At 32.1% G+C, this 63,042-nt stretch overlaps 2 protein-coding genes and 1 long non-coding RNA gene across 3 annotated transcripts; all 3 read left to right on the top strand.

The window, feature by feature from the left end:
• The first annotated feature begins 22,189 nt into the window (after positions 1 to 22,189).
• LOC127872307 (neuronal acetylcholine receptor subunit alpha-2-like) lies at positions 22,190 to 31,591 on the top strand. The gene is made up of 6 exons (XM_052415635.1): positions 22,190 to 22,384; positions 23,060 to 23,169; positions 24,370 to 24,827; positions 28,390 to 28,476; positions 29,079 to 29,197; positions 30,562 to 31,591. The coding sequence occupies exons 1-6, from the start codon at positions 22,190 to 22,192 to the stop codon at positions 31,015 to 31,017; spliced, it is 1,425 nt and encodes a 474-aa protein (XP_052271595.1). The 3' UTR covers positions 31,018 to 31,591.
• A 14,859-nt stretch (positions 31,592 to 46,450) lies between these two features.
• On the top strand, positions 46,451 to 52,456 carry LOC127872308 (transient receptor potential cation channel subfamily M member-like 2). Its single transcript, XM_052415636.1, has 10 exons — positions 46,451 to 46,498; positions 47,462 to 47,561; positions 47,672 to 47,909; positions 48,319 to 48,432; positions 48,664 to 48,906; positions 49,212 to 49,340; positions 49,869 to 50,032; positions 50,678 to 50,768; positions 50,858 to 51,032; positions 52,281 to 52,456. Exons 1-10 carry the CDS (start codon positions 46,471 to 46,473, stop codon positions 52,454 to 52,456), a joined length of 1,458 nt encoding a protein of 485 aa, XP_052271596.1. The 5' UTR covers positions 46,451 to 46,470.
• A 1,709-nt stretch (positions 52,457 to 54,165) lies between these two features.
• On the top strand, positions 54,166 to 56,627 carry LOC127875454 (uncharacterized). Its single transcript, XR_008047431.1, has 3 exons — positions 54,166 to 54,262; positions 55,046 to 55,133; positions 55,707 to 56,627. It is a non-coding gene; the product is annotated as an uncharacterized LOC127875454 (long non-coding RNA).
• Positions 56,628 to 63,042: the final 6,415 nt, after the last annotated feature.

The following is a 63,042-nucleotide window of genomic DNA, read 5'->3' on the forward strand; positions in this document are numbered from 1 at the left end:
AAGGGGTGTGTATATGTGTGTGTATCATAAGCCTACGAACAACGAAATAAAATTTTTCTAATAACGTTTGATAATTGTTTTATTCAAAATCTAATATAACTGACACAAGCGAATACATCATTATAGACATTTCATTCATGTTCACACATTGTCATAACTAGTAAGGTAAGATATAGTCAGATTTTTTTTTTACTGACGACCAGATCCCAGCTGTATACCCATAGGCTGATCGGATGTTTAAAACGGAAGAACTTCTTTTGGCATCGCACTACTATATCAATCGAACAATTGTTAGATGCATATTAACGGAAAAATTACTTTACGACGATATTCTAACACCGCACCACAATTTTTACTTTTTTTTTTACGCTGACGCTATTTTACGTTACTAGAGCAAACGAATATCATGCGTCGCGCCTAAAGGAACTAGATGTACGCCTTCAAATATTCCTTATTTGACTCTTGTTGTCTGATAAAAAGAAAACTTTCCTTATCATTTTCCTTAGCAACCATTCGTAATGTATTACCGCATTAACAAGTTACTCTATTAAATATGTTCACTATTTTTTTACATTATCCACCACAATCGTCTTTTAGTAACCATGCTGAGATAAGCAAATGTCAGCAGATTGTCTTAGATTGCTTTGTACACTTTTTTTTCCAATAGCAACTCGTGTGAATTTGTTTTCATTAATCAACTGTCAGCGAATCCAAGAAGCGTTTTTTATATCGTTTGTCATCGCAGACTTCCACGAGACACCGTAAAAATCACAACTGTGAACTCTCACATTAATATGTTTGAGAGGAAGTTACCAAATATAAATAGATTAACAGTCTTAAGGAAAACATTTGAGCGCTTGCATCACTGTTAGTATAAGAACGCGTTCGATAATTGCACTAATTCGTTTTTTATCCTGTATAACCTTATTTTGAAACTTTTATCGTGGAAATAATTATGTACGCTTAAAATATTTTATTTAATGATCTTGAGCTTATGAAGTCAGATAAGTCTAAAATATTGTATAAACCTTCTTACTGAAATATATTTATAATCCTTTAAATATATATTCGAGATAAACTAAAATGATGTGATGCAATAGGTTTCGAAAATAAATCATGATCGAATAACTTGCTAATAATTAATGACACGATTGCTGAACAGGTTTCACTTAACACATGTTTTCAAGAATTCAGATTTTATTCATGAATGTTAAATATGGTTCTCGATGATTTCCATATTATCGTATTTTTATATATCTAGATAGTCAAGATCTCATTTGGACGTTGAAATCAATATAATCTATCAACACCATAATTAACACATTCTTGATGTAAGGATACCGAGGGAATATAACAACTATATTTGTTTTTTAAGACACGAAACCAGGATGACGCCAGTGGCAGCATAAGGCCGGGTTATATCATCTAATTTAATATCCTTTGTCAGACACAGCTTTTAGGATGGTGGATTTTGTTGAAAAATAAATGGATTTCGTGATCAATTTGCGTTTACTTTCACTTACGTTATTTGTATGAAATGAGTACGCAGCATAATTATTGAAGTGTTATAATTAATTGCATAAATGATATACTTGCGAAAAACGTATCAACGAAAATAACATTATATTCCACGAGCTTTCAATTGGTTTACCTTTCTCTTTTTTCACAAACATATCTTCACTCTTTCCCTTTTTATGGGTGTATGTATTGTTATTATTACTGGATACGAAAGTGAGTATTTTACTTCTCTCGTTTAGTTGGACATTTCGAAATAATTTCGATACAATTTAATACTTGTACTTACAACGAATCCTTTAAAACACAAACAAAATAAGTGTGTGCAGTCCTACTTGCAGGCCTTTAATAAACAAACACGTTGTTATACAATAACACGTACTTATCTTTGTGGCGGAATTTAAAAGCCACAATTGTGACCTTACACATTAATATGTTTGAGAGGAAGTTACCAAATATAAATATCTTAACTGTTAAAAGGAAAACATTTGAGCGCTTGCATCACTGTTAGGATATTAATAGTAGGAAATTAATAATTAAATAATATTAATTCGTTTATATCCTGTATAACCTTAATTTGAAACTTTTATCGTGCAAATAATTATGTACGCTAAAAATATTTGATTAAATTATTTTAACTTATGAAGTCATATACGTGCGTAATACTGTATAACCCTTCTTACTGAAATATATTTATATTCCTTTCAATATATATTCGAGATAAACTAAAATGATCTGATGCAAAAATTATCGTAAATATGTCATGATCGAATAGCTTGCTAATAATTTATGACACGATTGCTTAACATATTTCACTTAACACATGTTATCAACCATTCAGCCTGTATTCATTAATGTTAAATATAGTTCTTGGTGATTTCCATATTATTTTAAACATGTTTATATACATCTAGATAGTCAAGATCTCATTTGAACTGTGAAATCAATATAATTATATTAACATCATCATAAACATTTTCTTGATGTAAGGATCGCGACGGAGTATAACAGCTATATTAGTTTACTAAGACACTAAAGTAGGATGGCACCAGCGGCGGCCTAACGCCTGTTTATTTCCTCTGCATTTAGGATGATCGATTTTGTGAGAAAATAAAGTGATTTCGTATCACGTTATTTGTATGAAACGAGTACGCAACATAATCATAGAACGGTTATTATTGCATAAATTACAAGGTACATACTTTCGAAAAACCTATCAACGACAATAACATTATGTTACACGCGCTACAAGACAACACGTTTCTGTATTTGAATGGTTTCTGTATTTGCATGATTCCAAATATTGGTAACTTAATAAGTTCATTGAGGAAACATGTAAGAGCTCATAAATCGCGTGCATACATTATTGATCGAAAACACTTGATACATTCACAATGTACTGTTTATCGGCAATTTATTGAATGTTGAACACAAAAAGTGTCTTATATGACGCGCCAATTAAACTAAGGAGTGTTTTTGATGAGGACTACATTCATTTATCCCCAAGCAACAACAACTTGTGACGTATATACACTGGCGGAGGCGAATGTTTTAATATATATCATTGATGCAGGAAACTAGTTTTTCATACATATCCCCGATGCGGAAGAGAATGTTTTTATTTATGTAGTCGATTTCCTTCCGGACACTGGCAAATGATAGGAACACATTCGTCAGAATCAGGTTAAACATATTGTAAATTAATTGATAGAAGAATAAAAGTTATTATTTTTGTATTTAAGTAAAATTTAAATATAATTCGTTGAACTGTTATTAAAAATGAGACGAAAGAATCGTGTCATCGCTTAAAGTTTGTTTCAGTTGTATCAAGCAATTAATATGGCAACAGTTCTATGGTGAATAATGTTCAATAAGAATCATTATATTAGTAGAATCATTCTATCATAATTTAATGCAAAACGAAATATTGTTTGACGTATGATAAAATTATACATCGTTCCTCCAGATTGCATCTTTCCATTAATGTACGTTGATCCTCATTAATTAAGATGTGTGTTGCCTGGTTGTAAGGTTACCGTAAATATATTATTAAAATATTGTTACATGATAGTGTTCCTTAACTTGTCTGTACAAAATCAAAGTTATACGACATATTTGCATTTAAACTCGTTTCCGTTAAGACACTTGCATGCATTAACACAATTATTTCAAGTCTTGCGCAAGAATGCCAATCCTTTATAAGCATAGGAACAATAACATCTTCACATTTCCCAACAATACAATTAATATTTTTCTACAAAGTTGCTGGTTTTCTTGTTATGTTATATATGTACATTATTTTCTCCGTCAATAAATCAGTATTGCACATGTTAACGTTGTCATGTAGGATTACAGCTGTTTGATGTTTGATTGAATACACTAAGCTGAATACGGAACGTTTCTGTGACACATTCAAACAGTTAATTTAGCAATCTATATACACAGCTTCGTTCAAATAATTAAATCTTTTTGTGAGGTGGCACATCACTTGATTCAATTTTTCAAGTAGATGTTATATCTGTTGATCTTTCTATTCTTTCACAAACATACAAATGTATCTTCACCCTTTCCTATTTTCTCGGTATATGTACTTTTATAAGTATTTGATAAGAAACTGAGTATTTCTCTTCTATCGTTTAGTTGGACATTTCGAATTTATTTCGGTACAAACCAATCCTTGTTCCTATAATGATACCTTTTAAACACAAACTAAATCGTGCAGTCATTGTTGCCAATAGTAAACAAACCCGCTGTTATTACATAACTTGTACTTATTTTTGTGGCGGAATCGATTAAAAAGTCTCCTGCAAAACCGTATAACCATTAATACAAGGTACATTTCGCAATAATTGCAAAAGCCTTTTTACACACTTAACTGTTCAACCATATCGCAATATGTATTCATTATAATCATCATTCTGTTGGGCATGCGTGGACAATCATAAGTGACGCAACACGTTTCAAATTATACTAAACGGACTTTTAATCACGTTAATCAATTAACACAGTACTTCAGCTGATATACAGAAATGTTACTTAATTATCTTTGAAAATATTGTTTCTTTAAAAATTGTATAAAAGCTAAATCTAATGGATTTGTTTAATTGTTTTGTTTTCAACCACGAACTAGCTAGTATAGACAATAACCTTTTTAAATTATTTAGTGTAATCCTTTATTTCAGGCAAGGTTCAATAAGCCACTTCAAAAAGGAAAAACATTAAAAACGAAAACATAAAACCATAATATTGTATTCAATTAAAATTTATACGTCTAATAAATTAATCGTATTCATAAGATCATATTTACAGTTCACACGTCTTTCACATTGTTAAAGATCCTTTGAATAGTGTCACGTTTTTTACGTAGTTTTTACACTTAACTGTTTACAGAACAAATACAATTTAAAGAGTCATTATATTTTTACAATGTTTACATAAATACTTTGTTAAAATGTTTATTTTCTAAGTTTGTCTTGCACTCATTCACAAACTATTTAACATTAACAATGCCACAGTCAGCGGCGAGTAAATATCGGCTGTGGCTTAGTCTCAACGTAGATTATTTGCGTCAACGCCAGAATGAGGAAACTGAATAAGAAAGTTTGTAACATAAACATTATAAGATAGGGAAACAAGGCATAATTGTGCAGCGCAGCAAAAACGTTTCCCTCTTGTATTTAATATGTGCGCGTATATAGAGTGTTTTATGTCAATTCGTAAGCATTAATTCTGCAAATGGAATCATACATAATAAATCAGTGATCAACGTTATTAAATATACCAATATATCATCGCACGTTAATAATTAACCGCCAGCAATATATGCAACACCTCCTCCATGAAACAGGTTTGGATCGAAATAACAATTGCAGTAACCTCGCAATCGGAATGAACTTAAATTTGCAAGCGAACTTGGCGTTGTGAATTATGTATGTAGAGCTTCCAAATCCTATGCAATCTAATGCCAATATTGGACCGTCGCTAATCACGTGACTCCTAGAGGTGCGCTCGTAGATACTCACGCTGTTGCGAGCGTCATTCAAAGAGAGCAAAGACGTTCTAACAGACAAACAATGCTCAAAAAGGTCGATTTGCCTCAATGCCGTGTTCAGATACGGGTGTAATATCGCCACTGTATGGTGACTTACCCGTCACTGCATTCTTATGTTGTTGGTGATGTAAGATGAAGAGGTCGGATTATAATCTGTGTAAAGTCTTGAAGAGATGCAATCAACGCAAATAGGCATGTCAAGCAAGCTCAATCTTATTTTCATGTTCATTAGCGGACCTCTCGTCATTGCTTATGGTAAGTGATAGTTATGTTTAGGTTTTCTGGTACTAATTATTTGTTATTATTGTTAGGACGTGAACAGTTGTTCGTTCATTCTTTGTGGATTCGCTTGTTTAGAATTGTATTTATCGATAGTTGAACATCACATAATGGAACACAATTAGAATTCATGTTTATGTATGATTGTTTTTCTCGTGGTTATATGACTCTTTATAAGCTTATTAAAGGCAGGCTAGCAATTAATATTTTACTCTGAGAAATCAAGCAGATCACGCCTTTAACAGTTTGAAATGCTTTACAAACGATCAGGCACTTTGTAAGGAGCGTACTCATTGTATATAATTTAATTATAAATAATTTATTCCAACAAAATGTTTTCTTATAAAAATAATACGATTTTATGTTTAAATATAACAGCTCAATACATGTTTTGCAATTTAATGGTATACCAACTGTTAATAAGTAAACGTCAAGTAGACAAGTATGTTTCCTGTAAATCAATATCGTACATTTTGCCAATACTAAAAGAGATGTTTTCGGTCAAGTTGAGGACCTAAATTAGAGACAAATTGAGATAATGTTAGGTCTCTTGGAATCTCGATATCTATTCACGCGTGCAGGCTGATATGGTGTGAAACTTCCTGAGAGAGATTAGAAAATTGTCGATACTTCATATAATGTAACTCTTTAATGTACGGTTTATTTTGTGCAATAAACTCTATTTTTCTAAATTCGAACTCTGTTAAACTGTTTTGCTTAAACATTTTTTTTAAATATTTACAGTTTTTTTTTCGAAATGCAATAATTATCAACGATTTAGCTTGAAATAAGTTATCAACATAATATCAACAGTTGAAATTCTCCTTCATATTTGTCCATATAGTTGTTATCATCTTAAAACTAGATAAAAAAGTAATTCGTGCTTTGGATTTATTGTTTTACAGCCGATATTTGAATGGACCTTATTTTAATAAAAATAACAGTGAACATGAGTTAAACGATTTACAATTACATCAATTCGTGTAATTATATCTATCAAGCAGCTAAAGACGATGATATCACGTTTAGTACGATTTTTTTGAAAATACAATGAAATAAATTGTAATAATTATGGACTTTATATCGCGAAGAGGATATTCATACATAGGTTTCGTGTATAACTATAATTTAAGCGTCATCCATTGTTTGAGTACCTTGTAATTAGCCTTTGCTAAACATGAAATAATTTTGAAAAATAGATTTTTGCTTCTATTTACAATTTATGCTTTAATATAAAATAGTTATAACATATTGTAGTATTTTACAATATTCATTAACATGTGTCGCCCATTTGACAACGTAAATTTGAAACTATGTCTTAAGCGATGTTTATCAACATGACTATGAGAGATCTTGATGGTGTATTTATCTATATGTATTAACAAGCATAAACATATTAATTTATATTTTCCTGAAAAAGGAGCTCATATAGTAATTGTATGAAGTATATCTTCTAAAGAACTAAAAGCACAAATTATACAAATAACTCTTATCAAATGCAATATATAGTTTTAATATGGGAAAATCGATATATTGTTTCTTTAAAAACGTATGACATGAATATGAAATACTGAAAAACATATTAATCAAAAGTGATCATAACTTCTATATTTACGTTTGTTGTTAAGGATTCATAATACTACTACTAATAATAATATAACATGTAATATAATTCTACTTCTAAAAAAGATTGAAAACTGAAAATGTCGTTTTTGCCATTGAACGAACCAATCTTTCAATCCGGGTAACAAGCTTTTTGCTGTCGAACGTTTAACAATATTATAATTAGCTGTAAACATTATTAAATATATTTATTTTATACCTTATGATACAATATGACATTTCTACAGTGAAATAACAGCAGTGAAAATAAACAAATTGTTATTTTCACCGGTGAAAATAACACATTTCTGGAACTACTTTTTCTATTTTTAGATTATCATATCAAGATTTACTTCAAGATTTATATATTTTTTTTATGATCACGAGTGAATTAAAAATGATATTCCATCGAATCCAACACATTTTCTTTTTATGTTTTATTTTATTTTTTCACCGTTTATTTACATTGTAAATGAGTTTAACCGGAGAATTTCGCTGGTACAATGACATCATTTTGTGTATTGAAATGTATTGGGGCACGCCACAGGAGAAAGGGTAATTTTTCAGCGAAAGGGAAACAGTTGTGAAAAAAGGGGCATAAAAGAAACAAGAAATTGTTCATGTCAGTGTAAGATCGTTTGTTATTTCACTCGTGATCATAGAAAAATAATTTTTTCACTCGTGGCTGCGCCACTCGTGAAAATGTATTTTCTATGATCACTCGTGAAATTACAAACGATCTTACACTGAAATGAACAAATATCCTCTATATCTTAAATTTGACCTTGATCGCCTTAAAATCGTTTCACCAATGCAGGCCTATGCATTCTTTTATTGTAAAATTATCGAAAATTGAACGCTTGTATAATATAGTCTCAAACAACTTGACTTCAAGCAATGAAATATAAAATCTGAAACAAATGTTTGTCCAGACATCCGAATGAGTTTCCTAACGACGCTGCATGAGCAGAAATATGAAAACAATTAAATGACAACCATCCACTAAAACTTGAAACTAAACAGTATGCCGTTGGTTACTGTATGAGGTATTTATTGACGATAAGAGAAGATTATCAGAACATAACATACTTTTCATTTCGAATTAAGCATCTATACAGCTCATAAGCAAACATGTGCGCGAGCAGCATGCGTTTAAATAAAATACAAAACATACATCATTTCGAAGAAATATCAATTTAAAAAAGAATGAAAAACAACATGTTTTCCCGAGAATGTCACATGGATGAGGTTGAAACATAGTGAACACATAATTTAAAAACGTAGATAAATCATTGAAGAAAGTATTTAGTATTCCGTGCTAATTGTCTTTGTGTAAAATATATAATTTATAATACCGTTATATATATATAACATTTATTTCTGCATTGTAAAGCATTTTAAACAAAACATGGCTTGTTTTCCTAATTTTTTATTGGTACGCAAAAGAAGATTTGTCTCTATTTCAATAATAGATGTTGAGACTATTACAGCTTACAAACACAGCCCCATACGAACGGTAATGTCGTTTATTTTATGCACATGGACTTGATGAGAACGGTTTGCATTCCTTAAGTCGTGTCCTTCCCCCATTGCATTTATATAATGCGCCACATGGGGGTCATCAAAAGGCTTTCTACTTATTTCTGAAAATTGTTTTTACGTAAGACCATCTTGGACATGATGGGATTAGTCTTATGGGGTTTACTATTTCAGAATATATTGCGTGTAGCGATTAAGTGGTGTGACCAAACAAAGTAAGTTTTATCTTAAAGTGATATTATGGGCATCTAACAGTATATGTCTTGTTTATAGGTGTCTTTTGCAACCGTTGTTTATGTTTTGTTGTTTTCACTTCATATACACTTATTTTTGTTAATGCAGCATCAACATACTAAAACAATATCCCGGAAAGAGAAAAAAAATACATTTGAATATCAACCGTACTTTCGTTTTGACAACTGACGACAGAAATGATTCGATGTACGATGTCAATCTAAATTTAGTTTAAGTGCAGATTCGTTCATACGACACATGAACACTAACTCCGATCCTAATAAAAAGACAGTTCCGCTTGGCTGAGAGGACAGGATGAGTCATGTAAAATATCGAATATATATTTTTATAAACATCTGGTAGCAAGATGAGTTGCAGATAATTGGTCACTTACCACATTTTAACTAACCCTTTTGACCTGTTAATTCTTTTCAGCTCAATTCAACAGTGAAAACTGCCCATAATATCACTTTAGCTGAGCTATAAGACATTAAAACTTAACAATAAACTCGTTATAGTGTGAATTTTGTAAAAGTTATTAAATATCGAACAGGCCTCTATTTAAATAACCGTTAAAGCGTTTGTAAGTATTCATAAATCGCTTTCTACGAGCTATTATTAATAACGCATTATAAATACGATTTCCATGTCATATATTTATCATCGGAATCAAATATTGCTTACTTGCTTTATGGTGAGTATACGATTTTCATGATAACATTTATTTTCGCAATCTTAACCCAAAACATGAAAAGAAGCAAGAAATGTTAAATTTAAATTCATTTCAATCTCTTAACTACCTTCAAATGGTACAATACATCAAATGATGTATATTTAAATTTATAACGACAAGGTTAAGTTCATACATTTAGTTGCATTTGTTGCAAAACAAAATATTAGGTGTATGTATCTAATGCTCACATCTTGCACTATTTTGGGGGATTTCTAAAGAGTGCACACGTCTTTCGTGAATGAATGTTGTTTCGACTGTTCAGCAGAAAATTATTTGCAATTTCGTAAAGCTATCCTTTTGCTGATGTTTTGGTAATACGTGTTTGTTGATTGTCAAGATTTGTATCATCAGTATGTCATCTGTTTTGAAAAAGACCATATATACTCGCTTTATAAGTCCATCATGTAAAAGCAAGAAAATACTTTATTGAACATTTCATTTCAAACATATATGATAGTGTTATCATATGCGATTATGAGATTATAGAATAATCCTATTTTTGCTTTTACGAAAATTGAGAATTTTCAGGTTTAAATACTTTCAACTTTCAGTTTTGCGTATCATTATTATAGACTACCAAAATACACCATGTGTTTTTTTTAACCTGAATATAAATCTACTCGTTAAATGCTCGGAACAAATAGTACTTTAACTATCATTTTTACATGTAAGTTTTATCTTATTCAAATATATAACGTTTCTGCTCATGTTAAATTAATTGACACGTATGCGTTCAATAACACTACGTGTGTAGCACTATCTTTCAATTTAAAATCATCTTGTATTAGAACGTATGATTCGGGACGAGTACATGCTGCACCTTCAAAGGGTTCTTATCTAAATAACGATTTCCGTATTTTGATCAGCGGGATGAACGTGACTGTAAAAGCGAGATTGGATTGGCTTTGTGAATAATGTACGAACATCTCACCTTTTCTCCAAGTCCAACACAAATAGTTTGCCATCGCAGATCACGCGACTGCCTGCTGCCGATTCCCATGTCATGATAATTCTCGGTTCTATTGGTTACGTTTGCCCTATTCATATCGTGCACAAAGTGTGAATAGAAAATTGTCATAAATGTTAAAAAATTAAATAAATAAAAATGTCGCTGAGTCAAAGCATGTATACGACCTCGAAACACCATCGGAAACAACGTAATCTGATTTGTGTAAACATACTAATAGAAGCTTGTTATTTTACTTCTGGCAAAGACGAAGAGCTCTTTTTATGATTAATTTTCAAAAACGAAAGTAACGGAAACAAAATATCCTGCAAATTAATTTCGTTGATTTTGCCTACATGGTTTTACGATTTCTTTCGGTCGACCAAATGAAGCAATTTACATACAAAAGACGGGGTATCGATTTGTCTCTTTTCGCCTACGATGTATATCGATGTCTATCAACGCAAAAAAAACCTGAGAAAATGTGAAGATGCTTTAGTGTGATAAAAAATATGCTTTATTCCATTTGATATAACGATTTAAAAGAAAAACAATGATTTATTTATTGAATATGTATCAGAATAAAATACGAACCTCCAGAAATATAATCAGGAGAGAAATTCGTATTGTGATTCTTAAACACGAATCAAGCTGGGGTCACATTCTTAAACATGAATCGAGCTGGGGTCACCGACTTGGAACGGTCAATGCAAAGTATTTATTTTTAAACAAGTTGAATGACTAAAGTGAGAATCAAACATAAACATCGTGCAAAGTCTAGAATTGAATATAATTTAGAATATAATGGAATGTTCATAAAAATAAATATTGTAAAAAGTTTATTCATTGCTATTAAACAACTATCAAACAACGTATATATTTGCATCATTCTTCATTTTGTTAAATAAATTGCCATACTAAAAAGGAGTATAAAGTATAGGATATTCGATCAAGCTTGTTATGACACTTTTTACCAATAATGTTTATACCATATGAATGCTCGTAATATTAACTGGATCTAGTTTTAAAAGCAACAACTTGTTTGGCTATGTTTGTCACTAGGTTCAATTATATCATACACATTCTAGCTTTGATGACATCTTGTTCTATCTCTTTGAAATTAATTAAAATGTCTGTTCAATTTTTACTGTGTACGTATAAACAAACTGTACACTTTTCTAATTTCTTTAAAAGATAACTACCTCAGATTTGTCCTTATTTCTCCATATGAATTCAGGCAGTTTAGAACAAAATTGGATCAAACATTTATTTTGTAAATATAGAAATATAATATTGAAACTATTTTTAAAGGGGCGGTCAACCAGATTGCTATATATTACGAAAAAGTTCTAAAATACCGTCATTAAATGCTTTATATTGATAAATTTAAACATTGGATCTAGACATCTCCAGTTAAAAATCAAGAATAAAATTTAAAAAAACTGTAACCCTCAACAGGGCTCGAAACACTGACCCTTGGAGTTCTGGAGTAAAAAAGTAAAAAGTTTCCCATTTAGACCACTCGACCATCCATGCTCATACAATGAGTGTTGTATTTTATACTTTATATAAGCAATCTTCGTAGTTTCACAAAATATAACGACAACAACAGAACTCTCCAAATTACCTGGTATACATACTCAGTAAAAAAAAAATACCGAAAATACTGAAAATATAAAATCTAAACAACATTTGTTCAAGTAATGTAATATATCAGCAGTGATAGTGTAATCAATATAAACTAATATTGTAAAAAATACGTTATTTTAGAACTTTTCTTTTCTTCATGATATATAGCAATCTGGTTGACCGCCCCTTTGAAAATATATTCTGAAATGTAAAACACTGTTCATCTTTTAATAATCGTCAACAATATGAAGTATACCGTAAACTTAATAGACCAACCCCAAACACGTCGCTATACACTAACCACTGCTATTGAAACATGTAAGAACAAGACAGAGCAAGATAATAAAAAACGTAAAGGAACAAATCATTTTTTTAATAGCGTTGCGAAATTACCTCCACTAAAACTTCGCTCTGGATTCTATGCACGTTTTTTTTCTAGGCGCACAATAACTTTGAATGATATTAAACGTTTTAGGAATATTTGTGCTAGTGTTGACAGGTTTTGTCTGAAATTCAATTCAAACGGCGATCCCGTCAGTTCAATAGCAGTGTAATCATTCATAACCTATATGAAATTAACGATATTCCTCAAATACCACTTCATTCACTTGGTATATTCGAATCTCATATGAAATACTATGTATTTTCTCCCTTATTGCAAATAAACAAATCAAGATTTAAATGTCCAATACATTTCCTGTATATAGTAAAGCATCTGGACGGTCTACTGTCTGCTTCAAACATGAAAAGCATTTACTTTATACATTATCACGCCTATTTTGTTGTTCATTTTTAAATTATAAATCAATACTAATTTCTAAATCAATACCTAAATTATTCATTAGGAACAAAGACAAATCAAACTTAAACTTTCAATTTATCTTTACAATTCGACTGTCAAAAGCTGAATGGCGGAAATCCGCAAAACACACTCGATTTTCTCGTGAACACTTACAGTGTGCTAAATCGTTCGTTACATTGCATTATGGAAAATAAATTTTCTGCTAATTCGTTAAATCGAACGATGAAATTTATAAATGCCGCGACTAAAGACGGTTTCTATGGCATTCACTTCACTTGTAATTGTTATACTGTTTGATTTAAAAAGAACAATATTGATGGTTATATAAAATCTTGAGATATACAATTATACGTCATACGTTGTAATGTCGTTTTTTTAACGTTTTCCGAACTATGAGTTGTTGAAAACTAACTGTATTGTATAATTAATAAATGGCTTGTACTATGGTTGTTGAAATGTTTGTCCATTCAAAAATCTTTTTTGTCCATTCAAATATATTATATTGAAATAATATAAGATACAACACGATTGTACTTCTTAAGAGGAGATTGGTCACTAGCAAGTCCATTTTATGCCATTGAAAGAGGAAGCCTTCTTATTTGATAGATCCCATTCATCACATACATCAATGTATGCTGACTTATTTATAAGTAGGCATACTTTTTTGGACCGACTAAGTATCTCCTTCTTTGTTTGCAGGCAAAGAGCAGTGGTATATCGGTTAAATACTAACTTAACCATGTTTTCCTGTAAAAGTTGATTTAATGCTATCGCACGCGTTATTTGTACTAAAATTAAAGTCACCTTTAAAGTCCATTAAACATATATATTAAGAATTAATTTACAACTACTTAAACTTTAAAGTATGTATGCTTTACAAAAGATTTATTGATCATAGTTGAGGTAAACACGGATATATATTACCCTTTTTCGATTGGAAAGAGAAAACAAAACATGACCAAATACTCACGGTAATGGTACCTTAGCTTGTGTTAAGATCTGTCAGCCATCACTTAGTCGTTACGTGCTTCCATTTCGTTCTTAAGTATGCATCACATGGGAATCATCATATAGGGTTTGTATTTATTCCTTAAAACAGAATGTAATGCATACCATCTGGGACCAACTGCAATATCTCTATGAAGATATAAAACCTTAATTGTGTGCGAACATTTGCTGCTGCTGGATATAAATATTACATTCTACGTTTACGCAGAGTTGTCTTAGACAATAAAACTAGACTATAAACACCTTGAGTATTTTTGTTAAATGCTTCTAACGTCAGCAAGGACGCAATATTCTAAGATAAAACATTTCTGTTTGTGTAACAACTCCTTGAAACATATGCATTCGCAAGTATGGCAATAACTTGCATTTAACACGTTTTATATATGAATGTTTTACTGCTGTGGTGTTTTGAGAATTGATTCATGGAAAAAAGTTTTTTTAAGTTCAAGTCTTGCAACTAGCAAATGAAATTTCTTATAACCACACTTACATTTACGTTCACGTTTATGAATCAACAATTAATTGAAGCTTTTGTACAATACACCGTACAGTAAAAATGTGTATTTTCAAAGCAATTTTTATTATAAAATTTATTAAATTAAAAAAAAAACGTTTTAACAATAATGGTGCTGTATGGTAAGTCAACAACAAAATTTTAGCCTTAATTATGCAAAATTACACATATTACACATATTCAGATGTTTTCTTTTTTATCAGAAGTATAGTATTACTGATTCGTACTCTTCTCTTAACTTAATTAACTTAATTATACGTACACACACATCTATGAGCAATGATTTTAAGAATTGTTAATTGAACACAATTTTATTAAATGTATTCGCAAACTTATAACAGGGCTAAAAATGTATAGGTCTACATTTCTCCAGTGCCTTTTGGATTATAGAATAGGAAATCGGTAGTTGTTTTTGTATATGTCAACTGTATGTGATATCTTGCAGTTGAATTGAACAGCTACAAGTAATATAATTGAATTCACTGGTCATTAAAGTCAACCAAATGCATATAGTGTCGATGCTGCTGCTGAAAATTGTGAAGCCACGACCAAACAAAGCCTAACTGATACTCGCGCAGTACAAACCCATAATAGCGATGGAAGGTATTCTATGGCGGCGATGAGTTTTTGTGATGATAACGTAGTTTCATAAGTAATCTGTCTCTCGTCTGATTAAATCTAATTGAATGTGTTTGATTTATGGCTGGAAGATGTAGAAAGTATTATTTAGTTTGTACATAGTTTAGGGTTTTGGCTGGGAAGTGAAGAAGATATTATTTATATGGTACTTTGCTTAGGGTTTCTTGTTTTAGCAATTATTTACTTTAAGGTACATGTAGCATAAGATCACGAAAATCAAGACTTGTTCAATAAAGTATATAAAAGAAAATATATTAAATATTTATTTGTATACAGAACCAGAGAAAAATTTCATTTTGGATGATATCAAATTATATTGATAAGAATACTGTTTTAATAGTCGTATTCATATACAGATCATATATCTTAAAAACTCACGAAACGTTCTAGGGAGAGAATTTGTTTATCCGTTTGCCTTTTATTTAAGAGGAATTTCCCTAAAATAGACAAGGAAATACCTATTATACATTAATGTAGCCTAGCGTGTAACGATAAATATATATATATGTATGTATCTGCTTCGAACCTCGAAAAAAAATCGTTTTGATTTTGTCAAACATTGTTTTACATGTATATATAATGAAATTGACACGAATCCTCCGCAATTGATGCACCATGAAACCAGTGTATTTATAATTGGAATTTGAAACAGTCAAAGTGTAAATGACGTTCCAATTGCGTGTACATTCAATATTTCAAACGAGTGACTAAGATATTCAAGTATGGTCAGCATTTCTTAAACATGTTTATTTGCAGTTTAAGTTTTGAAAGACTCACATTTCAGAATCAGAGGAGCTATGACTGTTTCACAAGGGGATCTTGGCCTAGAATTTATAACTGGTTTATTATGAAATCTTCGCATTTTTAATGGATTGTGCTATATATGTTATTTGTTTTTTATGAATCGTACAATGTCAATGACCAAATTATCACTATTATATAAGCATACTATCTTTTGCCGGCTACTCCGTTTTTAAGCACGTTAATTCATTTTTATCATCGATAAAGAGGACATTTTGTAAGGTTGTCAATGCGTATGACAATTATCTATCACGTTATTAATGACAATTGTTCTTGTCATAAAGGTACAACAAGCCTTAAGATGAATTTAGGGAAAAAAAATCTTTAAACCGTTTTAATTTGTAGAACTGATAGAATTAATTTCAACCACGATACTCAGGCTTATAATGACATAAGAATTGAAAATCTGATATTTGAGTATACGTCTGAAAAGAAACATATGAAGTGCCCATCAACTTCCAATACTTGCATAAATACGGTTTACAGATAGCACATCTAGTGGTTCATACATAAGAGAGAATGTTCATTGACTCAAGATTTTTTGTAAATTGATTTCATATAAGTATGCTGAAGAAACCAAATAATAAGCATGCTTCCTTTACAGAAAAGTTGTAGACATTGAATCGATCGTTGGCAATTGAATTCGTGCGTAAACGCAGTTTGATTAATAATAAATTATATTGACATCTTACAATTTATTGTAACCTTTTATTTGAAATCTGATTGGATAATAAATTAGGTATTAATAACAAATAGTTCTGTTTCGATTGTGTAATTAATTAATTAATTCAGACAACACATTACTGTGCAATATAATGGGATAATGAGTATGCATAGTAATGAATTCTTAACAATTCAGCATTCATTTAACTATTAAACAAGGAACCATGATGAGAAAATGTGTGTAGACTATTACTCGCAACAAGGAAACAAGTCAAATGTTGGCAGATTGTTAAGGAGCAGGTTTTCGTATAGCATACACGGCTATTGAAATCCCAAATTGTGCGTGTTAATCTTCGATCTTTATGATACATTTTCAGCTTCACATGTATTTAATAAAATTCAAGCTAGTATTGCTTATAATGTTTTTAATACATGGTAAGTGGTTTCATACAACGCCAATGTGAATAGACACATTATAAATTTGGTATTTTATCATCACTAGCCTTCATAGAACTATTCGTAATGTTAAATACAGTGCAAAATGCGGAACTTAACAACCATTTTTATTTTCTTTTATAATGTTTGTGTGTTAAACATCCTCAACTGTCCTTTATGGTTATCTAGTCCATTTGTCATGAAAACCGCTATACGCATTGTCGAGAGTCGGTAAAATATATATGCAAGTTAATCATTGTAAGTGACGGAAATTCACACGGTTCAACTCTATTGGGAACTAACCGGAAATTGAAACACTCAACAGTTATACCATTATGTTGATGCATTAATGACTTATCTTTTCGAGACGAGTGTGTTTTGTTTGCGAAGAAATTTCTGTAGACTGGGTTCAATTCACTGTTTTTGTAAATGTTTTTCTTGGCAGCAAGAAAAGTATGAAATCAAATCAATACTATTGTAACAACAGTTATTAGCACATTGTTGTTGTTAAAATTCTAAGGGAATGACAACTGAATTTGTTCACAATGAAGTGAAAGCAAGATGACAGTCACTTCGTCAGTTCATTTTATCTTTTATTATCATGTTTCAATAAATGTGACTTTCAATTTTGCTTGATAATGTAAATGGTATCGCTGTTCTATTTATGTTTAATTTAATCGCCACTTACTGTGGAAGTGGTTTTATTGATTAATTTGCTTGCGCAATCGGTTTATGGAAGAACATCGAAGCTTACGTAAAATAAGATTGGTAATTAAATATATTCAGATTCACAAAACATATCAACCTACTTAAACAATTTTGCAGTATTACATGTTACGTTTAATTGATAGGAAATGCATCTATTTTAGAGACTACACGAGATACAATTGTGCAGCAAATGAATTGCATTTATACCCAATATACGTAAAACCCATGGCGTATTCAAAACCAGTACTTCCACTTAGCTTTACATGACATTTCTTAGATTACGTGATTATTCCACAATTTGCATGTATTATTTAATAACGTTTGGTTGATTCGATTCAACTCATAATGTTCCCCATCTGTGCATAAAGCACGAGTCATGCAAAAATGCAGCAGCTACAAGTGTTCATGACACATTCATGTTTTACAAAAAGTAACTTTCCATTTATTAAATTATAAGATGGCCAAGCTTTTTTACATGATTTGTTTCGTCACAAACATCTTAAATCAACAAAAGCAACTGAAAGTGTTTGTAATTTATAAAGCCTTTGTATACACTTGGAGACTTTTCTGACGCATTATTCTTCAAACTTGAATATCTCTGTTAGGAGTTAAGATTTTGAAATAAAATTTTTAATGTGATCATTTGACTACATGCTGATGAAGCTCATGATAAAATCATTCATCCGTGACGATTGGCCGTTTTAGCATATAGGGGATGTATAATTTAGTATTTTTCACGTGCAAATGGTGAACCGCAAAACTATTCGAAATTATTTTAATGTCATCATTTAAGGTGGGTTCCTTTAACGTAAGAAAAAGTCTCCAAGTGTATGTGTGCAAAGAACAATAGTCTTGATATCATTTAAACAAACACGTAATAAGGTGGATCTCGAATGTTCGAATCAGACATTTCCGTTTCTGTAATAATGTTAAACTTTAGGTGTCAATGATTATTATAATTATATCCAAATTAAAAAATAGCAATAGTTGTCGAAGGACAGTGCGGTCGACTTTCTCATTCTTGTCAGAGTTTATTGTTTTGTGTTTAATAAAACTGTTTTGTTAGTATGTAATTTGTTCACTCTTTTGAATATTGCAAATTATTATACGAGACACATATACCTTCATTTTAAATTTAAACCTTTTTCCCATTTTTTTTCAAAGTGGACTTGAATGTTGACATTGACCTAGATGCACACACTTGAAATGAAGTTTTTATAGTATGTATATGTGCTTATTAACCATTAGCTAAATACGTTATCGAGATATACAGCACAAAGAATTTTTCTATTATGTTAAGTAACAGTAACATTACTCTAAATCACACTCATCATATGTTTAATCCCTGGTGATAAGGAAACCATTTATACAGTTTCATTAACATTGATTAATTTGCTTCCAGTACAAACATTTCTTTAATACTAACCTATCTAATACTAACAATTACCTTTGCCTTGATCCCACATATCCAATATGCGACCGGATCCAACATTCCCAATATCCAACTTGAGCCCACATACCCAATATCGCCCCGTTGGCGCAAAAAGGTACCATGCTCCTTCTAATTTTATTGTCGCATGGTACCTTTTTTGCACCAACAGGCGATATGCAACTGGATCCCATATACCCAATATGCAACTGAATCCCACATACTCAATAAGCAATGCCTTGACATATATTGATATAAGGCATTTATATAAATTGTTGTAAGAGAATAATTAAATTTTGTATTAAATTGTTTAGCGGAAACCATTTATATATCTATATTTAGATTTCTGCAATCTCAAATGACGTTTTGATGCACCGCATCTATGTTGAAGGCGGACAATAATTTATAAAACTTGTGTTTCTTTGTGGAAACCATTTTTTCATTTTAAGTAATAGTGACACTTTACATTTACCTCATGCATCAGAATCGACGTCATACCAAACCTGTAAAAACACTAAAACAGCAGGTGAAGCACAAATAAAAAAAATGAGATCTATGAATCTGAATTATTTAATACTTGGGAATAACCATCAGAAAAAGCGACACATTGATCACAGATATAGCTCTCTCCGTATTATTGGACAACTGATCTGTAAATAAGATAATTGAATATTAATGCTTATTCGCACGCGTTTCTTATCTGGCTTATTGACCGTGGTGGTGAGTTGGGAATATTGCAGCGGGGAGGGGGGATACTTATAAGATGTTGCGAACCTCGAATAATTATATGGATAAACAATAATCGATGTAGATGATTGTGAGTCACGAAATATAATGAACAAGTTGATCAGGGTGTAGGATCACGTGACTTATGGGGTTAACAATTATACGCTTATGTAAAAAACACACACGTAAGTGATGATTGCTTTCAAATAAATGTTAAAAAAACATTTTTTCTTAAGAATTGTAACTAGTGCATAAAAGACAGTTTTTGCTGCTTTTACAAACTATGTGAACCCCGTTGATCCTGCACCCTGTTATTGTATAAACGAAGTTTGAATTGCATGTCCTTTATTGAAGGCGTGTCACCAATTTCCATTCAATAAGATACAGAATTAAAGCACATGCATTTAACAAACTGCAATTTAAACAACTGGGCTTACTGCTATATCTTAAAAATTCATTGGACGATATCTTATAAATATTGTGCCGAAGTGAATGCATAGATAATTGAATCACAAAATCCTGCCAACGTCTTGTGGTAAGGCCGACATTTAGTTTAGCAGTATATGTATACGATTCAACATAATATATTTGTAAATTGCTGCGTAACATTTACTATAGATACTTCTTCTTTTATTTAAATCTTCTAAGTTACCTGATTGTTCAAAACTGCTACCTCGACGTAAATTGGTGAACAATTGCGCAAAATATATGGGACTATAATACTGTTGTTTTATTATCCGTTAAATATTTAATTTTGTTCCTCAAGTTAATGTGTGAATTTCCATTTTCGGATGTTGATGTATGAACGCACGTCCTTTCAAGTTCAACAGTGATTTCCCTAGGCTGAGATTATATTTTCCTTGTTTCACCCTCATGCCAAAACTAATATCTAAAGAAACGTATTTCACTTAAAATACTTCGACGCCTCGTTGCACGTGAACCGGAATGTTCATATTTTTGAACGGGGAAATAAAAACAAATATTTCTTTAAACATTTGATGCTCGTATAAAACACATTATCATATTTGTTGTTTATAAAGTAAGTGTCGAACTAATTTTTCCGCGCAAGTTTAGCACTTACATGTCCAACAAGCGCGTTTTGTATTTTATGTGAATATTTGTTCGCGTTTAATTATATTTTATGTTAGCGTTTGCAATTTTTACATATTTGATTGAGTCAAAATACTTTACAAAATCGAAGAATATCACAGAGATTGGTATTAACAGTATTATTACTCGATAAACCTCTTGATGAGATATGCTTGCAACGTTTAATTATTAATAGTATATTTACTTTTCACAGCAAGATGGCAGATGAGATGATGGGGATTATGATTGAAATGGACTCAAATGTCGTTTTGTTTCCTAGTTTTTCTTTTCATGATATGAAATAAACGGTTTAGTTGGAACCATTCCGTGGGTTAGGAATGCATTTTTTTGTATTCAAATAATTAGTTTGCATCATAGGAGTGAACGAACGCTAAACACAGTCTTTCCCCGTATATATTCCATTCTTTTTTATAAAATATAAATCAATTTATATTTATCCATACTGGATACGAAACTGAGTAAAAGACAGAAGAGAAAGAAAATTACAACCGTCTATACATGTTTGATCGAATTGTAAACTGAAGATTCGGTAAACGAGGAGCGGGTTGTGTTTAAAAATCAAACCAATAGTATTTCGGTAAAAATGAAGCTTCTTACTAAGCGTGTATGTACTTATAATTATCCTGTTGTTGTTTGTTATTATTTTTTCGCAATGACCCAATGCATGTAAAATAATTTATCTCTAAATAATGTTCTTAACGAAAAATATTATGTAAATAAATTAAACTGCAATTTATGTAACGTAAATGCCATTTTCCTGCACCCAGTGTTTTTAATTTACAAACGATCATTTTTAGGATTGGAAGAATGTTCAATCAATTTGGCGATGTATGAAAATGTGTCGAAGGAGAAGGCCCTGATAAAATGCCTTCTGGAGCGATACATGCTATACACTACGGTTGGCAGACCTGTCACAAACACCTCTGACATTATCTCTGTAGACTTTGGACTGAGTCTGATTCAGATAATGAATGTGGACGAGAAGAACCAGGTCCTGGAGACGAATGTTTGGTATACATACGTAAGTATTCTATGATGTTATACATACGTAAGTAGTCTATGATGTTATACATACGTAAGTATTCTATGATGTTATACATACGTAAGTATTCTATGATGCTTGAATAGTATGTAATATATTATTCATATTTTATTTTTTTAAATTACGTCCGACGTCATTAAAGTCAGCGCAACACAATACACGATACTAGTATACATTTCTTAGCAATGGTGACAAACAGGTTTTCGCCATCTTCTGTCGATCCAGCGTCGAGATTTGTTTCGAAAACTTAAGTCGAAAGCATTGTGATTTCACACTGCGTTGTTTGTCTGACACAGTGGTTCGTGGCCAAGGCTTCAAAATAGTTTAAGACTTAACACTTAACATTTAGAATATTCTTCGTCGGTTTAGTTTTCGTCAAGCTTAATATCTATATTTTATATATTAAACCTCTGAACTCATGTAACCTTTCAAAATAAAACTGTTGTCATTAAGAGGAATACATGGCATTCAATTGTTAAGAATTTGTCTTGCTCGCGATTAAATTATTATGTTTCAAAAGCAGTACATTAAACTAACTTGCTGTGGCTATAGAGCGAAAAACAAAATCAATATTTAGATAACTTTGAGCGATCACGCATAAACGTTCAGTACAATATTCGAACATATTCTAAATAACGTTTCAATCCGTTACAGCAATGGAAGGACGCGCTGTTGACGTGGGATCCAAAGCAATTCGATGATATCAGCAAAATCATGGTTTCCCCGGACGATATCTGGCTTCCGGATATTGTGTTATACAATTTGTAAGTCGCAATAATAGAGTTTATTGGGATCACAATATTCAGGCTGTTCGTACATTCTATAAGAATACAAACATTCTATACAGAAATCATAATACACAACACTTTGATGAATAACAAACCTAGAATAAAAATAATCCTATTTAAAAAAATCAAAGAACATAGATTTTATACAATACCAAATACTTTGTTGTTTGTACAGTCGAACACGCATTCACGACATGTAAACTGTTTCGGGTAACACAATTGTCCTAGAGATGCAATGTTTACTAAACCATAACTTATTATAAACCATACATCAGGTATCCACGCTAGAAAAAATCGCATAAAGCAAAAACTCTCTTAAGCTGTGTATCTATCTTCTGTGGAGGTAACTTGATACATAATAAACATAAATGTTTTGATTAGCGTCATCGTTATAATACAATGTATATGATGCTTAATATTTGCTAGTAGTTTTAAATGAACCAGATATAAGCCGTACCACGACAAAACTTGTAAAAGCCAAACATAATGTTTTTGATCCAACTAACTTAGGATAAAAAAGTAGGGTCGGCAAAACTGTTTTCATTCTTTATTTTGAAACAAAAGCTTTTTAAATTTTCATGATGTTTAATGGCAAAAATCGTACACATATCTGTTAAGGGTGTGTCTTGAAAAAATGTTCGTGAATTTCATGTAACTTTAGCTAATATAGCCAAATATAGTTACATGATCGAAAAATTAACCTGGACTTTCAAAAAAAACAATAGCTTTTATATTTTGCTTAAAGTCCTCGGGTTGGTTGAAACAAATGTCATTTGAATTTAGGACTCTGTCACATTCGTAACGTCGTTAACAAAGGCATTTTCAATGTTATTTTTGTGCAAACAATACATACATGTTGTTGTCACAGCGACGTAGAACGCAGAGCATTGGTGATTATTAAGCTTAGCAATCAATAACAACATGCATTTACATTTTTAATATATAATTCGAATTTAATTACTTGAATACAGTTTTTTACAATCGCTGACTCTGTTCGATGAATGTTTAATGTTTCATTGAACTGATCAGTTTAAGATATCCAACATCAACGCTACGTATACAGTTTTTGTCAATCGCTGACTCTCTTCGATGAATGTTTTATTTTAATGTAACAACTTACAGTTTCGATAATTGTTGAACTAATTGTTTGCATATCCCCATGTCACTTTCTGACAGCGCCGATTCCCGGCTTAAAGAGCAGCGATCTGCGTTAGTGAATATCTTCAGTGATGGAACCATTCTTTGGATGCCACAGGCTATTTTAAAGAGTACCTGTGCATTCAACACTAAATATTTTCCGTTCGATGAAAACGAATGTCATCTAAAATTTGGGTCATGGACTCATGATGGGACCAAAATGGACTTGAAATTTTTCGATGGCAAAGAACAGTTGATGGTTGATGACTTTGTGCCAGGAAATGAATGGGATATAATAGGTAACAGAGCGGAAAGGAATGTTAAGCTGTACGAGTGCTGCAAAGAAACTCCTTTCTTAGACCTTATGTTCTACATGCGCCTGAAACGCAGGACGGCTTTTTACGGATTCATAGTGTTAATCCCTTGTGCTTTGCTCTCGTGTCTGACGCTGGTTATCTTCTGGGTTCCGCCTGAAGCTCCCGCTAAACTGATGCTTGGTGAGACTTTGCACTAATATATTTACTTTGTATATCAAATGAATGCATGAGATGTGAATTGTATTTGTTGCATGTTTCAATGGGCGTTTTTTTCCACGCTGTTAAGCATGTCGCGTTGCAATAAATTCCTTGTAAAAGTACGTTTCATATATAGCTTAAAACAACATATAGTGTACGTCGTATTTGTAGTGTGGTATGTCTCACGTTTTTGGCAAGTATTTCAGTATTAATATACCATCACAATTGACCACTCGCCAAATTATCGATCGTTCCGCCCATATATTCACGACGTGTAGTGATTAGAAAACTCCGACAAGCAGATCGCAATGATAGCGGATTAGGCGAGTGAAATACTATATTTGTAACTAAATTTGTAACAATGTATCATGCTATTTTCTACAATATAAATTGTTAAAGCTGCACACTAAACTAAACTCCTTTGTAAAACTTTAATACAATCATAAATGCTTTAGAGAGAAATGGCGTAATCAAAATAAATGAGTGAACGACAGACTGACTATCAGAAACGTTTCATATACATATTATAGGGAGTTGAATAAAAATCCGTTGTAAAAATGAGCATTTATTTCATTTTAATTTTGAATTTGTATTAAACAGCCTTACAGTGTATCCGCAGGCTATTAATATAATTTAAAAAAAAAATGAAAATAGTGTTATTAAATGCAAATGACGCATCTATATCCTTATGTTTTTTTTTGTTTATTAAAAATGTTTCGATCTTTGTTTTTTTATTTTTAAAAGGCACCGATTCTTTTTTATTTATATATAAATTACATTTTGATTGGAACCATAATTAAATATAGGCCTAATTTCGTGGTTTCATTAACAGATAGTCTGATATGCATTTTATTTCATGTATTTTTAATGCGAACCAGTTACATTTCACCATCGAAAAAATGAAATGTTGGTATTGCAGTGCTGTTCACGAACATTCGAATGGAATATATTAAGCATATGATGCATTTGTTTATTTATAACAAGATAAACCATATATGTTCATTGCAATGTTCACATTTCTCCCCGTATCAATATATGTTGTATTAGAAATGTTGTTGCTGTTGTATTATAAGCCGTACATTTTACACTTGAAGTCATTAAAGCTGGCTTAGACGCGTTGAAATCACCTTTTTGCTGTTTTTACTTTAGTTAAAACAATATTTAAGCTTACAATTTATAATAATTTCCCTTGTTTATGATCCACATAAAATAAATATATAATTGGAAATCATTCAAGTAATTAAATTGTTCTCTTTTCTGTGTACAGTACCTAACAATGCCTTAATGTTTCTTAATTCTGAGATCCGCGAAACATACTGTCATTTATTATTTATCGACATTTACGGTGTGATTATTAATAAGCACGTGTGGCAATTATTATGTTGCCTAAACTGATTAATTATATTGTGCATTCAACGGTTTAACACGTTTTATAGAACACACAGCTGTTGTGGTCAAACTATGTATTGTGTTTGTTTTCACATTACTCGTTCACATGTACAAGAAATAAAGGTAAAAAAATGACCTTTTATAAAGTATATATAGCACCTACAATTTTGAATAATGATCAAACAGTAATTATCAGGAATTTGATATAAAATATGTGTAAACTCTTAAAAACTACGTCCATTCCATATGTACGACACGCTTTGTTTGTCGGAAATAATGGCGACCAGATAAGCGTTGCTGAGGGGTGTGTGAAAAACCGATATCTGATTGGCTGATTTGAAAATTTGTTTGACAGGTGGCGACTGGTTAATTGACGAATCCATTGTTTGAATGTCGTCCATTGAGTGTAGGAAACTGACGTCTGCATTTTTTAGCTTCATAATGTTGCCTTCCTGTGCATTGCTTTCATGCTTGAATTTGACAATATTCTGGGTTCCGCCAAAATTACCTTCTAAATTTTGTAGGTTACTCAAAACTACTATCATGTTTAAATTGTCATATTGTCTTCTTTTCATATCGCATACCAAAACATGTATATAATTATGTTACAGTTCCCATCTTAAGATAATATTTTGCATCTTTAGATATTTTAAAATAACGTCTTTCTTCGGAAGAAAAAAATGGAATATACACGCTTCCAAAAGATAATAAAACAACGAGATATTTACCATCGAAAATAATCGGAGCGTTAAAAACGAAACAAACGGTTGCGTTTCTCACTTAACAGACCAATGTGCACAAATCAGAAACAGACAAGCAAACAAAAATCTCTACTATGAGAAATATCGTCTGTCAACTTAGTTGTTACATATCACGATGATTTTGATCTCGTTGTTAACGTTGTTATCGTCATTTGTGTTTGTTGTAAGGGTGTTACAAAATGCAATTTCTTGATGTGACTCAAGTTCATTTCAGAAATGTGTATGTTACTCCTTAAAAACAAACATTTCTACAGACTAGCATGAAACTGACTTTTTGTCGTGAATTTTATTCACTCACAGTTTTTTCCAACAGCGCAGATGATCGCCTGAAGAAACATCGCACCAATTTGTTACATAGAAAAGCGGTCCAATTACTGTTTGCATGATCATAGCATGTTAAGAAAACACCCAATGTTACTAAAGTTTTCCATATTTTCTTTTTCCTTTCCTTGATAATTAATTTTTATATTGTTATTACACTCTTTTACACTTGTATTTTACACTCTTTGAATCTGCGTAAAAGCAGTCATGTAACACTTCGAGTAGAAATGAAGTCATGTAAAAAGTAATCTAGTTTTTTTTTTTAAGTTAAGGCAGACATTACAAACAGGAAACAAAAAGTCATACGAGTCATCAAAACCTGGTTTGATGCGGCGATTCATTTGGAGACTATTTGACAGTTTGAAATAATTAAATGACCAAAACATGTCCATTTCTGGGGTGGTTTGCTTGGTCATCGAATTCATCGAAATGTTTTGATTACAAACATTTGCTATTCGACAGAAACGGCTATTCAGTAAAAGGCGAATTGAAAGGCTACGATTCAAAAATGTCTTAGCCGGAATAGCTGTGTCTATTAATTCTAAATTGTTTTTACCATGTGCAGCAACTTTGATACCATCAAGAGATCCGAAATAATACAAATGCTTATTTCATATAATTTGAAAGACATAATTTGATTTAATATGCATAATTTGCATATTGGCAGCAATATGAAAATGCGATTCAAGTGTGCTGAGTGTCAGATAACAGTTGAGGACAAGACTATATTATTGGAAGTAAATCTTATATGCTCTTCATTATTTACCTTAATACTTTTTTTATTCACATAGATTAAATATATGCGTTCTTCTCCATGCAAATGTGATCTTTTACCGTTTAACGCAAAACGTGATTTCTTCTCAAACTGTTTTTGTCTTATTAAGATATTTTGTTTTACTTGTCAAATGTCATTGTTAATGATGACATTATAATATTGTAATGCATGAACATGTATTCATCAAATTTTATAATTCTATGAAATTTCACACAATTAAAAAGAATACATTGTTCACTGAATTTTTTTGAACTTACATATTGCTTATGATAGTGATCTAATTTGTTCATTTTTTCAGGAATGAACATCTTCATGGCTTTTTTCCTTCTTCTGGTTGTTTTGTCTAAATCTACGCCAAAAGCAGCGGAGTCTATACCGTTAATTGGTAGGTATAAAAAAACAGATACGAACTTTGAATTGATGTTTTCATGTATAAGAAGTTCAGTTATATCAGGATGAATACTAATACACGAATATTGTTGTATCCAATAATTTGATATAAAAACGTTCTTATTGAACAATACTGTATCAAAGCGTATACTTGAGAATGCAATTCTGAAATAAGATCATTACAAATATTTCCATTTGTGTAATTATTTTTATAAAATGTAAATAACCATTGAATTGTACTATATTTCTTTTCGTGTTTTCATACCTATTATACAAGTGGTCTGTTTTAGTGATGTTTATATAATTTAAAAGGTCAATAATTTTATATTTTGACTCAATATTTTGAATTATCTGAAAGTTCCATAATATATCAAGAAAGAACATGTTAATACTAATGTTGTCTTATTTAAACCCGCACGTTTTTGCCTTGTCAAACGCGTTATCAATTGGCCATTCAGGTTTTCAAATAAAACATTGATTGACTGCTATTTAACATTAAGACCTGAAAAGTGTCCAGGCATACCGTCACTTACGTCTTTATCTATTCATGTGCAATCTGATATGGAAAGCACATTGATCGTGTTAATTTAACTCTAGGTGCATATTTCTGTCTGTCTATGGTGATGATCACCATGTCAACCGTCTTAGCAACGGTGGTCGCCAACATGTTCTTCAGAGGAGTCAGGCTCAACAGGGCGCCAAAGTGGCTTCGAATGGCAAGTACACGAATCGCTTCCCTTCTGACCTTATATATTAGATGAAATGAGAAATATTGTATTAGTTTAAACCTATATATTTAAGCCCGATTGCATCAAAAGCCTAAGGCTTATTTAAACGCTCTCGAGTCCGTTTCCTGGGCATAGAACCAGTACTTGGTGTATTTGGGGGAGATCTTAAGAACGCTTCCACGGTGTATTGTTGTTTTATTCATATATAATATATTGTATTTATTCTCAATAAACAAATCATCATGTTTTTTTCTGATGATGATCATATAAAAAGGGTTTAGTTTTGTATGAATGACTAAAGATATACAAAGCTGTACCAAGTTATAAAAAAATCTTATTTTTTATGAATCCGGTATATATTCATACACATATTTTACACAGAAATGATACCTATAATGAGTCGATAGGAAAAACGCCTTGTTAGATCGTATAAATGCGATTGACTTTGCATATTTCGTAATGCGTATTTACTCTCGACCTGGTATTGTAAATGCTACCATACAATAACATTGATAAAATGTAAGACATACATGTAATACATTTAGTTAAAAGAGATTGCATGCATCTATTAATGTTTTTCTTTCATAATCAGCCTATTTGTCATTTATTTCATTTCTGCGGTATCTCTTTAATGACATGTCTTATTTAGACTTTTCTTATTTATAGTGATGTCAGAACTGAGTATTACTGAGTTGGCGTAAATCTTCTGGCGTTAATAACCATCGCGCCTGTTATCAGTATCGCCTCATTTCTAATTTCAACAGAACTGCTCGCTTTATCACAATGTAATATAGAAAGAACGCGTATCTCAAATATTTTTCATGAAACAGAAATATACTTACACTTAGGGGAAATTGAATTTGTATACGTTATTTAAACAATATTAATCTTTGATAGGATAATAGAATTAGTTGTAACAGAAGCCTTGCGTTAGCAAAGCATTGGAGAGGTAAGCAACAAAACTAGAAAGCATAAATTTACGTTAAGATACGATTTTTATGTAGCCTGAATGCATTTATTTCTAGCTACTACTTTATATATATTTTTTAACAAGTAATGGTGTACGCAATGCACGTCAGTAAATTGAAACGTCATCTTTGTCCCCATGACTGTTCAACAGTAGTGATCCGTACATATATCCGAAACTTTTTCTCAAAAAACATTTTTAGTGATAAAAATTTAGTTATTCCACCCCCACTCCACGCCAGCCAACTTGCACAGAGAACTATCAGTTATTATCTTCAAGAACCAAAAACCTGCAATAAAACGTTATGCACTAATACTGATAGATTTAAATTAGCATTTACAGTTATGTTTGGGATATCAAATATATTAGATCAACTTTTGTTCAGCTGATGATTGACGGGATTGCACGCATACTGTGTTTGAGGAAGGATCTTATAGAAAACGAACCGTCAAAACCTGTACATGCAAACAAAAACAACTATGCATACCACTCAACTACGAAAACTATCGCCTGCGAAATGGTGTACTCGGAAGCGCAACTCCTAGACAACGGTCGAGAAAACCGCAACCAAAACTTCGAAATGTCTTCAAAAGAAGACGTACAACAGAATGGCATATTTCTTGGCGACGACATTCACGAGATCACGTTTTCTCCAAACCTTTCCGACGATATTAGATTTATAAGGGAAGAGTTGGAACAAGTCCGCAACAAAAAGGCCAAAGTGGATCAGAAGGAAAAATGTCTGCGAGAATGGAAGGTCATATGTTGTGTCACTGACCGGGTGTTCTTTATATGCTATCTTCTGATAAACATAATAGGCATCGCGGTAATAATTTTTTGAAAAATATGTTTATATATGGTGTTTGTTTGACCATTACTTAAAGGGGCCTTTTCACAGATTTTGGCATGTATTGCAGTTTGTCATTGAATGCTTTATATTGATAAATGTAAACATTGGATGTAAAAAGCTACAGTAAAAATAACAAGAATAAAAACAAAGAAAAAAAAAACACCCTCAACTGGGCTCGAACCAATGACCACTGCAGTAAAAGTCTATCGCTTACACTACTCGGCTATAAGTCTATCGCTATCCGTGCTCTTACGATGACTGATGTATTTTATACTTTATATAAGCAATCATCGTAGTATCACCAAATATAACGACAGCAACAGAACTCTCAAAATTATTCAATCGTTTCGCGTTGCAACGCTTTATAATTTTCAGGATTTTAAATCGCCAAAGATGCATTTAATGGATATTTTAGAGCACGGTAAATGTTCAGTATTACTGTTTCCTCATAAATATAATAACTACACCGAAAATTTGCGAATCTCAAATATTTCTTTTAATTTTGTCAAATGGACAAAACGTGAAAAGGCCCCTTAAAAAAGCAATACTTTTATTTCTTCCTCACCTCACACACAACGGGTTTTTACAATTGTTTCGACAATAATGATACTGCACTGTATATATATATATATATATATATATATATATATATATATATATATATATATATATATATATATATATATATATATATATATTACTTTTTTATATTTTATCTGTATACAAATAGTATCATTAATCTGTTACACACATGGTAACCCGTACGTTTTTAAAAGCAAATCTGGGATCATTGTACGTGAAGCATTTTGTGTATGTATGAAATATTTAGTTAGATTTTCAATGCGGTTAATGGTTTCTTGTCTAAATGTTGTGTTATATAAAGATTTGTTTAATATTTACTTGCAAGGCATAAACAGTTTGTGTTTCCAATAACCCGAACGAACATTTGTGTTCCCTAGCGAGCCTAAACAATTCAGGAAGAGTGCTTCCGTTGAGTTTTTGTACATTCGGACACATTTGCTAAATAGGCGCTAGAAAAAGTATAATAGACATTTCGAAGTTTTTTGAAATTTCATCTCCCTATTAAAGTGTGAAATAAGTCGTATTTGGTGACCAAAAAAAGCAGATGTGCCGAATAACCTACCTTTATTGTTCGGAATTGTTAGTGGAAATAAGGAAAACAAGTTTTGGACTTCAACAAATGTTGATTCACAAATTTCTCCGTTATTTATAATTTTATGAAATAGAATATTCATTATGTGAATAATATGATGTACACTTAATTTATTTGTATTGTTTTATCAGTTACACGTAGAGTGTCTGTTGTTGTGTTAATATAAAATAATAATGTAATCATTAAGCGTTGCTTTGTTACGAATATCTGTGAAGTTATTATGGAAACAATTTGTTTAGGAACGTTTTACAGTCAACACGATTGTATTATACAAAGAAAACGGAAAACCAACACCCCGAAAATGTGTCTTTTTTTCCACATGTTAAGTATACTGGAACCAGTATATTGTCCTATATCATCATTATTATAAAAACGATATTACGTATCAGCTAAACCTGCAGTAGACGAACACAAATGCGCAATTGTAACGTATATGTAACATATTCAACCAAGAAACATAACACCTAAACATAGACGACGCCCCTTGACGACACTTGAATTTACAACCTGATGGCTGAACGACCACTTGCCTCGTTGCTAAAATAATTGCTCATTTAACTATAGGGAATATTGTTTACATTATAAAATATGCGTAATATTAAAACATGAATCGAAGAAATATCATTTCATTGTTTTAACTTAACATGAATTGTGCAAACGCCAATTGAATATAACAAGCACGTTTGAGATATGTTCTTATAATTTTTGTTATCTTCCGCTGTTCAAAACAAAACAAAACAATGTAAACCTTCTTCAACGAATGGGGAACTGTAAATTAAGAATAAAAGTCGGAGGGATCTAACGTCTTGCCACTGGAGTCTACGTATGATAATCTTGATAAACGTTTTCGTTACATTCAAACTGTGTTCACAAGAAAGACGAATATTTTATTTATATTTCTCCATAACTGGTCAGAATGCATTTTTTATAAACATAGTTCAAATGTGTTTTGTCTGATAATAATTAGTGCTTCCAAAACCTATTTTAGACAGCGCTGCTTTAATAGATTCGTAGTTCTTAGCAACGGACTAAAAAGACACTAGTTCACAACACACTGATAGTCCCGTGTAACAATGCATATCAAAGACACATGTGTCGCCACTTCATATTTTATTTGTAAGCAAAATAAATCACAGAAAAGTTGCGTTTTTTATGAAGTAAAAACAATCACTTTATACCAACAACAAGTGTATTTCTTTGTATCAACAACATATATATATCCATTGGGTTATACGAAAAGTTGAATATTACTAACGCAATGTCATTAGTTATTTCTGAGTTAAACACGGTGAAAAACAGTCAAACGCTATCTTGTAAACATGACACGTCTAAATAAAGATGCACATATTATGCCGCTGTAAAACCCAAGTACCTCTATATGTTCTTATAATTTTTGTTATCTTCCGCTGTTCAAAACAAAACAAAACAATGTAAACCTTCTTCAACGAATGGGAAACTGTAAATTAAGAATAAAAGTCGGAGGGATCTAACGTCTTGCCACTGGAGTCTACGTATGATAATCTTGATAAACGTTTTCGTTACATTCAAACCGTGTTCACAAGAAAGACGAATGTTTTATTTATATTTCGCCATAACTGGTCAGAATGCATTTTTTATAAACATAGTTCAAATGTGTTTTGTCTGATAATAATTAGTGCTTCCAAAACCTATTTTAGACAGCGCTGCTTTAATAGATTCGTAGTTCTTAGCAACGGACTAAAAAGACACTAGTTCACAACACACTGATAGTCCCGTGTAACAATGCATATCAAAGACACATGTGTCGCCACTTCATATTTTATTTGTAAGCAAAATAAATCACAGAAAAGGTGCGTTTTTTATGAAGTAAAAACAATCACTTTATACCAACAACAAGTGTATTTCTTTGTATCAACAACATATATATATCCATTGGGTTATACGAAAAGTTGAATATTACTAACGCAATGTCATTAGTTATTTCTGAGTTAAACACGGTGAAAAACAGTCAAACGCTATCTTGTAAACATGACACGTCTAAATAAAGATGCACATATTATGCCGCTGTATAACCCAAGTACCTCTATATAGAACACTTCTTCTGTCTTCTGGTTACCATTGATATATCGGCTATATGATAGGTGCTTAAAATACTATACGTAATGCTTGCCAAAGCATACTGTGTGTTTGTGATGGTGTGCTGTACGTTTGTTTTGGAATGATGTGTGTTTGTGATAGTATGCTGTCTGTTTGTTTTGCAATATTGTTTGTTTGTGATGATATACTGAGTGTTTGCTGTGCGTTTGTCATGGTATGCTGTATGTCTGTTATGTTAGGCTGTGTGTTTGGTGTACTATCTTTCAGGTTTATCTAACATGATGTAATTTTCATTCGCTACGGCATTAGTAATTTACATTTGAAACACTCGGTACTTGTCAAAGATATAATGGTTACATCACACAAAGAACGTACCCTTCACGTGATTTAATAATTAAAACCGTTTTCCAATTTTCAGTCACTCCGCTAGCACATAATAACTTCAAGAATATTGATGTGTTATCTTCGGATCTTAAACAGTCCATCCCCTTGCCTGCCTATGAATAAATCACGCATTGATTAGAGGTGTGCAAATAAGTGAAATATTTTAACGCAGACAACTCAATAAAAACCTGTAAGCGCTATTAAAAAATGTGTGATGCATGCAACCACCACTATCGATAATCTGGGCCTATACTGTTTAGAAAATATATAAAAGTCATCCTTTTTGTATATTGATTTGGTTTTCCCCAACCACTGATACTATCAGGTAGGTAGTCTACTTACAGTTCTTACGAACAGTAATGTCTTCAAAAATTTGGGCACTGCTGTCGGAGATGTGCGTTTTCATTTGAAACAAAACTTTATAGCAACCAATCAGACTCCATAAACTCTATCAAGAGAGAAATTCTTGCTCTTTTGCACCCTTTTCATATCAAAGCAATGGTTAATATGGCAAATATTACTCACACACTTTGTATGGGTAATTTAATACAATAATATGATTATTTTTAATGTTTGATTGGAAGAGTAAAATTAAATACGCAGATCGATCATGTTAAAACGTATTAGTCACACTTGAGAAACATCGACCTTTTTTAAATTGTCAACATTGATGGTTGGAATATCATACAATACATAACAACGTACAGATTGAGCGTTAACGATAATTACGCGATTAAGTATTTCGTAGATGCAAGTTAACCTTTAAAGGTGCGCAAAGATGGCCTTATATCGCTCACCGTTTAAATTGGGTGTAGCCAGTTTCGAAAAAAGGGGGTTTGATGACAACACAGTTTTTTTCAACATAAAACCATATCGATTATAAAAGAATATCAGTTACATTTTTACTGTTATTATGCTTTTGTATTTAATAAAAGACATTGAGGTCCCTCGGTGAAGAGGCGTGTATTTACGAAAATACGTAGAGAACCATTTGACGACGGAACACACCATATATAAATCCATTGACCTTTTAGTTTTAATGAACAAGATTTTATGTGTTCTAAAATGTTAACATCTTTTTTTAATCTCCGTTTACATAAATTCGCAGCGGAACGGAACACTTTGAATAATATTGAGAGGGTCATAGACGGATAATTCACTAATATTTCCGTTTAAATATGCCTAGCAATTGGAAGATGATATCGTTGGAATGGAAAGTTTACGGACGACTGGTGAAGCACCATGTATGTCGACCAAAAAGGCGGGTACATAACTACCGTAAATGAAATGTAAATTATGTTAGCGACAGTAAATTGTATTGGATACTCAGCTTAAGTCTGCGATTTCGCGACTCCATCCGTAGCTTACTTGTTTTTCTTCGTTTCTCATGCCATCGCCAGTCGTTTCAGGACAGGCATGATTGTCATGATCATACCTTTTTAAAAATACATTAACAACTACACATGGTATTACTGAATGATTGAAACACGAAAGAACAATGGTACATCATCAAATTATGAAAGTATTGAATTAATAAATGTCGGGGCTTCATAGATCCTTTTAATATTACCCAGATGTATTATACATGTAGATTAATATGGTTTACATTTTGAATTCATGGAAATATACGACTAACGATATCTTATCGGACACTTTCATGTAAAAATAGAAGCTCTTTCGTTTTGTGCAATGCGTAAAGTTGAGGCAGACCTTCGAACTTAAACGTTAACTTTAGTTTTTTCCTTTAAGACTTCGCCAACCAACCTATTGTACATCTCGGTATTGGTAAAATGGTGTTTCAAATTGAGTAAATCAAATTTCATATACAAATTGCTCTGCAAAAATTGAATATTACAGACATAATAAATTCCAATGCAGAAGATCGTTTTTATTTTACTTATGATCGGTGGTTCTATAATTTGCATAATAAACGAAATAACGCATACACGATAAAAATCACAACATTATTACCTAAGCGTTGTTACTTTTTATCTGACGTCACAGCACCGCCTGTATTTTCTTCTGATTTGCACGAGCCAAAATATTTATAACCGATTAAGTGTTTAACTGTTTATTAATCGGTTGTGACCATGTGTATCAAATTTAGATCGCATACGCTGGCTTATGAATGATCCTTTTTCGAATACGAAAACGCTCTTATGTGTGTGTTTATGTATTTAAGTTGTATGTGGATGACTTTTCCACCTCTTGATTTTATATTGATTAAATCATCTTTCAAGGAGCTTTACCGAAGCGAAAACAATAATCATTAAATCATTTTGGTATGTGACATAAGATTATGGTTATTTAAAAACATTTGTCCATTAAGGCTACAAAAAACACTATAGAATGGTTGTGCTTAAATGATATTTTGTTTACTGAGATGTATGTAAATACTTAAATTGTCTGTTTGTAAGGTATTATTTCAAATGAAAAACATATGTTTTCAGGAAATGCCATTCGTCGTTAAGGTATTGGGTTTCAACCAGTCTGACACTTTTATACCTCGTGTATTTAACAAAATGAAATATATTGATATCGCCGTCACGCATTTTCGACCTGTAATCATTTGATCCGACAATGCCAACACAAACTAATGTAGGAAATAAACAAGACGTCCTGATTCTTTTATCGCTGTACAGAGTAATGATCTGAATAATTTGCATCGATCCACTAACATTTACATGTCATGGGCATTTTATACGGTTAAACTGTAAATTTTTAATTATAGGAACACACTCTGTTATCACAACTAAATTAAATAATCTTTGCAAATTGGCAAAATGACAAAAATACATAACGTTGTCTATAAAAAATCACCACGCTTATAACATGATTATTCTGTGCATGCTCTGAGACGATCATTATCTTTAGCAGTATCAAGCCATTGCAAAGGACAATATGATTTCGAATGTTATAGCTGAAGTTATTTATGAATCACACCTTTGTCGTTTGGGAAAAAGCTATCGTTTGATGCAATACAATACAAATGTATTCCGTGTGTTTGCCTTTAAAAATAAATATTAAAATAAAGTGGTATGTGTTTGCCAGAGGAATGTGTCACCAGTTTTGTCGGCTATAAGTGTTTAATTGGTAAAATATTATCAACTGAAATCTCACCTTGCAGAGTGTTATACAGAACAGATCGTATAATAATAAATAAAGGATATTTGTTGGATTCGGTGGATTATCGATTTTATTCCACGAGTGATCATAGAAAATAATATTTTCACGAGTGGCGCAGCAACCAGTGAAAATATATATTTTCTATGATCACGAGTGAATTAAAATCGATATTCCACCGAATCGAACAATTTTTTTTATTTATTTTATGCTTTTTTGCACAGTTTATATACATTGTTAAAGAGTGTAACTAAAGAATTTCGCTGGGATAATGACGTCATTTCGTCAAACAGTGAAAATGATAAGTTTTAATTCATTGATATTTCTCTATAAACCACCGGAAAGCATAAAATAAACAACAATTACAATTGTATTTGAATATCAGTAAGCTTTTAAGTAAAAAATACACATACATTATGAAGTTATAAGTGATGCGTACGGGAGCACATGGTTTGTGTGATCGAACCCCACCAGTCGTATGGATCGCGATACGATCTGTGCACGATCGAAATTGCAGCAAATGAGCAAATAACTCGTTAACAATCGTTATAAACCTCGTCCTAAAGTGCTGCATGCGTGATTCGTTCATTCGGAAACCCCAAAAGAAATTGTCGTAGGTCAGCGGAGAAGAGCATGATGAAAGAGAACTGGAGCTTGGGCAGGTTACATATATCGTAAAGGAACCTTCTATATTGGCACCAGTTGATGAAGTCTTATGCGCAAATGAGCCGCGAAGAGGATTCTGTACGAAACTAATCGCAACCTTGTAGTTGTCATGTGTGTGCACTGCTTTCACATTAAATAGCACCAATACAGACAAAATATGCAGTGCATGTAACGATATTAACCCATAGTACAGCACTGTAAAGCTGTCAGTCTGCACAAAGAACTGAACAAAGCATTTGTTTCATTCATAAAATCTGCCATACCAGATTACACTTTGATATGCACTGTATAGCTTTTTACGACTACACTCTACTTTTTACTCTGTTAACAAAGCAATCGACGTTGCGTATCAGAACGTTTCACTGCACTGAAACGTATCAGATATACTTCTTGCAACTTAGACTTATAGTTTCTTGATTACCTAAGCACATTTAATGCCAACTAAAGATCTATTATACATATAAGCAATATTTGAGTTTAGTCATTTCACAATTCTGCGAGTCTCCAGAAACTCTGAATAGAGGATACACATGAATGGTAAAGTTTTGTTTTCTGGTTACCTTCATTATATCGCTACATAAAGACGTTCGTATTATAAAAATGATTTATCAAATACAATAATTTTTATGTGTTACAAATGTCATGGAGTGAAGGAGGTGAGTATATGATTCTTTCATTCCACAATTATGTACACAATGTGTTTGTTCTTAGTACAGGTTAGATAATTAAATAAATAGTTCGTGCAATTTTGGATTTGATAATATGTAATGAATGTGTATATATAGTTATACATAGTTATACATATATACATATATATATATATATATATACATATGAAACTTTAAGTGTATAGAAATTTAGCTACAAGAACGTAACATTTATCTTTATTTTGAAATATTCATTGTTTGTATTTTTGCTAACGCTGCTTGTATAATACGAAAAAGGGAAAGTTATGTTTTGAGATACACATTGTTTTAATATATATATATAAACGTTTAAGATTAATTGATTAACGATACCATTACACAGATTAAGCTATGTTTGAAAGTTCGTACAAATGTTCATTACTATGCACTTGATAAAAAAAATGCAACAGCATCTTGTGGTAAAGTTAGCACAATTAGAAAATTATTGTGAAGACAGTTATGTTGAATGATCCGGAATTAATTGTATAATGATAATCCAATTATATTTTACATTGTGTGTGCATCACGTTTGAATATTACACTATTTGTTTTACAAAACTGTTCCCCATACAATTTGTTTTCCTTGCTGCACCTCGCTTGCTAAATACAAAGGTGGAATGCATGTGTTAAATTTCAAGTTGCATTTGCTGTATGATCGACGTTTCAAGTTAATGGTAAATCAAATTTAAAAAATATGACACGTTAACAAATCAATATGAATAACTACCTATAAAACTGAGCTTTGATGTTGTTGCTTTTTGCAAATTTAAACTTCTGAAAAAACAAAATATCAGCTATCATCTTTTAATTTATGTGACACACGGACATACAAAAAATTCAAATTTAGTTTAGTGGAATGTTTTTGTCTGACTTCTTTTTTACAATCATGGCATACTATTGTGCAATAGCGTTAGAATGAGATGATATTTCTGATTCTGGATTTGATGATTTGATTTTATTGGGAATATCCTAAATACATTTCAAGATTACCACTTTACCTTTCGTTTAAGAAATGCATTTGGTTCATTTGGTATGTACAATTGTAAAACATTAAGTTGAACTGCATTGTCAACTTTGTAAAATACTTTTGCTCGTAAAAGTGCAACCGATTCCCTGTCGAGTTCATAAATGATATGGCTAAAATTTTAATTCATATTTCAAGCTCCACATAAGTACTTGGATACGACATTCGCTCCTTTAACATGTTTCATGATTTCTTTGCCCTTACAAAGATATAAAAGCAAACCAAAACAGGTTTAAAACGGTCATAATTCATATCTTAATGGGCAACGAGTTTTAAGCATATTTGGTCATGAATGTCTTATGTGTCAATAATGTTTGCAATAACATTTGGTAATCTTAATATTTATTTGAGCCCCATTAGTTTCTTTATTGTTTAAGGAGTTAAACTAACATGCACCGTGAAAACTAAAACTATTGTTAGGTTAAATGACTGTTCAAGAGAGCACGTTCAATAATTTGAATATTCGAGGTTGTAATTGACACTGTCAGTTATATGATAACATTTATCTTGTTATACGGTTTATAAAGCTCGTACTATTTGCTTAGCTTGCAGAATACCAAGATCGGCCGGCTGATATTTTCAAAAGTTCATGCACGAATTCAGCTGTAAAGGTATTGTTTTGTTCGTCAAAGGCTATATTTATTGAAATTGTTTTGACAAACTATTCAGGACGCACACGGTGAAATATCTGGTCTTTAAGTTTTACATACATGTCGATTGGTATTTTTCTTAAATTATTGTTTCCATATAGAAAAGAATTTAACAAAAGAATGTGTCAGACGTTTTTTATAATATATTACATGTAAATAATGGACCACTAGTACTTATTAAATGGTGTGTTATTATTGTTTTCCCTTTTGATTTGTAATGTGATTTTTACTTCTCGCACACAATATTAATCTATACGAATCTAATATTTTTTACAACTGATGAAAATCAATAAAAAATATTAACATGTAAATAATACGTTTTTGAAATATGTGCTTGTACAGTCAGGTTCAGATGACTGACACACGTAAAATATACAATACAATTCCCCATACCATCGTGCTTAAACACAGTTAAAATCCACTTTTGTGTATCTGATTGTCCGGGAAATGACAAATGACCATTATTGATTTGCAAATTTTTGATCGGCAAAAACTGCAAAACAAAACGCAAGACATAATAATAAATAAATATATCTATGATGACTTGATGTCTCCTCATCAAAATGTTGTACTGATGAGATTTTTTTTCTCGCGAACTTACATGCAATTTTAAAATTCTCGTTACTCCTAATTTAAAAAAGGACAGATATTTTCCTGTTTTAATCCTAAATAGAGTATAAAAACCCCATTTTTAGACTTAAAATCTCACGTTTCTTTTAGGCATAGCATTTGGTTATTATGATATGCTTTTTCTTAATTGAGAATCCAATATTTAAGTAGGACTTCTTATAGTTTCTTCTTGAAGAATATATTACCATGGAGACCCTATCTCATTATTAGAATTAATTGTTTACATATAAGACTTATTTTACCCTTAATTTACGAATCATCGAATGAGTATATATTTAGAGTATCATAATTATAAGGACGTGTAATAAGAAACCATTTTGTGGCGATAGTATGTTAAAATAAGTCTATTTTTTGTGAATTGCTTAATCAATTTTTTGTTGTTTCGTTTTATTTTTCATGAATGAAGTTTGGATATGAGTAGGAACGGAAGTGGTAGGACAAGGTAGGTGCATACTGTTTATGTCAACTAATATTTGAAATAGTAGTTATGTATTTTACCCGTGCGGTTTTTAGTATTCATACCAAAGCATAAGGCTTGAAATTGTATTCCTAAATTAATACGAAAGGCTTACTATACATATTTCTTATAAAACATAAATGCATTTAGTTACGAACAAAAATACGTTAAACGAAGAAAATCATTTTTATAATTATTTTTACGACTATCGAATTATGGGAATATTGATTGTTGATTTGACTTATGAAGCTAGAAGAAAATAATGTACGTACGCGTCATTCATATCGTTCATGTAACTATATGGCATGCATAAAGAAATAATTGTAGTACTACATTGTTAAAACTTAGGTTCGTGGCATATACGTGGCATATATAAAATACTGTTGTAATTCTTACATTACTATTACTGAAGTACGTGCCAAAGTAAATATGTATAGTACTATATTTCTTGCTACATTTCAACTTCATAGGTAAGTGGCATATATTTAGTACTAACTGTCGCGAAAGAGTACAAGAAAATAAGTACGTGACATACATACATAGAGTAATGCCGTATGGGGCATGCATAATATATTAAATAGCATCCCGAATTGCTACCAAGTACCTTCGTGGCATTTTCATATCGTACTCGCTTCGAATGATTTTCTTTTGTAGGGCTGGGATAACTTCTGTAATAAATAGTATGTATACTTATATTACTTAATTGTTTTTCAAATCCTTATTTTAAAAGATAGTAAAATTATTTTATAAAGCACAAAAAGTGAAGTTCCGTCTACATGAAAATATTCCATAGACGTATGCTTTACTGGTCGCGATTGATAAGTTTATCATTCAGAAAAAAAGTATATTTCATAAATCATCTACGTAAAATCTAAATACTTACGACTACAGAATGCGCTACCAGAATTTAGATCAAAATATAAATTGTTTTGTTTGCACGATGAGTTAAATGATTGAAATATGTATTTCAGAATCCAGGATTTTGACAGTGCGATCATCAAATGACATAAATACATCGCATACAATCCCTACCCCTTTATGCAAAAGATTGTCAAAAAAGGTATGTTAAATGCATATCAATTAAGGTTAACACTAAAATATAGAGAGGAATAAATAAACTGGGAATAAACGACCATTGACAGTCCCATGTTTTCATAAGAAATATAAAAACTCATCTTCTATTTATTTAAAATAATGTACTTTACGTATCAGTAGAAAGGCACTGTATTTTCTTGATTCGCATATGAAATATGAATATAATTTTGTTATATTAGGTGATTCGCTTTGCCATGTGTATTTAATTGTATAATGGAAAGATAGTGAACATTTTGGATTGTTCTAAATCTACTTCAGAAGTACATTAAAGGCAATATTTCAAATAATTTGCCATAGAACACAACTACAGTTCAAATAAAAAATACAAATATAATTTCATCCTGTATTGAACACTTTCAAAAGGAACTCGAAACGCCAGCTCAAAAGGATGAAAATGGTTCTGATCCACAAGCGTCTGAAAAATTGGAGGCAAGTAATTTAGTTATTTAAAAAGCAACCTTATGCAAAATTTATTGGACGACATGAAACTTCATATATTGTTGTAAGTGTGTATTACCTAAAACACGTAAACGTGTGCATTTATATTTGCAGCCAATGTTCCCACTGCTTTTAATTACCTCAAGAAATCTTTGCCGAAACCAATCCTTAATACTTACATTGAATTATATTAATTCTTGTTAAATACTATTAAAATTTTCAGTCTGTTTGTTGTTGTTGCTGTTTTTGAAATTTGTGTTATTTCTTTTATAAGTACACGTCGAAATAATCACGTTTCAGAATGAATTTATAGATGCTTTATTGAACGACGACTTAGAAAAGGTCTCCATCACCGAAAACCTAAAAACATTCACCGTGTTAAAGAAGGTATATGAAAAGGTATGTTAAAGGTCGTTTAGCATTGCATTCACCTCCTTGTATGTATGTGTGGGAATGGAGTTTTAAATGTTTGTATCAATCACCGCGAATATAATTATTACAGTATCAACTTAATTACGAGCGACGCAAATAGTCTCTTTGATTAAAAAAGGGAAAATAAATAGTATTTGTAAGGTCGAATATTAATGGTACGAATACAATGAATATAGATGCTTTATTGAACGACGACTTAGAAAAGGTCTCCATCACCGAAAACCTAACAACATTCACCGTGTTAAAGAAGGTATATGAAAAGGTATGTTAAAGGTCGTTTAGCATTGCATTCACCTGCTTGTATGTATGTGTGGGAATGGAGTTTTAAATGTTTGTATCAATCACCGCGAATATAATTATTACAGTATCAACTTAATTACGAGCGACGCAAATAGTCTCTTTGATTAAAAAATGGAAAATAAATAGTATTTGTAAGGTCGAATATTAATAGTACGAATACAACAGAATACAAAATGTTAATAAGTATCTACCCGTATAATTCTTATATGGCGTTCATATTTATCAGGCTCTTCGAGATGGAGGCACAGACACGGTAAAAATAATCACAAACTGTTCACTATCAAACATCGAAATGTTGTATAGTAAGAGGAAACCAAGCAGAACACATCGCCTGTTCTGCATTATGACTATCATTACAATTATTGAAAGTGTTCCTTCGTTTTCTTATGTATATTTGATAATGTTATTCAATGATGTAAATTAAAACACAAACGTGAATGCATTAAGACGCGTGTGTTACATTGTGAGTGTTTATTATTGTTTTATATTATATAGATTATTTTATATCATTGTTGTTTATCTTTAAATAGATATTGATTGAGAATTCTAATGCGTAGCAGTTAAACCAAGACAACATTAGCCGATTTTGTATAACAACACAGTTTCGATGACAACCTATATATATATTGATTATACTTTGTTTATTGAAAATTGTATATCATATGTAAATTGTACATGAGATCGTAACTGTCAAATATTGTTGAACAGGGTCCGAATGACTTTAGAGGAAAGCAAATGCAAAGGTTCATGAGGATGAGGATACCATGTAACGTATGTATTCGATTTATGTCAATCACTTTAAATTACATTCAATTTAAGGTCTTTAATAATATTTTATTATGAACGACATCAAAATATTTTATGGAGGGATGCATTTGAAACTCTGAAATATATTATATATACTTTGATAGAATATTTTTCCAATGAAATGTGTTTATTGTTTCATAATAATCTATTGTTCATATCAAGTTCGGAATTCTTAACATACTAACAATTGCAAATATTTTTCCTTAAAAGCATACATGTAATGTTTTGAACCATAATACATAAGCAATATAGCATGTCGTAAATTAAAATGATATTTCGATTTAAAGCAGTTAAAACTTCGGCGACAGTTGTATTATTTCTGTATATTTTGCAAACCTGAACAATACAGTTACAAATATAATGGTAAATAATATAAATTTTAACATTTCACTGACCCAATTTACCCTTAATACCCTTAAAACTCAGAGGCGGACACATAGATCTTATAACAGATATTCGTCATATGTTTATTTATAATGATGTACATAAGGCTATTTAATTTAGTTCGAACATCATTTATTTTAACAGCATAACAAATAGTCTTTATAAGAATAGCACTTTGTAAACAAATGTTATTGTGATACAATCATATTTTATACCGTTTTTTTTTTGTTTTACATAAGTGTTTTAAACATCAATATAACATTTAACATATACAGCAAATTTAGTAAGAATAATTTAAAAATGTTTGATTGCAATTTTCCGCGAAAATATAATTATCCACTCGAGTAATATAACTGTTTACATAAAAACCAACAAAGCAATCCCACATTTTTCATTTTACTTGTTAAGACAGTTATTTTCAATGGACGAGCAATACATAGATCTTTTTAAAGGGGCAGTTGGCAAACGTGTGGTGGGATATTTATCGACTTAGCAAATGCCATGTTGGGATGTACTCATTTGATAATATAATACATTAATTCAATATATCTATATTATATGCTCAGACGATAACCGATCCCGCAAAGGAAAAAGAAAATGAATCTCCTTTTTGTAAGGTTGGAAGATTTATAGCTGACATAATTCATCTTGATAAAGAAAACCCATACGATGAAACATACGATGAAACATGTGAGCAGCTCTCCAAAAGTGTGTTTGTATTATTCTTATTTATTAAAATGGGGATATAAACAACAACCAATGAATCGAATTGGGCAAAACACCTTAATCCCACTGATAAGCATTAACGTTTTCTAAAAGTTGAAGAATGCTTGAACACAACTTCGAACAATAATTTTACAACACACCAAAAAAACTTTATGTTCGATGATCGCTTTTTGAACAAACTCCAACAATCATAATTCAATCTTAAATATGCAACATACCTTTTTATTAAAATTATAATTATTATCATTATTTAATGTATTAAATTAATGAATGTTTTGTGCGTGTGTGTTTATTTTTCAGATAAAGAACCGAATAATGAAAACATGAATTTCTTCATATTCGCAATTTTCATATTCGCAATTTTATTTTGCCGCGAAAACGTTGCCAAAACAATGTGGGAAAAGTGCAATCGACAAATAGGTTCGTGCAATAATAGTTTAGATTTGTCGCCGCATCCCTTGTTTGGGGAAATTCTGTATATTAGCTCAAGGGAGTTTTTTGTCCGTTTGAATGGACTTTTGGGGGTAACATTTGCTTTTCATTTGAATATGTGTATCAGGTGAATTATTGCCTTTCCTTTCGAATGTCTCACAAGTTTAGACTTGAGTTTATTATTTTATTTTGAGACAATAAGTCGCTGGAAAACATTAACGCCGCTTTTAAACTGAGATCATTGTAAGTGAAAAAAGTAATCTTTGCGCAAAAAAATAAACCGTGCGAATTTAAGCATTCTCTATGATTTGAGAAAGTTCAAATAACCTTTTACAAATGTTCTTACTATAACTTCAGAAGTAAAAACTGGCGCACAAAGCTTGTCTTGGCTTTTTAGAGGATTGGCACACATGTTACATATTTGAAAGTTCCGAAGTCTAAATACATGTCATATGATTATGGAAGTCTCTTAAATAATTTTATGCTTCGACTATTTTCGACGATTGATATAAGTATTCCTTATTACACTTTGTTATGCATGTAATGCTTTTAAATAATGTGTTTACATGTCATTTTCTCGAGGCACAGAGTTACAGTTATTTGAAAATTTCTTGTCGTAGCTCACATTTAACACTCGTTTTATTTGCGTATCCGGAGGACACGATTTCCGTTCAATTTTCTATATTAAATACGTAGCTGACGTTTGTCTGTTTATTGCATTAATGCCGGAAAAAGATTGGGTTTCAGTGAGTAATTTTCGTTGCAAGGCTTTTAAATGACTCAGATCTAGCTACGCTCGAGCCCATAATTTATTTGTTCTCAATGATAAGTATCATTTACTTAGCAATACGTGTTTTTTGTGTTGTGAAAAGCTTTAACTATAATGTTTACGTATCCGTCAATACAATTATTAATTTTAATTTGTTACTAATCTACGGGGGTACTTTGTAGGAGCTGCATTGATTGCAAGCGCACTTTTAAAAAAGCTTTCAAAAATTGCAAAGGAGGAAACAGAATTGGAACTGTCAAAATATACACGGCAGCAGTCAAGGTCGGTAAACATGGCTTATGTTGATTAAATTATCTAAATATTAAATTAACGTGCATTGTGGTGAGTACTGATATTACTATTATGTACACGATTTATAAAAGTGATTGCAGACAGTACGAGCAGAAAGCATGCGATGTGTTGGGAAAATGTTTTGAAGAAAACAGATCATTGGCTCATAAGCTCTTGTTGACATGCCTTGAAAAACCGTTTGATTCGGACGATTCGACGACAATATTTGACTTTGCTGGAGCAAATCACTTGACCACGTTTATGGGGCATACCTGCTGTCAAACAAAACTAAGTACTATCTGGAGAGGTCAAATTGCAATATCAACACCATGGTGGAAGGTAATTATATTGCATATGCAATCGCAATATGACACTCTTAAAATAAACTTAACGGACCATAACATACGTTCAATTGGAAGCTAGACGTATTCCGGATTTCACTTGACTTTGGAGAAACTCAGCAATCATTGGGAATTCCTGGTATTCATTCGTGCTAGTATCATTCAAGAAATTACGGTTTATAATACGGTACTGTGTTATTTTGAACGGATATAAAATGGAATATCTTTTATAAAACACGACCTTTTCAAAATCTGGCATAGTCTTGTGTGAGTCCAGTGCCATAGGTACCGTGACGATATTCAAAAATAATTTAAAAAACAACGTGGCATTAAGCAACGTTATGATGTATAAACCAAAGTATTATATTTCGGAAATAATTATTAACTTTAATTTGATTACATTTCAGATTGTGTTGTTAATTTTTTCTCCGTTATTCCTCCCGATAACGCTTTCTGCCATCAAGTTTAGAACACTTGAGAGTCCATGGACAAGGCGCTACATAATGGGCGCCAACAGTAGAGTGAGTACAAATAAGTCATAAGTTCCATTTTTCATGCATCTATGTTATAATATGAATTAAGAATGTGTAGACCAAATATATACTTAAACTGGGTACACAGTATTGGTTACTTGGTTCATACAATTATGCATTAATCATGCGGTAAGTTCAAATCTCCTTTATGCTCTAAACTTTAATATAATATTGTTACAAGTGTTACCTTGAAAATATGAATACTACTGTGCTTATCAGGAGGGCATCGCAACAGTGAAATGCAATCGTTGCCACAAGGACACTAAACCAATCAAGAATGATTCAAGCAACATATCGAAAAATCAGGATGGGCAGACAAAATTGCAATGCGAACATTGCTACAAACCACTGCCCAATGAGGATATGCTATACAGATTTTCTTTATGTTCAGGCGAAATACGGTTTTTCGATGCGCTGTTCTACTTGTACACAGCTCCTATTTCAGCGTTTTGGATTCATGGAGTACGTTATTTTTACTTTTAAAGCATTCTGTTGATCATCCGATATTCCTATATGCCTGGCTGCTAACATATTGCCTGGCTGCTAACATATTACTGTCTTTATGCAGAACTATGTAAAAGATAAAAGTTCATTATATTACCTGTAAAAGAATCAACATCGAGATAATTTCATATTTTTTTATATATAGTTCAATGCATAGGATACTTATGTTTATATATGCACGTATGTAAATTGTTTGTGTTGTTGTTGATGATTCTAAAATGTATTAAGATATTAAGTTTTTGTCACTTTGGTCAAAATTTCAGGTTTCATACTTGTTTTTCCTGGGACTGTTTTCCTATTTTGTGGTCGTTGATCTAGAGGAAAAAACAACGCTGAAAGAGTGGATCATCTGGGGATGGATTGCAACTTTCTTTTTCGAAGAGCTCCGACAGGTAGTATTAACGTTTTGCGCATTAAAACCTCTGTCGACCGAAAATGTTTCAAACCATGATAAAAAAGCATCATTACATATGCAGAAAAAAAGGAATTTGATTTCCTTAAAAACTATTTTTGGTAAAGAAATATAATATGTCTATATTCAAAAGGTTGTGGCGCAAACAGAAAACGTTGTATTCTTAGCAATTCGTATGAACGAAGTGTGCTTTATCTCTGACTGTAGTCCAGAGGCATCACGCGCTTTTGCACGAATAGAAATAATGAGATTAACAATTACAAAATCGTTCTCATAAGTCCTAGCTGGGTTTTGTGATGGTAGGTTACTCCTGAATAAGACTGTTTTCATCTGCATGATTATTTTTTATAGTGCTCAGTGGATTTGAGCTTAAGTTATAGTTTTCATTTTTCATACATAAGCTGCATCCGGATAATGAAAATATGTATTGAAATGTTTACTTGTCCGTTTTCAACGTGCACTTTTTGCTTTTATTAAATGATTAAGACATTCAATTTTCCATTGGCAGATTGCAAACAGTAAGGGTCGTAAACTGAGAAAACTTCTAAACTGGCTGAGATCGGGGTGGAACCGTTTTGATCTTGCTATGTATATTATTTTCATCATAACACTTTGTTTACGATTCACCCGGGAAGGAGAGGATCAATTTAGTTCTGTTCGTTACTTCTACAGGTGATTTTCCAATTTTGCAAGATATCATATTTGTTAAACAAATTTCTGTTGGATGTATTTATCCAATATACCTTAAAATGACACGTCAAAAACTGTATCCGTATACAATTCAAAGTCATTGTTGTATTTTTCGCCACTCGGAAAATGAAAAGTTTTTTGTAAAGCATGCAACGTTATTGTATGTCAGTTATGCCTCCTTTCTAATTATGCGATGTCGGATAAATTGGTGTTGTTTAAACTTAATGTGCCATGTTTTTACCGCTGACCCGCAATCCGATGAGTGTAAAAACACATCTTGATCGACAGCAACATTATTTTAGTTAATATAAATTCGTCGTTTTATGTTCATTATATTAACCCATTCATGCCTAGTGGACTCTCCCATCCTACTAAGTTGTATCAATTTATTTTCAAAGTTAGGGATGTCTTGTATATTTAATTCTATATTTAGAACAATTCTTACAGAAATTCCTTTAAGCAAACATCGTAGACCCAGATGAGACGTCGCATGGGTTAATTATGTTGTTTTGTTATAACCTGCACTATATGGCAATATTATAAACGGTATTTCAACATAAGCAAAAAACACGGTGCAGCGTTCAGTTGTGAGTAAAAATTACTGATTCTGTCAATGCTTATTTTCAGTTTCACAGTTGCAATGTTTTACATTCGCTTTCTACAAAACTTTCTTGTGGAGAAACATATAGGTCTCAAGGTCATAATGATTGAAAAAATGGTAAGTACGATTTTCTTTATTTAATAGCGCTTACCTATTCACACAACCCGAATGATCTGTTTGATTACGGTATTCTCTTTTATTTTCAGGTCTTCGACCTGGTTGTTTTCCTTGGAATTTTCTTGGTTTTTATGCAATGCTTCGGCATCATTTACTACGCTAACCTTTATCCAAACTCTCCAGCAACAGTCAAACTCCTACAAAGAATAGTTTACATGCCGTACTGGCAGATTTTTGGGGAAACATATTTGGAGTTTCTTGAAGGTTGTTTTCATTCAGAATGTTTTTATGTTTGAGGTTGTTTATGCATGTTTTTAATATCAAAGTCTGTGCTATGATTGGTTTTACAGTATTGGGTGTAAGTAAAAAACATACAACATAATGCAACGGTCACACCTGTCTTATCTGTTTGCGATGAAAAAAGGAATTATTAGGACACTGACCGATAACACAAATTAACTGTCCACCTTTCTGTTATTTCAGTTGACTGTCAAATGACAAAATTTAAGCCCCGTTCAAATAGAATATTACATGCTTCTCTGTTAATGGCCATACGTCATGACTTCTTTAAACTAGCTCTGGTAAGAATGTGTTTCTAAAATAATCAAACATTGCGCTGGGTTTGAGGCTTAAAGCGTTGATGAACGAGGGACACGATGATTTTAACATTTAGGAAGAGAACATAGTCCAAGCGCGAACTATAGTACCTGTGATAATTAGAAAATGTCGTTGTAACAAAATATCACGTTAATACAATTTTAAGTTTAACAATCATCACCTGAAAAGTGTTTTGTAAGAACAGATACCGTTCATGTTTAAATGCATAATGTAAAAGCCTTACCACTAAATCCACAATTAACAACAATCTACTATGGTAGTTTTAAGTATTTATTACTTTTGAGCTGGTATTTTCGTTGTGTTGGAATAAGAGTTACACATTATATTGTACTGCACAATGACAAGAAAGGATTCAACTGAAAACTATTTAACGTAAACGATCGTATGAATAACAACAATAGTTTAAGGAGAAACTGTCCATATTGTTTTATTTTAATAAATAGTATGTTCACGCTTACTGTTCCCCAGAAACCAGTTATAATGTTTATACTGGAGAAAAAATCGAAAAGTGTGCAATAAATTCGTAACATGGCTTCTAACTCACACCGCACGGTGTGATGCATTGTAGAACATTTATATTGAGCTCGATCTACGCTCTCGCATAATGCTAATTTCCTTACCCTCTGTAACACTGCATGGGGTACGTAATAAGCAATGTAGCAAATAATACACATATATACATATATACATCATTGGGTAGTTTCATTTTCATATTGTGCAGAAATGCTTATCGCTATGTTATGTTTGTGCATTAATCGTTCCATATTGTATTAGAATTACACAACAGTTCCACAAGTAAAAGGCTCTCGAAAGAAACCAACAATTGCCACCTTGGTATGATACTGGTTAATATATTCAGTTCTTAATCTATATATTTGTGATCATCTTCAATAGGCGATGAAGTTGGTTGTACCAGAAATGAAAGTATCTGGCGTCCAGCTGGTGGCGACAGGCGGTGTCCCGAAGTTAAGTACTGGATTCCATTTATTGGAGGCTTCTACATGCTACTTACCAACGTCTTACTGGTCAATTCTGTTGATTGCCATGTTCAGGTGAAATGTATTATTTAGTTACTTTAAGAAATCATTGAAACGATCAAAATTGCAAGAAAACAAACAGCAATTGTTCACTATCGTGATTTTTTTTAAAAATATGAGCAATATAAAAAAGGAATGATTGATGGCATTGCTTTCTGAAATGTCTCTACCAAAACGGCTGTTATCGCATATTCATCTAACCAATCGTATGTTTAGTATCAGGTTTCAAACACTTAACAAATCTATATTTGACTACGCAATTAAAGTGACAATCTTTCGGGGTATATTTAATGGAATAGCACTATTTCTTATTGTTCAACTTGGGATAATGATAGTTTGATATTAGTATGAGTAACTACGAATATTGTTTCTTGCCATACACCAAGCAACAGCAAAGCTGTGCCCAAAATCTCAAAGATTTTTCTTGAATGGTTTTAAGCCATGATTTGCAACAAGTCAAAGTCAACCAATACAATCAATCAATGTAAAAAAGAGAAATTTGTTTTCATTAGGCTAGACCAATAATATTGTAATGAATAAATCAGAACTCAGAAGCATTAAAGCAATTATTTGTGAAGATATCATACTTTTTATTATAGATTGCAGACCATAACCAAAATGTACATATAGAAATGGCAATAATACAGGGTAATATATAAATGTAACGCAATACCGTGTAGGTTGTTGTGATATTATGAGGCATATGAAAGCGGGAAAATCGATTTCAAACACAAAAGCATAATCTATAATTGCATTTGTCTTGATTTAGAACACTGACTTGCCTTTCATTTAAAGATATAAAAAAAAACTAAGGAATGCTAACGTGTTTATGAAAAAGGATATTTCACTCAAGCAAACTTACACAAACAGTATTTATTTAAATTTTAAATAACATATAAATATTAACGTTTAAACACTGTGTTGTATGCGCGGTGCTGTCACGGCCACTGCATTGTCTCGCCTTTTTTAAATAAAAAAAACACAAAATAAACTACATAACGTACATTATGTGTTTATTCCACAATTATTTGTGCTTCATGATCAGAGGGTGAATGTCAATTTATCACACACATACCCAATGCCTTGCCTAGACCGTTCCATGGTGTTTGCCCCAGCACATTAGTATGGTTTGTTGGTATGTTTAATCCTGGATTGTAAAGGTATTGGTAACTGGACTTAAATAAGGGACTTGCGGATGTAAACATAAATTACGATCTTGATATATTTTCTTCAGTCACTATCCCGATATTGTATCAGTAAGTCTGGTATCAGATGTAGTGTAATCCACGTTGGCTGAAACAAGATTTTGTTATATTAATTTTGCACAACTTTATTTGTTGGAAATATTATTTATGCTTAAGTGCACATGATAAAGTCTGTCGTGGCCAATGTGAGTAAATCAAATATTCGTTTTAAGTATATTATATGTGCAAAAACGATATGCCATGCTTAAACTTTCAAAACTAGAATATGGTTTAACTAGTAATTACTAGATCTGTTGCGTAGGGTCTGGCTTGCATAATATTCATAAATACAAGTGACACAATTCTAGAATGAATTGTGATTTGTTATCCCCAAAACACCCTAACTACAGAAAAGTGTAGATATATTAATACGGCGCAAATAACCAAACCATTTTCACTTATTGTAGCTACACGTTTGAAAGGATTCAGAAGAAATCAGAGATAATCTGGAGGTTCCATTTATACAGTATGATGCTGGAATGGTACGACAGACCATTTATCCCCCCTCCATTTATAATACTGGCACATGTCTATAGAATTGTACGAAATGAGATAAAAAAGAAGAACAAATGGAAATCTACAAATGCTGATTTCAGTAAGTTGTGATACTTTTGGTAGCTCTAAATTGCAAAATGTAGCATTAAAATACGAATTTTATACTGGTACATGTCTATGGAATTGTACGTAATGTGATACAATAGAGGAACGGCTGGAAATCTAAAAATGATGATTTCAGAAAGTTTTGGTACTTTTCGTAGCTGTAAATTGTAAGACGCAGCAATTCCCTATTATAACGTTTTACATCCCAATAAAACATTCACTATAAAGTTTATTTTATAAAGGACCCAATAGTGTTAGATTAAAAACAGAGCTACATAATTACCTTCTCAGTACATCCGACCTTATTCACATAAGTCATTACAAGTAGATCAAACAAATTCATTGTGAAGGATTTATATTGTATATGAATATAAAATAACAGATGCTAAATATTTACATCACTAAATTGTATACATGAAACCAATATGACGAATTATGTATTAAGCACGATTATGCTCTTCATGGTGAGTTAAATGGTTATTACTGTTTTGGATCAACAAAAGCAGGTAACATTTGATATACACATGCATTTTGTTATTTCAACTATTCAAACTATTATAACTCATGATTGAAAACTGTATCGATCCGTTAGTCCTTCACTTTTAAATATAATGTATGGATGTATATAAACTTAGCATTTAACGATAATTGGATACCGGTGTATTCGGACTTGACTTATGTTAGAGATCGTTGGAAGACTGAGATAGCTGTTCCAACGCTTCTTAATTGACATACTGTCGGCGAATTAAAAACGATAGAAAATTCACTATATTTTCAGAGCTAAACCATGATCCAGGATTGCTTAAACAATTGATAAAGTTAGAGAAAAAACATGCTAAGGATTACGTTGCACAGGCCAAATCATGGTTTGTATTATTATTCGTTACATGATATGGTTAAGTGATGTTTATAAAGTAATGTTAGTCTATATGTTTTGATATCATTTTATTTTTCGCATCTTTTTTGCCGATGTGTCTTCTGCGATCAGGCTTGATTACGACGAAAGGCTAGGGCTGATTGAAACACTAACGATAGCTTTTTCTTAACATGACAATAGGATTGCCGCTAGAAAAGTGATACACGACATGTACAGTTAACACAAATTAATATGAAAGCTCCACTACTTAAACTACTCAAGTCAAACAAACATCGCTTGTAATTGAAATCTTACTAACGACAAAAGATCAGGTCATGCCTCGATAGTCGATCTACTTCGTTCGTACCAGGCGAACCACGCTTAAGAAATAAATACCAAGCTAAACATAAAATAAACGTTTGAAATAGCAAAATAAAGTGCGATAAGATAGATCAGTTCTTTGTTTTGAAAACAATAAAACTAAATTTTAAAAAAATTAATTAAAAACAGTCTTGTCACAGAACCTAATTTTGAAAAAATCATCTTGGCAAGAAAACGTTTGCGAAAAAAATTGTGTTTTCAGTGCTTTCTTGAAGGCGGGTAATGTTTTTATCTCTATGAGCGACGAGTTCCAGAGTGTTGGAGCGGCAGACCTGAGCGAACAGCCTCCGTACGACACAGTCCTGGTTCTCGGCACGACTAGTAGGGCAGAGTTATTATGAGCGGCCGCTCCGAATTTCCAACGAATATTTTATAGTGTAATAAAATGGAATGCTTACAAACTTTGAACTAAAAGAATAATATTAAATTATTTCTATTTTTAATAGGAATTGGCACATTTTGTAAATGTCTTTTTACTTTATGATATCATGCCCACGTGTTTATATTACATAATGTATATACACTTTATATGTAAAACTATGAATGTCATTATACATGCACCACTCTGAACGCTTACCACGCCTTTTGCATGGTAATAGACTATCATCTTTGGATAATACTTTTATCTAGTAAATTGAACACTAATGTATTTTTTATCGGTATGTTTTCACATTTTTACATGTTTGCTCTTCGTGTCTGTCTTAATATACATAGTTGTTGTTTGGCCATATATTTACTTATTCAATGATGAAGATACATTTATGTAGAATCACTAGCAGCTGCAACGAAAGAAAAATTTGTGTATAATAACTGAATGGCGAACGTTCTGCAGACAATACCTTAGATATTAACGAAGTGTTGTGTTGAATATTGGCTTATGGAGCTGTTTATAATATCTATTAAGATGTTATATGTATAATCAAACATCATACTTTGCATATATCAATGTACAGTGAAGTTGGTTATGCTGTATAGATATGAAAAAGATCCGGTAGCTTTTATTACCGATTAGTGAGCAAGAAAGGTTCGTGTGTAAGTTTTAAATAATGCATAACCATTGTGATAACATTAACGTTTAACAATTTAAACATACATGGGAGAATTATAAGAAATAACAAATAGTATCGGCTTCGAAAAAGTTTTGTTTAATGTTCAATGTATATTAATTGTATTTCTTTGCTATGAATAAACGTATTGGGTGAGATGCTGTGTTGTATATTATATTTATGATCCCATAGTTGTATGTTTATAGTTTGAGTATAAGCTAGCTTTCTGTGATACTTCAATCAATTGCTAAGCTTCTCCGCTTCACGCGAGTGTTTATATTCACTTCACTATTCACAATACTTGTATAGTATATTTATTGTCATGTTTTGTATAGATTTTTGACGCGTATATGCATGGTACTGTATGCATTTAAGGTAACTGTTTGTGTTAATGTATGATATATTTTCCGTATGACATACCTCAGACAATTTCATAAATGTCATAAGTAATCAAAATGTGTAAGCATAGTTATTCATTTCATCGTGCGTGCATATTTATCAAGAAATTAAAGGATTTACGCGTATTATTTTTCACAATTTAAAAATAAATATATTTAACGCTGTTATTTTGGTGATAATTTGTAAAAACAATATCGAAACTTGAATAAATGAGATAAATCAGAGGGTACAAATTGTTAAGATGCCTATGTATATGTTAAATAGCTGTATAATTAACAACAACATGTAGCATCATTTCTTACATCTTTCATGAAACACGTTCATGAAAATTGCTTTCAACCCACAATAAAATAACATTTTGCTCAACATATTAAGTGTGTTTACAGTGTTTAGATTATTACATTATCGCGCATCATGTTGTTCTTATTTAAATTGATCCCTTTATGTACATCATATGTGTCAAAAAAGTGACGCACTCTGTGTATAAATAATTTGAACACAAAAAATTATAATAATATCGCACGATGCAATTTAATCGTTTGATTTAAGATTAAACTAATTCATTCAATTGAAACGTCTTACTATTGCCTCGGAATTTGTTGAAACTTTGAATATGGGTATGGGAAATTATTAAAAAATCATCCTATGGTAATAAGACGCAATAAACAGTGCATGTATGCAACTAAAGCTTTGCCCTAAACAACATGTCCAAACTTTCACGCATTTGAACAATGTGCCACAAAAACGAAATTATTTATTTCGGTTACTGGCACAGTCCGTGCGTGTAGTACTAGTACTAGGGATATCCTTATCAACCCGAGTGTTGCCTTTTTCTCTTGGATATGTAAGCCAAAGTAACCCACCTTGCGCGAAACGGTCTCGAAAGACAACGAGAACTTGAGATACGTTGCTTTCTAAATGTATTTGAATCGTAAGAAAACTCAAGACCACGTGTCAGAGATTCGATTGTTTGCATTAACAACACCGAAAATGGGTCGTTTCCTGGTCGTCTATACCTCTCCGATTAAAGTCAAATTTGTTGTTTGTGATGTTGAAAATGAGGCTTGAGTGGAGAACATTTTGAAGACAACGTATTAGAGGAAGATGAGACGGTTGATTACAAGGCTACCGCTGACTTTGATGTGTGTCTACATGATATTTTCTGCTGCAAAAAGATTACCTTTTCCTAGCTATGGAGAATATTTATAAAAATAACCACTTATATATGTATATATAAAGTGTCTTAATAATTTGACTCCCCGAAGTATGTTAGTACTCGTAAATTACAAACGACATAAGTAATAAACCCAATGGATTTTTTACTCAGACAAGATTGTGTCGAACACTTACATTTGGTAGTTAACGATGTGTAGCTTGAAATTGTACAAACATGTAACCGTTTGTAGTTTATTAATTTCTTTCCATTTGGATTGTTTAAACTAACAAAACCTAAGACTATCGGATGACACATGCCCCTAAAAATAAAAGATAACAAATGCACAATCAAATAAGAGCTTGGACAAAAAGACTAAATATAATAATCTCCGAATAGTCAACTGCACGGACCGTTGAATTTACGCAAGAAAAGACGAACCAAACTCACAATTTCATCAAGCTTTAGATTTTTTTTTAAATCATTAAGTCAACCTGATAACGATATAGCTATAATACGAATGGCAATGCTGATGTTTTACTATTTTTGTTCTTTGACCTCTTAATACGACTTTCTTTTTCATGCGACATCCACATTTTTTTTCACAGGACAAACCCTCTCATCAAGGTTAACATTGGTAAAAGTTTTTTTTAATCCATCTTGTTATCGTTGAGACACGAATGGCAATTCAACTTTTACAGTTTTTGTCCTTTGACCTCTTATTTTTCCTTTAAATGTTGCACTCCATTTTTAGCGCGCGTTCGTCCCAGGTTGTTGTAAATTCCAACAATACTTGGCAGAGTTATGGCTGAGACACGTTTTTGCGGACGGACAGTCGGACGGACGAACAGCTGGACGGACGGACACATAGACGGCAGTGCAAGTGCTATATGCCGGCAATGTGAAGGCATGAAAAAACACTACAGTATCATAACAAAGACACTAGCCACCGAAACACCAATCAAAACACGAAATAACAGACAAACACGTACCACATGCAGCAATTGTAAGCGGTCAGTGTCTGTACCACCAACGAACTATCTTTCGCGGGAAATTCACATGGAAAATATTGTCACACAAAAAATAAAAACGAGCATTTTTGTATCTCGTTAGATCTATGTTACCATACCAAACCATAGCCTTGAAAGTTTAGCTTTTCCTATAAGGATAACTGATTGTTTATGGGTTAACTTTATTTTACGAAATATTTTACGAAATATTCGTTGATTTTGAGTGTTTATGGGGCTTTAAAAATAGGCAAGCACGAACCCACTAATGCTTGTAGGTTAGATGTTAGATAGTAAAGTCTTACGGAATTTGTTCAGTGATGAGCTTGAATCAAAACTTCAAGTTGCGTCACATTGTTTATTTAAACATATTCGGTAAATATACACATGTGTGCACATGTAACATGTTTGGCTGTGAATAAAAAGCATGTTTTTATAAGTGTTCATATTAGATTTCAAATATAGTTGCTTGAAACACACGTAAATCGTATTTGTTCAGAAATCGAGAGGAAATTGCTCACTTTGAGTAAACATTCCGATGAAACCTTCATTAAACATAAAACTTCTGAAATTTGCAAACTTAGAAAAACAAATATATGCACTGTTTACATGCGTAATCATATTTCCTATAAAACGCAACATGAAGGCGTTTTTGTGTTTTGCAATTACGCGAGAGTAGGCAATCCTAAATCTTTGTCAGTTAATAATGGTATAAAACAACAAGTCGATCGTTGTGACTACTTGAACCTTAAAATATCATAGAACTTGCGGAATGTGTACTGCGCTTGCACATGACCACAATTTACTGTTGTTTCCATGTTTACATTGAATGAGGAATAAACCATGCATATGTTTGTCAGTTTAAAACGCTAGATCTACTAAATATTAGGTTGATCATTTAAACATGAATTTTATTGAACAAGAGGAATGTTGCTTTCTGGCCACTCATTGATGTTGTTGGCTTGGTTACCCGGTAGGTTCACCACGCGGTCCATGTCACCTTTGAATAACCTGAATATACCACCTGCACAATAATGAAATACTTGGTCATAAACGACAGTAGGAGATTACTTGTGTTTACACGTGCTTAATATATAATAAAAGTCATTTGTATTTTACGGTAATAAAGCAAAATCAATTAACAATAAATATTGTTTCAAATAATTCAAAGTTAATCGAGAAAACTGAGTCTTAAGAACTTTCAAAAGGCGTTTCAATGTTTGAAAAATTATTTAAAAGCCATGTTCCTCAAAATGTGGATCAAAAACATAAACATTAAGCAGCGTCGCCTTACCCAATATGCAACAAGTGTAGCTCAAGACTAGCCTGCGCAGTCGCACAGTCTGGTCGTGAACTATTATGTCCGTTATTAGGTCGCGCAAGGTTTTGTGGTCTCATTAGCGACGTCGTAAGCAGACTGAGCGAATGTGCAGACAAGCATGTAGCTACGCTGGTTGCATATGGTATGAAACCAATGTCCGCACGACACAGGTCATTTATGTCTATACCGGTGTGAATGAATAGGATTCTTTTCCCTTGAAATCTTGTTGGATTTTTCTTGAGCTCCTCGAGCAACCCCTGCGCGCACTTTCCAGTGTAATAGGGGTCTAGAAGTATGCCTGTGCTAGCGCTCACGTTAGTGATAGTCTCTGAAATAAACCGACTGGTTCTACAAGTTGCAAAATATCGTTTACCGGGTACTCCAAATGACAAACACAATGTCCCCCTATTATGTGTCATGTAGATTTTACTGTTACACACAGCTTTCACGCACGTGTTTCTCCAGCAACGGGTGATTTGTTATGATTTCATTTATATTTCTAAAATTAAAAAATAAAACATAGGAGGGGACCCAGCAATGAATTTCATTGATACTATTACTTTAGACTGTAAATAATGTCATATTAATATTAAAAAATTAAATATCAGTTTGTGTAAAATCTCAATCCTACTCTGTAAAATTGTAGATTTCATCACAATATGTTATACATCCATTGTAAAATCACATTTGTATTGTTATAAATAATATAAAACAACGTCATAGAGCAGATAAGTGTGTGCTTAACATGAGATAAGTGATATTCAACATGCAGCAAAGACGTTTTTGGTTTTAAAAAAATCCACGGAGTGGGGGGGGGGGAGAAAGAGAGAGTCATGCATCGGGATACCACTAGACTGTCTCGGCTAAAAAGTACCTTTTGAGATTGGCTATTGAGTTTACGTTATGACATAGAATATGGCTTTATTTGTTTGTTTGTATAGGTCCATGGTTCATTAAAACGTTTAGGAAAATGCAGAGCCATTCGTGTTACCGTACCCTTGTGTTTCATGTAAGGCGGGTAACCAGTGACCTATACAATACACGTCATTACATAGACAGGAGACGGCATATGATCCAAACCGTAAAATGGCAAACATGCCCATTACATAGAAGCTCGTCCGAAGCGGTCCCGTATCCCTCTCCGATGTAGCCCTCCACGATGTCCATGATATCGTCAGTTCCCACGGAGAGCCCTATGTCCGACAACATCCGGTCGACAAACGGTGTCAGTTTCTCCTTACTCAGAAAGATAGAAACTGCGTGGATTCTAAAAGAAATGATTTTACATAAAATGAGATGCGCTCTGTAAAAACAGGCTTAAATGCATGACCGTAAATTGTTGTCACAGATTAGCCTGGGCAGTCCGCACAGGTTATCCAGGGACGATACTTCAGGCCTTTATTGTGTGGTTCGTTTAGAGAAAGTCTCTCCTTAGCAAAAATCCAGTAAATGCGCAAAGTGTCGTCCCTTTTAAGTCTGTGCGGACTTCACAGGCTAATCTGGGACGACATTTAACGCACATGAATTAAACCCCGTATTCCAAAAGCTGAAATGGTACGGAGGTCAGCAAGAAATAGAAACTTTAATACTCCGCTGTATTAAAACCTTAACGCTAGAGAAAAATCGTTTAAGTTGGTATATAATATTTAGAATTATATGTTCGGCAAATATGATTAACACTATTGTATTATTTTTTATACAAAATTTCGTTCTAATAAACATCCGTATGAATGGCTTTCGATAAAGTGCGATAAACATGTTGATACGCGTGTTTTTCTGTTAAAATAAATTAGAATAAGATGCCACCTGACAATTTCATGAAAATATTGGAATGAGTATTATGTTATATTTATTCAAATTATAGAATATAGTTTGAAATGAAAAAATAACATACGGACATTAATCAATTTATACATTTTCAATATTTGATTTACCTCAGTTAAGATCCGGTCAGATAATTACCGACCGCAATGCCGGCTGCTGTGCCGCCTGTCGCTATAGTCACGACAATGTCATCAAAGTTCTCATGAAGCCCCTGTTAAACGTCAATGTTGGAAAAAACATAAAGTATAGTTCCGCGGTCGGAGACATATGCCCTCCCGCAAAACAGGGCTTTGAACTAGTGACCCCAATTTCATTAGGGGTCATCAACCGTATACGGCCAATGTACAAGTCAAGTATCAACCTAATCCGTCAATTGGTTGACGAATTATTGATCGGAAACAATTTTCACACTTATTGTATCAGTAACCTTTGACCTTTCGATCCCAATTTCAATTGGAGTCATCTTCTGTCCAAGGCCAATGCACATGGGAAGTATCAATCCAATCGGTCAATTCAATGACGAATTATTAATCGGAAACGATTTTAACACTTGTATGACAGTGACCTTGACCTTTGACCTAGAGACCCCAATTTTATTAGGGGTCATCTGCTGTCCAATGTCAATGTACATGTGAAGTATCAATCAAATTCGGCATTCGTTGACGCGCTTTTGATCGGAAATTATGTTCACACTAATTGTGATATTGGCCTTTGACATTGTGACCCCAATTTACAAAGGGGTCATCAAATGTCCAAGGTCAATGCACATGTGAAGTATCAAGCCACTC

Source organism: Dreissena polymorpha, chromosome 3, assembly GCF_020536995.1.
Source record: "Dreissena polymorpha isolate Duluth1 chromosome 3, UMN_Dpol_1.0, whole genome shotgun sequence".
NCBI classification, from domain to species: domain Eukaryota; kingdom Metazoa; phylum Mollusca; class Bivalvia; order Myida; family Dreissenidae; genus Dreissena; species Dreissena polymorpha.

Excerpts from the sequence above, each read along its gene's own strand:
- LOC127872308 (XM_052415636.1), top strand. The coding sequence starts at position 46,471 with ATGTGGGAAAAGTGCAATCGACAAATAG. Across the intron at positions 47,910-48,318 it reads TATCAACACCATGGTGGAAG|ATTGTGTTGTTAATTTTTTC; the intron begins GTAATTATATTG and ends ATTACATTTCAG. Across the intron at positions 49,341-49,868 it reads TTTTCGAAGAGCTCCGACAG|ATTGCAAACAGTAAGGGTCG; the intron begins GTAGTATTAACG and ends TTCCATTGGCAG.
- LOC127872307 (XM_052415635.1), top strand. The coding sequence starts at position 22,190 with ATGTATGAAAATGTGTCGAAGGAGAAGGCCCTGATAAAATGCCTTCTG. Across the intron at positions 22,385-23,059 it reads CGAATGTTTGGTATACATAC|CAATGGAAGGACGCGCTGTT; the intron begins GTAAGTATTCTA and ends AATCCGTTACAG. Across the intron at positions 24,828-28,389 it reads TCCCGCTAAACTGATGCTTG|GAATGAACATCTTCATGGCT; the intron begins GTGAGACTTTGC and ends TCATTTTTTCAG.